The sequence below is a fragment of the Cibotium barometz genome, chromosome 43 (assembly GCF_041138505.1).
Source record: "Cibotium barometz isolate CiBa-2024 chromosome 43, ASM4113850v1, whole genome shotgun sequence".
In the NCBI taxonomy this organism is placed as follows: domain Eukaryota; kingdom Viridiplantae; phylum Streptophyta; class Polypodiopsida; order Cyatheales; family Cibotiaceae; genus Cibotium; species Cibotium barometz.
In genome coordinates, this window is record NC_141088.1 from 45,508,559 (window position 1) to 45,574,144 (window position 65,586).

At 40.7% G+C, this 65,586-nt stretch overlaps 2 protein-coding genes across 4 annotated transcripts; both read right to left on the reverse strand.

Moving 5' to 3' along the window:
• Positions 1-47,150: 47,150 nt before the first annotated feature.
• LOC147613965 (uncharacterized) lies at positions 47,151-48,402 on the reverse strand. Its single transcript, XM_086781270.1, has 2 exons — positions 48,081-48,402; positions 47,151-47,980 (listed from the first exon to the last, which is right to left on the reverse strand). Exons 1-2 carry the CDS (start codon positions 48,394-48,396, stop codon positions 47,400-47,402), a joined length of 897 nt encoding a protein of 298 aa, XP_086637396.1. The 5' UTR covers positions 48,397-48,402; the 3' UTR covers positions 47,151-47,399.
• A 1,411-nt stretch (positions 48,403-49,813) lies between these two features.
• On the reverse strand, positions 49,814-54,497 carry LOC147613966 (indole-3-pyruvate monooxygenase YUCCA1-like). 3 transcript variants are annotated; one of them, XM_086781953.1, is made up of 2 exons: positions 52,605-54,497; positions 49,814-52,416 (listed from the first exon to the last, which is right to left on the reverse strand). In XM_086781953.1, exon 1 carries the CDS (start codon positions 54,400-54,402, stop codon positions 52,624-52,626), a length of 1,779 nt encoding a protein of 592 aa, XP_086638079.1. In that variant the 5' UTR covers positions 54,403-54,497; the 3' UTR covers positions 49,814-52,416; positions 52,605-52,623. The 3 variants fall into 3 exon arrangements, with proteins under 3 accessions (XP_086638079.1, XP_086638080.1, XP_086638082.1); XM_086781954.1 differs by having other exon boundaries at positions 49,815-52,288; XM_086781956.1 differs by having other exon boundaries at positions 49,815-52,320.
• Between the last annotated feature and the right edge of the window lie 11,089 nt (positions 54,498-65,586).

The following is a 65,586-nucleotide window of genomic DNA, read 5'->3' on the forward strand; positions in this document are numbered from 1 at the left end:
GCCAAAATATATAGTGTCTTATGCTTTGTTACTCTACTCCACCTAAGCCAAAATATATAGTGTCTTATGCCTTGTTACTCTACTTCACCTAAGCCAAAATATATAGTGTCTTATGCTTTGTTACTCTACTCCACCTAAGCCAAATTATATAATGTCTTATGCATTGTTACTCTACTCTACCTAAGCCAAGAACTGTGAATTCTTTAATAATTCACTAGTTTTTGATACTTCTCTCTTCTTCAATCCCCATTGGTGTTCCATCAACATACTAAACCAATTGATTGGTTGGGGGCCTCTACCGTGAACAAAGAATCAAGAAAATTATAAGATAAGTATAGTGAATTATGATCTTTTCTATAATTTCTCAATGATTCTCTCTTCTCAACCCCTCTCAAGCTTGAGAAGCTTAATTGATATGGTTTTTGAAATGCTATTGAAGTTAATTAATTAATGATAGTAAAGAATTACATAAGATTCTATTTATATTTAATTCTAATGGTTTTTCTCTCTCTCACTTAAGAAATGGTCATACTCATGACCCTTTTCAATCCAAATGAAGCTTTTCATAAGGCTTTTCCTTAATCCAAGATTAAGCTATGCTTGAGGCCAAATTAATGGCTTTTTTCTATGCTTTTAGTTTATGTATATTGATGATTCAATCCATTATGGATTGATGATCCAATTAGAGACCATTCTAATTATTTTCTTAATGATCCAATTAGAGACCATCATGGATTGATGATCCAATTAGAGACCATTCTAATTATTTTCTTAATGATCCAATTAGAGACCCTTATGGATTGATGATCCAATTAGAGACCATTCTAATGATCCAATTAGAGACCATTATGGATTGATGATCCAATAAGAGACCATTCTAATTATTTCTTTAATAATGAGCCTTATCCCTTAGAAAAAAATTGAGATTTATCAGTCATAGTAGCGGAGCTATGGCAAAATTTTTATAGAAATTACGCATAAAATAATTTCATTCAAAGCATAAAAAGAGGACTTCCTACCATATTCTAGGAACTATCATCCTAGATTAATTAAAAGAATATTATTATGCATGGAGATATGGATGTTTGCATGTAGATGTAGAGGTATGGATGTGAGTGTGAATGTGGAGGTGGATATATGCATGGAGATGTGGATGCATACATGTAGATGTAGATGTATAGATGTAGATGTGGATGTGGAGGTGGATGGATGCATGTAGATGTAGGTGTATAGATGTAGATGTGGATGTGGAGGTGGATGGATGCATGTAGAAGTAGATGTATAGATGTAGATGTGGATGTATACATGTAGATGTAGATGTATAGATGTAGATGTGGATGTGGAGGTGGATGGATGCATGTAGATGTAGATGTAATGGAGATGTGGATGTATGCATGTAGATGTAGGTGTATAGATGTAGATGTGGATGTAGAGGTGGATGTATACATGGAGATGTAGATGTATAGATGTGGATGTGAATGGAAATGTGGATGTATGCATGTAGATGTAGATGTATAGATGTGGATGTATGCATGTAGATGTAGATGTATAGATGTGGATGTGAATGTGGAGGTGGATGTATGCATGTAGTTGTACATGTAGATGTGGATGTGAAAATAGATGTATGGATGTAGATGTGGATGTATGGATGTAAATGTGGATGTGGATGTGGATGTGGATATATGTATGAATGTGGATGTGGATGTGGATGTATGGATGTATGGATGTGGATGTGGATGTATGGATGTGAATGTATGGATGTGGATGTGGATGTGGATATATGTATGGATGTGAATATATGATATGTGATGTGAAGGAATCTGAAGTGATGAGATGGAAAATGATGTGATGGGATGAGTACACATATAACTGGAATGTGGGATAAGCAATGTGGATTGATGAGGGATAATGTGGAAAATGAGAGTTAATATAGAAACTATATTTTGTGACTGTTTGTAAATGCTGTTTGTAAATGACTGTTTTATGTCAAGATTGCTGGAAAAGCATTGTGACCATCTTGTGATTAAGGTCGTGAAGACCTAACTGATAAAGTTGCAACTGCTGACGGAGAGTCAATGAAGGACGTCTCGCGTAGCAAGGTCGGCCGAGGTCTTGACCAGCCTCGGTGCGATTAAAATGGTGAGCTTCCGGTACGGTGGATGAGGGGCCAAGGAAGCGGCCTATGAGTGAAGCGCTAGGTCACCTGCAAAGGATCCTAGAGGGTGCTGACCATACGGTGCTCGGGCTCTGGGTCGTCGCCTAGGATACCCACGCGTGCATCGAGGAAGATATTGGAACAGAGTTGGAGTTGTTTTCTGAAATCGGGCATGGATCTGGTTGATTGACCTTGCTGGTCTTCAATGGATGAGTCCATGGCTCTTTATATGGATCTGTTGGTTGATCTTGCTGATCTTCAACGAGAGTCCATCTTGATAAGTGATTATATTGCCGAGTATTATGGGCTAGGGATTAGGAAACGGCCCCTGAGTGGACAGGTGGTGAGCGTCCTAGTTGCCAATGATGCCATAGATACTCTGATGAAGGAATGATGAAAAAATTAAGAATCAACTGGATAAATTGGAAGATGGTGATCAGTGATACTATGGTTTTATTAAAGGATTGTTTTAAATTGGTTGAATCTGTGAAAAGGCAATTTCATATTGGGTGTGTGAGTGGTGTGACTAGTTTTATTTTGCATGAACATCCGGCTAGGGGGCCTTGGAACTCTTTTCCTTGGTACCCGGGACAAAACCTAACCAAATTATTAATTGGATCCCATCACTACAGTGGTTGGGCGGTTGGCTAACCCATGGGATCGGATGGGGTTAGGCTGGACTGATGGATCCGTAAATCGAGACTCAAACTTTTGTTTTTACAATAGATAAAATAAATCCCGGACAGTAACTGTTCTATGGATAGGAATCAACGGCTGTGCCTCTTGAATGGGGAAAAAAGCGTTGATCCCAATGATCCAAGTGCAAGTTCTTCCTTAATCTGACCATGTATCTTATAGATGCAATTGGATCAGCTCGATCAGAAATGTTCTTGACTACGTTAGAGTAAAAAAAATTATCCTGGTGGAATCGCCCGTGCTTTCCGGTAAAGGAAGTTTTTCCGGGTTCGATTTTGGAACAACCGACGGATTAGTCTCTTATCCGGATATCCGTGGGTGAGGCCCGAATGTGGGACCCCTGTCCCGCGCGAGAAGTGCTACTTCCGCTGCTAGTATCCCAAATCTGTTGCTCGGTGGGAACAGGGATCTTACAGGATGACACTGCTCATCCAATTGCCCACGTTGGAGATGTGCCATTGTCTATGCAGGATGGCAAAGTGAAGTACCTTGCAAATGTACTTCATGTACCGAACATAACAAAGAATCTGGTTTCAGTTGGCTAGATGATTGAGCAGGGTTTGCAGGTTCGGTTTAACCCTGATGGGTGTTATGTTAAAGATTTCAAAGACAAGTGCAGGTTGGTTGCAAAAGGCAACAGAGTGGGCAGAATGTTTACGTTGGATGTAGACATGCCTGAAATGAGTGCTGCAATGTTTGCAAATGGTTCAGGAATAGTTGCAGACACAGACATTGCAGAGATTAAAGTCTATGCAAACAAAAGGAATTGTGACAGGGCTGCCAAAATTTAAAGTGGAAGGTATGCAGAAAATATGTGAAGCATGCCAATTCGGGAAGCAAACAAAGCATGTGTTTCCACGTAACAGATATGTGAGCAGAAATGCACTAGATGTTGTGCATTTAGATGTATGGGGTCCTACGAAGACCATATCTATGGGAGACTGCAGGTATTATGTGACTTTCATTGATGACCACACAAGGAAAGTGTGGGTATATTTCATGAAAGAGAAGAGTGAGGTGTTCACTCACTTTCAGAACTTCAGAGTTTTGGTTGAAAAGCAAACAGGGAAATATGTAAAGTGTCTAAGGTCAGATGGAGGGGGAGAGTACTTCTCCAATGAGTTCTCTGAATTTTTGAAGAAGAATGGTATTCGGAGACAGTTTACATGCAGATACACTCCGCAGCAAAATGGAGTTGCTGAGCGGAAAAACAGGCACATTGCTGAGATTGCGCGAGCATTGATGGAAGAGAAGAATATGCCGCATTGCTATTGGGCTGAGGCTGTTTCTACAGCAGTATACATCATGAACAGGACTCCAACTGCAGCCATACATGATGTGTTACATTCCCGTAACGCCGCTCTACGGGCATTACCACAAGAGGGGACGGCCTCTGGCTCACCACCCAGCCATAGAGGAAGAATGAGGATTGCCCCTCATCCCCCAGGCTATATAGTGTGTGGCCTGCCGTCCACACTAGCCTGGCCGCCCATGACTCCACATGGGCGTCCTCTCCCACTGAACCTCGGACATGGCCATCCGATCTGCCGTCGGTCACAGGCATTACAGCCTACGTGACATACATTCCCGTAACGCCGCTACGGGCATTACCACAAGAGGGGACGGCCTCTGGCTCACCACCCAGCCATAGAGGAAGAATGAGGATTGCCCCTCATCCCCCATGCTATATAGTGTGTGGCCTGCCGTCCACACTAGCCTGGCCGCCCATGACTCCGCATGGGCGTCCTCTCCCACTGAACCCCGGACATGGCCATCCGGTCTGCCGTCGGTCACACAGGCATTACAGCCTACGTGACATGATGTAACTCCAGAGGAGAGGTTTACTGGCAGAAAACCAGATTTGTCTAATCTGAAAGTTTTTGGATGCATTGCATATGTGCATGTGCCAGATGAGCTGAGAACTAAGCTGGATCCGAAAGCTGAAAAATGTGTGTTTATTGGATATTCCCTTGAGCAAAAGGGATACAGGTGTTATAACCCTGCTACACGTGAGTTGAGGGTAAGCAGGGATGTTGTTTTTGATGAGATGAGCAGTTGGTATGCTGCTGAAAAAGAAGCTGTTGGGGCTGATGTGAGTGGAAGTGTGGTTGCACAGAATGCAGGTCAGCAATCACAGTCTTTGAGTGGACCAGGAGAGTCCTCATCTAGTGGGTCTGTTGATAGACCATGGAGTGGAAGGCTGCGTCATAATACCAGCCGTGCAAATGTGATTAGTACATCATGTAAAGGAAAAGAGAAAGTGGTTGAGCCCCTTGGTATGCCTGACATTTCTGCAGGGCATTCTCATGTTGATGGAGAGTCTAGTGGCTTAGATATGAGCCTTGATGAGGAGCTTGGGATCCCAGCCTGGTGTAAAGAAGGCTATGGAAGCCATGAATGAAAAGCTGCGAAGATCTGGGAGAGTGAAGAACCCTGTGCAGAGGTTTACTTATGATGGTTATGTGGCACATCACTATGCATATATGGCAAAGGTTGTGCAGGTTGTTGAGCCCACATGCATTGATGAGGCTGTTGGAAATGTGTGTTGGGAGAAAGCTATGGATGAGGAGATGGATGCACTATATGGAAATGAAACTTGGGATTTAGTGCAATTGCCTGAAGGCAAGAAAGCCATTGGATGCAAGTGGGTGTACAAAGTTAAACATAACAGTGATGGAAGCATAAACAGGTACAAGGCTAGATTGGTAGCCAAAGGATATGCGCAGACATATGGGATTGATTATGAGGAAACTTTCAGCCCAGTTGCCAAGATGGCAACGGTGAGAGTTGTGATAGCAGTGGCTGCGTCAAGGCAATGGTCTTTACATCAGATGGATGTAAAGAATGCATTCTTGCATGGGGATTTGCAAGAAGAGGTGTATATGTTGCAGGCCACCTGGTTTGAGGATATGAGTCACCCCGAGCATGTTTGTAGGTTGAAGAAAGCCTTGTATGGCTTAAAGCAAGCACCAAGAGCATGGTCTGACAAGATTTCTGAATATCTTGTCACTATTGGCTTTCATGTAGCCAATGCAGATTTCTCGCTGTATGTGAGACATGGTGATAGAGGAGTTGTGCTTGTTGTCATCTATGTAGATGACTTGATCATTACGGGGGACCATGATGCAAAGATCTTTAATGTAAAGATCTTGCTTAGACAGAAGTTCGAGATGAAGGATCTGGGGGAGCTCAGATATTTCTTGGGCATTGAGGTGATTAGGTCACCACATGGTATTGCATTACTACAGAGACAGTATGGCTTGGACATGTTGTCCAAGTATGGTATGACAGGCTGTAAGCCTATTTCTGTGCCATTGGATCAGAATGGCAAGTTGAGTGTAGATTCAGGAGAGATCTTGGAGGATCCTACTATGTACAGACGCATAGTAGGAAGTTTGATATACATGACGATCACCAGACTAGATTTGAGCTATGCTGTTGGGTTGGTGAGTCAGTTTATGCAGGTTCCACGGAAACCGCATTTGGATGCAGTGAGACGCATACTGAGGTATGTGAAGTCTACTTTGCATTGTGGACTATTCTATGAGACTGGGACAGAGATATGTGTACATGGGTACACAGATGCTGATTGGGCTGGTAGTATCTCAGATAGAAGATCTACCATTGGATTCTACATTGAATTTTTTAATAATTCAATTGTTTTTGGTCTAATCCTCTCCAAAGTGAATTGGTGGCCACTCTTGCTTCAAACAAGAGTAGAACCCTCAATCCCTCAAGCCAAAGGAGAGCTTACAAGCTCCATGTAAGCTAATTTTCTTACTTGTTTAATGAAGAATCTATGGTTTTCTTAATTTTTATGTTTTGCAGATGTTGAATTAAATTCAAATGCTATGCCTTTGATAAAAAGGCCACCCCCTTCTCCTCTTTGCATTCCAACCTTTCTGAATACTAGAAAGATTAACTAAAAGATTAATTAAACTCTTTTTATTGTTTACTCTCTTGAATTTAGAAAATTGTGTAGATTAGAGTTCTATAAATCTAATTTGGGTTAATTTAAGTTAAATAAAGAATGATAAAAATGAGAAATGTTTAGCCATACAAAGGAGGTTATGGTAAAATTTTCTAGAATTTTGTGAAAAACAAAGTTTGTTTTTATGTTATTCCAAAAGAGTAATTCTCCCATTTTTGCATCTAAAAGAAATATTCTAATTACTCCATGTACATATTCACCTATGAATATGCATGGATATCACTGATATTAATTATTAAATTTGATTTTTATGCATAGAAAGATGCATAAAGGAATATTTTTTTATTACAAAAGTATTATTCTCATTAAATTTGATTTTTATGCATAGAAAGATGTATAAAGGAAATTTTTATATCAAAATTAGAATTCTCTTAAATTCTATGTTTAAATTCTATGAGTATTTGATAAATGAATAATTAAATACTCTAAGAGAGAAATTTCTATCATTTTATATTCACACGGATTGTAAAAAGAGAATTTAGGAAATCTATCGAGATCGAAATATTCAGATAAATGATTAATCTATTTCCTCCTTGGAATTCATAACTAACTTAGAAATGAGTTAAGTGAATATTCAAAGAAAGAAATTCAGTAAAATAGTAACTGAATTATTAAACCTTTTCGAGAAAGATAGATCAGGAAAAATCTTAACCGACTCGAACCTTGAATCAGACTATGACTAAGACCAAACTCTTTCGTCAGTTTCGAGAAAAGAAGGTGTGACCAGTTTAGAAAAATACACTCAAAACTCCTGCCAAATCTGAAACTAAGTTTGAGACCCTTTGAATGGATGGATGGGATGTGATGTGAATAGATGTGATGAGATGTCATGAATGAGATAGATGTAAATGAATGGATGGATGGGATGTGATGTGAATATAATTGTGATGGGATGGTTATGAGAATGAATGTGGTGGATATGAATGAATGAATGTGATGGATATGAATGAATGTTTTTTTTAGTAGGATGTTTTTATTAATTAGCATTATGTTAGGTAAAATATATATTGCAAAACAGTCCTTAAATGGCAAATCCTAGGAGCTAAGATCAACTCTGATACCAATTGTAAGGTTCCCCCCTTCTAAAATAGGGGAAACACTTAAGATAGTCCACTAAGTCTTAACTTGGAGAAAATTTCCTATTCATCGACACCTTGACCATGTAGAGATTCAAGGATACGATTCATAGGTAAGACCTAGTCCTATCCCATAGGGGGAGCGTGATCTTCTAAAAATCAAATCACCCATAGGGTAATTGATCATAAATTGGGCAACTACTAGACTTGATTTCTAGAGGCAACGCTTTTTTTTCTCATCCATGCAAGGCATAGCCGCTGGCCTAGTCTTCTAGAATAGAGTTGCCCAAGAACCTATTTATCTAGCGTAGGGCTTTCACTTAATCTGTTGGAAAGCTACCCGACTAATCGGGTCCACCCGTCCGTAGGATGGTGCCGTCGGGGCATTATATCCTCGCACTTTCCACCCTACTCACGCGTCAATTTGTTTTCTAATTAATCCTACCACACTGTTTGACATAAATAAACATGTTCCTTAATTAAGGCCCTTTTCACAAGGTTTGTTAAAATAGTCTTTTTCCACAATACAATAATGCCAAATACAAGATTTATAAAAAAAGTTTATACATGAATCAATTCTATACAAGCCAAACCGGCTCTCTTATTCTTTTCCTTTATACTGTCGATGATCTAGAATTCAGCCTTCAAGCCTCTACATGCTGGGCAAAACCCTACGGGACCATACAGCTCATCGTCGCCCGTTGGCAAGGACTCAAGCCGGTGGCCTGTCACCCTCTCAGGCTCCATCGCTTGATCCTCCCACCCCTTTGAGGGATGTCTACACACTAGGGTGGGCTTATTCACTGCACTAGCTTGGGCTCTCAGAACTAGACAGCATCATAATCTCTGGCCTCAATCGGTGAACCTTATTCTCCCAATGGTATCAGGGATACCTTGGGCCATTTCCTCCTGGGGTTTGCTAACGACTCCACCCGGCTACATAAGCATGGAACGGAGTTAGCGTCGAAGCCAGGAAAAACTTACTCTTTAAAGATAACAATTTCAATGCAATTCATTGGATACAGCATCACTCAATTCGTAACTTCATACAATTTTTATGTCATTATTTTAAAAGAAAAAAATACACATTTATTAACACTAATATTTTAAAAAAACTCTTCTTTAAAAGATAATCAAGCTGACCTCGCCATCATTTCCTTGAGGAGCTTGTAAAGGGAGGGTTGGAGCCGCATCGGGAGCATCTTTTCTAATCTCGTTGTTGCGCGCTCCTCTCGAAGAGGTTATATTTTGACGTTCCAGGGAAGGGGCCATCTTGGATGTCGTCTTGTAGGGCTCGCTATTCGGTCGAAATGCTACAGTCAGATCTCAATTCTGAGATCGTTTGCTCACCATATGAGCAAAAGATCAAAGCGCATGAACCCTCTCTTAAGGCTAAAGCCTCTTAAAGTCCACGCAAATGGGGGGGGATTGTGAGATGTCCTTATAACACAAAAATGTTTTTGCTGAAGGGAAGAAGGGCTGTTGGAAGTCTCTTCACACAGGGGGGGAGAGGAGAGGGGAGAAGAGTTAAGGACACTACCTCCTACCAAGAGGGGGATAGAAGAAAATTGCCTTATCTAAAAGCAAATGAGGGGGTGTGGAGAGGGGTGGCTGTACTACAACAAGTACACTGCACAGGGACGAACTGCGACACAACAGAGCATAAGCCACGCAGAAATGCGTGTTGCCCATGGAGCACCCCGGCCCCGGGGGTTTATTTAACTATGTGGTACGGGTATGGGCGCTGCGCAAAGCAAGGACGAAACGACGGTGTACTAGCAAAGGCTGTGGATCAGTGGCCTGCATGGCTCAGGGGGAAAGGTACGATGTCAGTTAACATGGAAAGGAGTGGTACGCATGTACCTTATCTGGTCACGAGTAGCATGGGTGTCCATGTAGCGGTACGTGTGGACCACACAGTGGGTGGCCATACTTTGGTTCTTGTGCGACCATCGTATGGGCACCTTGGTAAGTGTGTACGGTCTAAATTTTGGGGCGAGGTTCCCAAATTTGGGGTGCCGGCCTCGATTTGTGTACCAGACCGCCCCGAGGGGCGAATCTTTTTTTTTGTCCGAGATGTTCTCCTGGTCGTCGTTGGGGTGCAGACCGTTCATCAATCGGATGCTCGGTCGTGCATTTATTAAGGTTTAAAGGTCGTCGCTTTTTAACTTAAAATGATTGAAATTTGCGTATAAGCTTGATCCCGTGTTCGTTTTGGATGCTGTAAAATGCTATATTAGGGTAAAATCGCACGCAGATTCCAAATTTGGGCTTAGAATTTGAAGATTCTAAGTAGAAATGACTCATTCAATACAACCATTGATTTTTATACCATAAAAACTCATAAATTTATCTATTACATGGACATTTCTTTATTAGTGAAGATGGGTATGTTACAAGTTGTTGATCGAGTAGGATCTGGAAAGCCTACTCGAACTCCATCATGTTGAGAGGGTCCCGCCATTTGAGTGGATTAAGTGGAGGGTCGACTTCATCACACTCTAGTGGTGGTGGTGATGCAGAATTTCACCTTCTTCCAGGGGTGGGGGGAGGGGTTATTAGTTGGTGATGAGGGTGGAGGAGTAGGTGATGAAGAAGCTCCCATGGCGAGGTTGGGAAGAAGCATGGGTGGAGGCTTTGCTGATGTTGAAGGTATATCGGCAAGGGTTGTGTGCATGCCTAAATTGAAGGATAAGGAGAGAGGTGAGGGTGGGGTTGGTGATGGAGGTGGGGTAGGGTGGGGTTGGTGATGGAGGTGGGGTAGGGTGGGAAAACGGAGTGGTGGGGATGATTGGGAGGGGAAGAGGGGGAGGGTTGAGGTGCCAGATGGGGGTGGTGGTAAGGTGCTTGTGCTTGGTTGAGAGGGGGTGGGGGCGGGGCTCTGGTGGTGGGGTAAGGTGCTTGTGCTTGGTTGTTGAGAGGGGGTGGGGGGTAAGAGATTAGTAGAGGATAAGAAGGCCTGCTACTACAAAAAGTATGGAGGGAGTTCATCGCGGTAGAAGGAGCGATATTCATAATCAACTATATGCAAACCCCTATGGTAGAGGAGATGTAGAGAATCAGCACTATCCTTTGTGAGGAGTAGGGGTATGGACACAAGCCATCAGGGACTCAGAGGTCAATGACATCAGCTGGTTCTATTGGTTGGCTAAATCCGAGGAGGTAACACTAATAACTGATGAGGTTGGCTTGGTGAGGGTGGGTAGATAGCACATAGAAGATTTGGAGGTGGGTGAAAGAGATTAGCCCGTGGAAGAAGAAGAGAGGTAGGAGGGCGATGCTAGAGAGGGGCGTCTTGGTGGTGAGGATATAGTTATAGCTCATGCAGGAGAGAGGTTCATCCAAAAAAACGGTGTGCTAGAGCAGGTTAAGTCGAACACTCTGGTAGTGGAGGTCGAGGAGTTGGAAGGGGTTTTGTGGGGGGGAGGGCAAGTAGGGTTGGCTTCCTTGTGGCTGTATTCATGAGAGCATCAACTTTCTTTTCTATTGCACTGGAGGAAGGGGCAGAATCTGGTGTTGTTAGGGGTTGTGTTGCTTTGGCCTTGTTGACTGCGGCCTCCATCTCATGGAGTGTCTCCTCTGAGATTTCCCTATAATGTTGGAAATTGAGCTAGTTCTTTGTAATTGCTTCTTCTACCAGCAGTAGCTCAATCTTGGAAGTCTCTGACAACAACCTAAGCTAATTAGAGGTTGTTGTGGGCCCTTTATTCTGCTTCTTGATCTTGCTAGAGCTATTGCTGGAGTTTTGTGATAGTGGAGATGGCTTGGCCGAGCTGTTGCTCCTTCTCATCAATCATGTTTTGCAGATGGAGGTTGTTGATATTGGTTTTGTATAAATCTTCAGAGATATGCCTCTCCTTATCTTGTTGGGACATGGCCTGCCACCTCATACTACTGGTGGTATATACAATCTCTCATTTGAGTAATAAGCTCCTTGGCCATATGAGAAAATCCTAGTGCAAATTTTGGTACTAATCCATGGGCCGTATGCACATTGTCACCATATTTTTGGCTTGATTAGAAGCTCCCAGTTTTGGCCCATTGAAGAGTCTACAATGTGTTGAAAAGAGTAGAGTGAGGAGAAGAGGGCCTTGCTTCTGTGTAGTGAGGATGGAAGTCAGCTGAGTTGTCTAGGGGTGGGGTTTCAAAAATATTCTGATCGAAAAAGGCCTACTTTTGCCTCCCTCCTCTGCAACCTTTTGTCTTGCTCTCGTCTTGATTCTTTAGCTTCCTGCTCCTCTTGTGAAGGGCCTTGGCTTGGGTGGTGGGGGAACTGGCTCCTTGCCTTTGGGTTGATGTTGCTTTTTGCTGGTGGTGGTTGGGGAGAGGATAGCGGGGGAGGCATGGACATGGGTACAACATTTGGACCACTAAGCTAGATGGCCCTAGGAAGCTTCTCCCACTCGACAGCATGGTAGAGAACTTTAGTGAGGAGCGTGGCTGAGCGAGCTTCCCTTGAAGGTCAGAGAAAATTGCATGGAGCTCCTTATTGAGATATTTGGTCCAATTCACAGGCCGCCCTCAGTGCACCCTGGTGAATGTGGACATGGTGCATTGACTGAAGAGCGGTCTGTCCATTTGGTTTTGTCAAACGAAACTATAGTGCCCTTGCTGGCATTACTAGCCCATTCAATCCCATCTTTGTTTGTTGCACTACTATAAGTTCCCTTGGTCAACTTGGGGGCATTGGTTAGTCACACCACGTAATGTTGGTCTAGGCGAGGGAGTTGTAGGGAGTCTCGAATCAAATCCACACTCAGGTTCACTCTCTGTGGCTACCCCTCATTGTCGAGCATTTCCCTTGTGTGCAGGTTGGCATGATAAGTTTTTGTAAAATAGAGGAAGTTATATAGATCTAGCCCCCACGGCTCCATAATCAAGAGACCTCCTAGCCCTAGCTGCTCCAGACATATGATGACTGCAGGGTCGGCTCCGACTGCCCTGTAACAAGGCCCCATGAAATAAAGGAGTTTGTGCTCTAGTTTATGGTTGTTCTTCATCAAAGAGTGCATGGTGTGGCCCTGACCTGTTCATGAGCGGCTCCCCCAAATGTGAAAGCTTTGTGGGGTGGCGGGCATATTCCTCAAAGCTTCCCCCCGTCGGGTGCTTCTTCCTAAGGGTGCTTCTTCCCAAGGGTGCTTCTTCCTAAGGGTAGGGTGGTGGAGGAACTCCATGGAGGAGTCTAAGGTGTCGGCCATGGGTGATAGAGGATGGGAGCATATAGAAAGGCTTGAGAGAAAAATTGGCAAGAGTTTGGTTACACTGAACACTTAAAATGAGGAAATGAGGGGCTCGAGCCCATATATATACTTTTCTAGAAGGACACGAGCATGGTAACCTAAATGGTATGGGTGTGGCATCCCCAGCAAACGGGTGTGGCAGTTGGGTTTGTATCTAGTACGGACGTGGCATCTGTTGGTGAGGATGGAACGGGCATGGTAGTTGGTTTTGATGATGGAATGGCCGTGGCACTTCATTGGGGAGAATGGTATGACCGTGGAGATTTGAGGAAAAGGTGGTGTGGTTGTGGCACTTTCAAAATGGCCGTGGCAGTTTGGTTTGATGATGGAATAACTGTTGCACTTGCGAGACGGCCTTGGCAGTTCACTTAGATGTTGGTATAGTTGTGGTATCTTGGGAATGGCCATGGAAAATTTGCAATTTTGAATGGTGTGGCAGCCATGGCAAATTTGAAGTTGTGAATGGTCCAAGCATGGCAAAAGGGGGATGTGAATGGTACGATCGTGGAACCTTCTTTCTCTCTTTTTTTTTGGGGGGGGAGGCACCTTGACTCAAGTTTTGTACCCTTGGGCTATGCTACCAGCACCCCATTGTGGGTTTTGTACTGATTGTGTGACCAATTTGCCAAAGTGAAGAGTCAGTTCCAATTGGGTGATGGCAAGGTGGGGACGTCCGATTCTTCCTAGGGGGATGTAGAGGCTGATGACAAGGAAGTACCTGAAACTAGAGAGGTTGATGGTGGCTTTACAGTACCATGAGGCAGCTTGAGAATAACAAGTGGAGGGGTTGCCAACGTTGAGGGTATATCATTGTTTGGTAAGGGCTATCGACGATAGAATGGGGGTCGGAGTCTCATTGTGAAGCTTTTTCTTCCCTTTTTCTTGGGAAGTCGTTGTGGTGGAGGCCACCTTGGGTTTCCATTAAAAAGTCGGTGAGACTATTGAGTGACACAAGATGGGAGTTGGGGTTGGGATGATTTGGGTATCCAAATGTGATGATTTCTCTCATAGAAATGTTGGGCTTGTAGTAGAGATTTGGGGATCCACCTAGAGGTTGGTTTTGGGCACAGGTGAGGGTGTGATGGAGGGGAGGTAGGCCATGTAGAGAGTTTGAGGCAACATGTCTGTCTTGGACCCTATAGGCTTGTGGTTGAAGAATTGGTTGCCTACGAGGGGAATGAGGAGCTTGGGGTTCCGGTGTATGAGGATGAGTGGTGGATTGTCGAGGGATCCACAAGGTAGATGTGCCCTCGTAATAGCCCTGCGCGGTTAGCAGCTTCTTAGGAACCCAATGGGGAGAAGGCATGCCCTATGTGCGTGTGGTGAGAAGTGTTAGTGTTGTTGGTTTTGTGTTGTGGGTTAGGATCATGTGTGGTTTTTGAGATGAGGGAGTGGGTTGAGTGTGGTGGTGGGGAGGGTGTGAGAGGTAGTGATTTGTTTGGAAGGGTAAGCGGCCTGTTTTTGAGTGGGATCAATTTGTGGTAATTTGAGGATGGAGTAATGATGGGGAGTTGAGGTGTGACTTCTTGGCATAGGGGAGCAGAGGGTACGTGCTCTTCGTCCATCATGAGGATAGTAATTTGACTGGAGATCGAAGGCCAATTGTAAGATAGCTGTCCTTGCATCCCACAATCAATGTTGCACCTATTGTGTCCCATCCAACCCCTTCCATGGAGTATTTACTTGTGCATTGTTCCTGCAAGAATCATATAGAACTTCCCTTCCAAGGGATTATTTTCAATGTGGAACAAAAGTGTGATTGTGCCTAAGCAGTGAACTTCCTAACATGCCACTGTCGTGATTGTGGCAGGGGTATCTTTCAGTGAAGGCTAAGTTGAGGGAATGCCATGTTTTGTAAGACATCAAATTGTAATTAGCCCCTATATCGATGAGAGCTAACGTTTGGGTGAAGGTTGTTGGGGCGGTCATTCCTAGCCGCCAACTGATCAAGCTTCACCTCCCATTCTTCCTCTTTGAGGTCAACCACTTGGGCCATGTTAACCATGATTTATTTTTGCCAAAGCTTGGCTCACCTCCCTTTAGCCTCTTGTTGGGTAGCTTGATTCATATTTTCATGGTCATTTTTCCATTGTTTCTTGGCATGAATGGCCCATGGGGTGGTTTCAATGAGTGGGCCATAGTAGCGTTTTAATTTGCTACCATTGAAATAGTCAACCATTTGAACACCGTCAAGTTGTGTCTTTATACGCATATTGCCTTGTGAGGTTATCTCAGTGACTAGAAAGGGTCCTAAGCCTCTGAGATTTAGTTTCTTTTTGTGCGTCTTCATGCTAAATAGGAGGACCATGTCACCCTTGTTCATTTGTTTGTCTTTTAGTTGGTCATCAAGCCATTGTTTATGCCTTAGCATTTCGAACAATCATGCTATATACAGCTAGAAGGTGTGTTTCATCGATATTTTCTAGCTTGAAAAGGCGACAACCTAAGATGTTCCCTGTGAGCTTCTCTTTTACCACAGTACATAAGTTGGGGACCAATAACTCCATTGACATGACCACTTCAATACCATAAGTCAAACTAAAGGGGGTGGCATTGGTAGATGTCTTGTAGGAAGTTTTATAAGCCCAGAGTGCTACTGAAAACTTTTGCTCCCAATAGTTGTTGCAGGCTGGCCTCCATAGTTTTAGTTAGAATGGCACACAAAATCTTGTTGATGCTCTCTGCTTGTCCATTCTCTTGGGGCTAATAGAGGGAGGATTTTCTCTCTGAGTGACTAGAAACTCTTGTAAGAGGAATTGGATTATCTCATTAATAAAATGTGTTCCATTGTTACTCACAAGCTCTAGGGGACAACCAAAGCTTGTGATGACTAAGGTAAGATTCCTCCCTCTAGCTTTTGAGGTGCACAGGTGTAAGAACCTCCCCTTCTGATCTTGTAATTATTTCCCTCTTCGAAATAAAAGAAAGATTTTGTTTTACCCTGTTTTGACCTAGAGAGAGAAAATATCTAGAGAGAGATAATCCAAAATTGAGATATTTTTGGATATAAAAATCCTCCTAGTGTCTAAAATGGTTTCTCCTGAAATAGAAATTCAAAAAGAACTTTCCAATGTGCATTTGGAATTAATTGAAAATAAGTATAAAGGACCTTAGCCTAAGGGTCTAGATTTTCTAAAATTTTTAGATTATGGTCCAATTAAGATTCCTATGGACCAATAAGATAAATTCAAATGTAGGAAGGAGATAAATTGAAGAATTAAAAGAAAAACTCCCAAAATGAGTAAATACTCACATAAGATGAAGAGTTGACTAAGGACAAGGTTTATTAGTAAAAAACTATGAGTATTACTTAAAAAAAGAGATATTTTGGATATAATGACTCAATTTTGACACCTTGGTAAGGAGAAGGGAGCTCTTCAAGGAGGTGCCTATTTCACATGTGTGGTGGAGTTTTAAACTCAAAAATATTGTGATATTTTTTTCTCTCCTCTCTCCTAGATCAAACCAAATCAAAAGGGAGCTAAAATCTTATCCAAATTCAGCCAAACTGAACCTTGAAAATTCTAGAAACTAGTTGGACTTGGTTAGAGGCCTCCCTCACCTATAAATAGATCTTTAGCTCTTTGTAAAAAAATATGAGAACTATACCAGTATTATACTGAAATAATGATATTTTCTATTATCCTCTAAAAATCCTCTACAAATTGAAGAGATTGGAGCTTCTCTCTCTCTTCAATCTTCCTTGGAGACTTCATCAACATACCAAACCAATTGAAAGACATGGATGTAGATGCCTATACAAAAAACTGCTAAGCTTGAGGTAGGGAGTGATGGAACAAACCCGATCCTCAATGCAAATAGTTGTTGATTGGTTCGTCCTAGGGCTTACATCGGATATCCATGTAGCGATCAGCACAAAGCACGCCAAAACTGAAGAGGAGTTTGAAAACACGTCAAGCTAGCCAAAATGGTAGAAAAAAGAAGCCAAGAAAGAAGACGAAAGAGAAAGCCCAGGAAAAGTGTCACAACTCAGAATGATGATTCAAGCGACACCTCACACAACACTCCAGTGGCAGTGAAGAAAAGGAAAGATGAAAAGAAGAAAACCGCGAAGGCAAATATGAGTCCCAAAGAACTTGTGCTACAAGTGAAGCAACTGACGCAAGAGATTAAAAAGAGAAAAAACTCAGAATTATGCAAAAATGTGTTTTTCTCTTAATGCAAATAGGAAGGCCACCTCAAAGAGGAATACACAGTTCCATCGACATGTACCATTTGTAACATGTACAATCATAGTACATAAATCTGTAGGTACAACATGAAAAATAGAGCTCCCATCATGATGAATAGCATGGAAGGAGTGGAAAGAAGACCCCCAGGAATGGGAATGTATGGGGGTAGAGGCCGCGGAAATTACTTATTAGGAAGAAGAAGCCAAGGACATACCGATGGTTCTACCACCTTCACATGCTACTATTGCCAACAACCTGGGCACACCAAGGCAGAATGTGCCATGAAGAAAAAGCATGATGAAGAAAGAAAGACAGAACTGATGCAATTCAAAGAAAATCCACCAAGTGCCAACATGATGCAGCCAGATGACATACAGACGGAGATTCAAGACATGTTGGCAGTCACAATGGCTAAAGCTAATCAATCTGGTGTAGTAATAACTCCGGTAGATAATCTAGACTCACCCAAAGTGTGCAAAAGGACAACTGTGGACTAGGACCAGCAAGAGAAGGTGAGGATTCAGACAACTAAGGAAATATAAAGAAGAGTACAAGGCAAGCAGGAGGATAGCTCATGTTGTGAAATCATCACACAGATATTCTAGAAGCAAGTGGAAATCTGCACAAGATGCGTGCATAGCACAATAATGAAATATGCTTGGAAGAAAGCAAGGATGCTGATTGGTTGCAAACCAATGTAGATAGGTTTTATTAAGACAAGTGTTGGATTTATGCCCAAGATTCAAGGACAAAATCTTGATGACAGGCATTGAAGGACTGACTGACCAAGGAATTGAAACACTCAGAAGAAGAAGAAAACCCAAAATGCAACAGAATGTTAGCTGAGGAACCCCTAACATCCAGAGATGATGAAGTGGCCAAAGCCACAATCCAATTGAACAATGTGCTCATTAATAATGAATTATTTGATAGTGGATCTAGAGTAAACGTCATTACGGAGGAAACTACAGTAAGATTGGGTCTCAAATGGGAACCCATTCCACTCAACATAAGAATGGCAGATAATCAAATGGTGGTTCCTAATGGAATTGTCAAAAATGTCCAAATGAAAATCAAACAAGTAGACTTCAAGGTCGACGTGGTGGTCATAACCACTAAAAACCACAACGGGTCTTACGAGGTGTTATTGGGAAGGCCCTGGTTGAGACACAAAAAAATAGAGCAGGACTCGGAGACAGAAACAGAATATCCATCAAAAAGGGGAAGCAAAAAGTCCATGTTGACCTTTCCGATGTAAGGGGATCAATAAAACCTGATTCATGTGGAAACATTCAATATGTCAGATGGCTTTGATGGAAACATCTAGTATGTCTGCGGCCCCAGAGAACATCAAGTAACTAGAGAGGTTCCTTGGTAAGGTTAAGTTGCATGCTAGATTTTTAAAATACTTAGCACACATGGCCAACCCATTGTATGCACTTTCCAAGAAAGATGCAAAGTATAAATGGAATCCAGAGTGTCAAAAAGCATTCCAATGGCTAAAGAGAATGGTGTCAACTGCACCAGTAGTGACCACCCCATATTGGAATGAAATATTCCATGTATATACATTTAGATGCTTCAAAAAAAGTAGTGGACAATGCACTGATGCAAGAGAAGCAAGAGGGGTATATGCAACCCATTCATTATTCTAACAAGGCTCTCGCAAGGGTGGAAAGGAACTACAGCACAACAGAGCAGGAAACTCTCTCAATGATATATGTTGTGAACAAGTTCTGACACTACCTCTTGGGAAATGAATTTGTTTTCTATGTGGACCATCAAACCCTGATTTATTTGGTGAACAAAGCTTTTCTCGAAGATAACAAGTTGGATGCTCCTACTGGCAGGAATTTGAGTTCACCATCCAGCACACGCCTAGAAAAGAAAACACAGTGTCATACTTTCTGTCCAGACTAGATTCTAGAGACCTAGCTCTAGATGGAGTGGATAACTAACTCTCGGACGCCAACCTACTCACAGTAGCAGCTCTGTAGAAGCAGGAGAGAATTGGTATTATGATATGATACAGTCTCTAGAGGATGGAACATTTTCGGAAGGTTATACTACTGACAGAAAGAAAAGGATTGCCTTAAGGAGAATAAACTTCACAATGATTGCCAGGGGCAACTCTACAAAAGAGGCATAGACTCGATCCTACGAAGGTGTGTCTCAGACCATGAGCACCAAGTGGTATTGAGAAAAGCACATTGTGGCATTACTGAAGGACACATGGGCGGATACATCACAGCCCAGAAAAGTTTGCAAGCAAGCCTATGATGGCCAACGATCATGAAGGATGCCAACAACAATGAAGCAAAGTAATGTGATGTCTGTCAGAGCGGATGGGTCAACCTGGTGATTCTGATACATTGCCCATCTCACCCATACTACCATTGTTTCCATTCATGAAGTGGGAATCAGATTTTGTTGGACCAATCAAGCCGCCCACCATGAGAGGTAACATGTGTGAATACATAATGGTTGTTTGCAACTGATTATTTCACCAAGTGACCGGAAGCTAACGATGTAAAGAGACATTTTGCATAATAGGTGGTGAAGTACCTCTTCAAGGACATTATTACTAGGCATGGATTGCTAGTGGAAATGGTGAGTGTGACAAGGGCACATTTCATGAACAAGGTAATGAAAGGCTTAATGGAAAGATACCTTTTCAATCACAAGAAGTCCTCAACCTATTACCAATAGTGGAATGGCCAAGTGGAATCCACTAACAAGGTTCTGACACAAATTTTAAATAAGATCATAAATACCAACAAAATTGATTGGGATCAGAAGCTAGATGCTACCCTATTGGTTTTTCCCACATCATAAAGTCTCAACGGAACAAACACCATTCAAGCTAGTATATGGACTGGAGGTTGTAATGCACATGGAATTTGTAGTTCCCGGTCTAAGAGTGGCCATCCACCAAGATAAGTTTCCAATAGAGGACTCTCGGGAGCATAGAATACAAAAGATCTTTGCTTTAGATAAAGAAAGACAACTCGACTCTCTATAAGCAGAGATAGTGCAGTGGAGAAGGAAAGCCTGGATTGACAGGCATCTCAAGCACAACATTTTCAAGCAAGGAGACCTAGTATTGGCCTACAACTCCAAGTTGGGATCGCACCCCAAAAAATTAAAGATCGAGTGGATAGGTCCATTCATGGTAAAAAATACGGTCAGTCAAAATGCCTTTACATCAGAAATCTTGGATGACATACCTTTTCCCAAAATAGTGAACGGCTTCAAGATGAGAAAGTACATAGGCCAACCAATGATAGTCACACCCTAGAAGAAGAACAAGCAGAGGACAAGGAGCTGGTCTGGAGGTGCATCTGTCATGGCTTAACTCACTAACGGAGATTAACGCAAAAAATCCAAAAAGCAACAAAGCCGCGGACAAATTCTACAAGGGTGGCCAGTTCCACGAAAGATCACAACTCTACAACCAAACAAGGTCAGGTCAGCAAAGAAGCAAGAAACCATGTGTACACCAACGAGATCCACCTCAGCAATACAAATGGCCATGATATCAGCATAAGTGACTACATGGAGGACAACAGTCACAACATCACTAAAACTCCACATGCAACGGCAAGACGGGAGACGACGAGCAAAGTTTAATGCCTTTAAGGCAAGTGTGCGCTTTTGCCGCACAGGTCGTAGCTGGGGACTTGCCGAACACCGTATGCGAGCCACGAATGGCTGCAAGCATACAACCAGAAAAGCAAGCTCAAACAGAATGCAAAGGTGTGTCACTCACCGCTCAAACCACCGCCGTGAAGGATTCCCGCGTTGTAGTGAAGAAGGAGCTGCCGTCGCCGCTCTACCGCCTCGCCGTTGTCGTGCCGCTACCCAGTGCTCGACCGCTCTCTCACTCACTCTCTCTCTCTCTCTCTCTCTCTCTCTCTCTCTCACACGCAGGAGAAGGAAACCAAGAGGATAAGGCAAGATCACTCTTGTATTCAACACATGAGAATGAGAGTTTTAGGGTTACATTCGACTCTTATAGGTGACTTAGCCGTTCACACATGGGCTCCCATACATGGCCGGTCGATCCTAATCCTTATCCTATTGATATTCAAGGTACGCCTCTCATCGGCGATCACCCAATCCCTTTATCTCATCGGCGATCACCCAATCCCTTTATCCTTTGCATATGGTGCTGACAAGCCCTACCCATGACTCAGAATAGTTAAACTAATTACATGACATAAAACATAGTACGTCTCAATGTCCGTTCATAGGTTAACATGCCCCCCTTCCTAATGTAGATTCCGTCCCCGGAAGCTATGGTATGGTAAGCTCGATAGGGTTGTTGTGGTTGACCGTCTGCAAAACAGGGAAGTAGAGTGAAAGTATGCTAGAATTCAAAAGATATTAAGTATATAAATTCAAGCATGTTAGACCACAATGGATGTTGCTATGAGACTTAGTTTAAGGGGTCACATGAATGAGCTAGTGTAGCAAATTAATAGGAGTTTAAAATTATTGAAAGTAAATCAAGAGTTAGCAAGGTGTCAAAGGTTAATCAAGGTTTATAACCGACCAAAGTCAAGGAAAATAACCAAGCTTAAGAAATAAACAGATGAGCACACTGTGTCTACTCTAAGAACAAGTTAATACCACGAGCCTAGGGACACAAGAAACATCAGAGTTATAAGAGCCTTTTGCCTTTATTTTTTTTAATGCACGTGACAATTTTTACACACAATGGCGACCTTCCTAAGGCAAAACTAACATCGATCCTGGTACCATGTTTAACACAAGGCATTATCCAGGAATCTATTAGTTCACCTTAGGCAAGGCTACCCCCTACCAACCAAGGCATCGGTCTGGAGTAGAATACTCCTCGCCTACCAAGTATCAATAAGGCGATAGGCCAACATTAAAGCACATCATAGACTTGTATTGCCATTTATTGTAGGCTTTTTTTTTATTTATTTTCTTTTGATCTTCGCTCCTGAACTATAGTTTGTCTTGCATCCTTTCAACAAAGAGGTAAAAGCTATGTCCTAGAGGTCAACACACACATGGCCAGGTGTCAAACATTAAGATGGTTTGACCCTAGACCTAAGACAATCATATTCCAAGGTTAACTAAAGACGTCATGCTGCCTAGGAATATATCCAATAAAGTTAGCTCATTAATGATTTACACTAACATGTCAAGCAACTTCAAAAACTAAGTAGTACATTGACAATTTCCATGTGGTCATGCATTATAGTTCATGCAATTAATTGAACAGTAAAAACGAAAGAGAGTGGATATGGAAGAATTACGCCTGTATTTTGGAGATCTCCTTGATTCGATGAGAAAAATGCCTGCAATTGGATGAGATATTTATTTATGAGCATTGCGGCTATCTCAGGACTTGAAAGCAAACCCACCTCAAACTTTTCCACCTGTGCAACCAACTAACAAGCACTATACCTCGAGAGGCACATCAGTGTGAAAAATTAAAGACTCGTTTAAGGAATCCAAACTAGAAAAAACTTAAAAACACTAACCTACCTACCAATCACCGCACCACTACTGAGGATACGGTAAGAGGATGTTGTAGAGTCCTGGATCTAGCCCTAAAGCTAAGCCTCTATCCGCATCATCCAAATAAATAAAGTCAACCTCAGTAGTGCCATGAGTTTCATCCGTCCATTTATCATTGTCAGATATTTCCTTTTTATTTTCCCATCCACATAAACTCATCAAGAATGTAACCATGCGAGGATAGTCATCTTGTGGAAAAGGAAAGCATTGGGCTATCGGGGATATGTCCTCTACGGAGTAGGGGTCAGTCATGGTCAATATGCGAATTAGCCATTCTAATTCCTCAACATTTTCCTCTCTGGCTAGTACATCTATATGATCCCATTAAGTTTCAATTACAGGATAGTACATGTGAAATATCTGAGAAAGGTACAGATGATACCTTTCACCAAAGGTGGGAGTGGATGAAGTGTATGGTGATCGTGCATCTGCCATATCTGCAAACACATATATAGCATCAGTAGGTTTATGAGGTGACAGGTCAATCTAGTTCTTGATTGTATATACGGATATTTCTGCTCTTAACGTGCTCTTGCACTTTTTACTATTTTTTACTTTTCTTTTCTTTTCTTTTCTGTGTATGAATCTATATATATACATCCTCTTGAATTTGGCAATTACATGGTCAGGGGAGAAGGTTAAGGAGGAAGCATTAGAATGTCGAGCGTGAGTACATGCTCCCCCTTTCCTTGGGTAGATCATATTTTTTGCAATGATGTTGCAACCTCTTGGAACCAATTTGTCCAGCGGGTCATAGGTTGTGATGTGGGCAGATAGCTTTTTATGACCCTTGTGGCCACATCCAATTGCAGAGATGTTAGTGTACGCTCCCATTGACGAATGGAGGAAATGGTTTCCAACGATACTATTACAAGAGGAGACATAGACTCATCGGTCTTTTGTTGGGTGTTGACAAGAGTAGGTGTAGAGAATGTAGAAACTTCTATATCAGCGTGTGCCTGGCATGAGGAGCTAGAAGCTTCATGTGGCTCCCCCCTTCCTGAGCTAGGTGGTAATGATCGATATCGTTTGGGAATCCAAACTAACTCTGGAAGAAGTGGTGCGCAGCACTCTGTTACCTTTCCCTTACCACGGTCTTGAATTGTCGTTGGGGTGGCAACATTTGGTTTGCAAGGTTTTACAGGTGATATAGAGGGATTCAGCTTATGTTTAGGGACCCAAATCTGGTCATTCCCCTCGTAGTACCCTTGGGCTACTAATAATTTTTTAGGGATCCATCTTGATGTTAGATTGCCCTTTCTCGGGTGGGTAGTTGCTTTCTTCCTATGAGGCTTCTTGTCTGAATGAGATTGAGCAGGGGAAGTAGCTGTTAATGAAGCTTTGGGACCCATTTGTATGTATTTTTTGGCATAGTAAGCGGAGCTTTAGAGACCACCCTGCATGTTTCCACTCTTGGCGTTAAAGCATTAGAGGGGTGGCAAACAATCAAAGATGGTTTTGCCACTGGACTTTGTGATTTTTCATTATCTAGCATTTGAGTGGATGACTTAGGTGCGGGATTTTGAGCGGTCAGACCTAGTGTTGGTTCTTGCATTGTGACTCGTCTGGTTGCCCAATCATTGCACTTGGTGGCCATCATCCATTTGCGCCCTAAGTTTACCGTCCCTTCCATGGTACCCGCCGCAGGCATAACCAAAAAGCTTTGAATTACGGTCCCCTTGTCATAGGCAACCGGAGTGTGCAGAATTTCTGAGACAGGAGTTTTCTTCTTGTTGATTCCTTTAACTTGGATAGCACTCTTGGATAAAGGTGGTTTTCCAAGTTGACACCACATGCCATATGATAGCAAATTGTGTTGAGCTCCTGTATCCAATAATGCATTATACAGCACCTCCCCGTAAGGACTCTGCAACTCAATTGGGTATCTTAGAGGCGGGTCAGATTCCAATGAATCCTCGTCTGCCTCCTCAAAAAATGCTTGTGTAATCTCCAAGTTGGCTTCTCGTTGGTGCCTAGCACGCTGTTGACGTTCTTTGGCTTCAACTCTCGCTTGTATCTTCTTAAGCTCAGCTTGTTCTTTAGTTGCCTTCTTTTGTTTGATGGATTGCATGTAACTCCTCTTGGCTCAGGGGGTTATAGTATCTTTTGAATTTACTCCCATTAAGGAATCCAATGGTTTCAACTCCGTCGAGAGTCTCCACTCAGATGGTACCTTGCGGGGTAATCTCACATACTGTATACGGTCCCTTACCAGCATATTTGAGCTTCTTCTTTTTGTTACGCACTCCATACATCAGGACTTTATCCCCAACCTTGATGTCCTCGTCTTTCAGGTGGCAATCAAACCATTCTTTCCTTCTATCCTTCTCCACGAGGGCATTGTATACAGCCAATTGTCTTTCTTCGTTTAGCCGCTCAAGGATATATAGACGCTCTATTAAGGGATTACCATCCCAACCCTCTTGAGTAGAAACACAAATACTAGGAATGACAAATTCCCACGGCATGACTGCTTCTTGGCCATATACCATCTTGAAAACGGCGTGCAATTAATAGCCAATTTGTACGCAATACGATAGGCCCATAAAGTTGTTGTAAGCTTTAGATCCCAATCCGTGCGATGAGCTTCAACTGTCTTTGTCAAAACAGAGATTAAGGTCTTGTTGGTACTCTCGGCTTGGCCATTCGCTTGCGGATAGTAAGGAGTAGATTTATGATGGGATATCATGAAATTTGTTGTGAGCTCCTTAATCACTTCATTTATAAAATGCGTACCATTATCGCTCACACAAGTTCAAAAGGACAACCGAAGCGTGTGATTATATTTTCAAAGAGGAACTTGGCTATTGTCCTTGGATTTGCCTTACGTGTCGCCTTCGCTTGAGCCCATTTGGTCATATAGTCAGTGGCCACAATAATATAGCGAGATTGTGTGTTTTGGGCTGCTGGGCTAATTGGACCTACAAAGTCTAAACCCCACTTTTCAAATGGTTGGTTTACTTTGATCGAATGTAGGGGCATCTGATCTTTCCGCTGGGGTTTCTTGTATCGTTGGCATTCATCGCAACCCTTCACAAACAGTGATGCATCTTGGAACATAGTGGGCCACCAATACCCCGATTGTAAGATCTTTCGCGCAGTTAAGTCTCCTGAGAAGTGACCACCGACTACGCCCATATGTGCCTCTTGCAAAATGTATAGATACTCATCCTCTCGGGCACAACGCCTAAGAACATCATCTTTTCCTCTTTTATAAAGAGTCCCGGCTATCAGGCAATAGGGTTCACATTCTTTGATCAGCTTTCGAGCTAGATCTTTACGAAGCTCCTTGGGTGGAAAGCCATTAACCAAAAAGTTAACAATCTTCTCACTCCATTCAGGCATTGTCTCCACCATGAACAGGGAAGTGTCAGGTAAGTCATCATCAACCCCCGTAGGAGCCTCACCATTAGGTATGCGAGACAAATGATCAGCCATAACATGTTTTTTGCCAGGTCTCACAACAACAGTGAAATCAAACTCAAGAAGAATCAATAGCCATCGTGTGATTCTTCCTGTGGAGCATGGTTTGTTTACCAAATACAACAATGCTTGATGATCCACATAGAAAACAAACTTGATGGCAAGGAGGTAATAACAAAATTTCTTTACTGCATATATCATTGCCAACCCTTCTCGCTCCGTAGTGGTGTAGTTCATCTCAGCATCGTTCAACTAGCGACTGGCAAAGCTAATGGGGTAGTCTAATTTGTGTTCTCCACGTTGAGTTAACACACACCCAATAGCAAAGTTTGATGCATCAATATGCACATGGAAGATTAAATCCTAGTTAGGCATTCGCAAGATTGGAGCACTCGCTAAGGCCTTCTTTAATAGCTCATAGGCACGGTCACATTCTTCAATCCAAATAAACTCGATGAGAAGCTTATACAACGATCGAGCTATCTCCGCAAAGAATAGAATAAACCTTCGATAATAACGAACATGGCCCACAAAGCGTTGGACTCCCTTATAGTTGGTAGGTGGGGGCAATTCCAGAATGACCTTGATTTTACTCTCGTCAGTGGAAATCCCATTTTTGGACACTATATGCCCTAAGATAACTCCGTGTTTAACCCAAAATTGGCATTTGAAAGGATTCAATGAGATGCGATATAATCTACACCTTTCAAATATTTTTCGTAAACACATCAAGTGCTCGTCCCAAGAGGAATGAACACAAAGATCATCTAAGAAAGCTTCACGGAAGATCATCTAAGAAAGCTTCACGGAAGTCCCTTAGATATTCCTTAAAGGCCATGTTTATCAATCGTTGGAATGTCATTGGAATGTTGCAGGTGCATTGGTCAAGCCAAAAGCCATGACGCGAAAGGCAAACACTCCAAACTCCGTGATAAATGCTGTTTTAGCTTGGTCCTCGACTGCAATTGTGATCTGATTGTAACTCGAGTACCCATCTAAAAAGCTATATGCCTCCTTGCCTGCCACTCTTTCAAGCACATGTTCAGAATAAATATGGCAAGGAGTAATGATCCCTTCTAGTGGCTACATTAACCTTTTTGAGATCAACGCACACTCTGAGTTTCCCATTCTTCTTTGGTACGATGACTATCAGAGAAACCCATTCGGAGTGCTCAATAGGGTATATGAATCCACATTTTACAAGCTTTTCAATTTCCTCTTGTACAATCTTTGCGTACTTAGGATTCATTGGGTAGGGACGTTGCTGGACTCGTTTAGCAGTGCTAATCATTGGAATCGTGTGTTGCACCATTGAGGGTGGAACACCCTTCATATCATGATATGTCCAAGCAAAATATGTCCTTGAATTCTTTAAGAAGCTTCTTAAGTGCAGCTTCCTCTGACTAAGTGAGGTCTTGAGCAATAAAAACTGGTTTAGACTCCTCACCCGGATCTGCTAAGTCTATCTCCTTAACTATCGCAGGGCCATCGTAGACACCGCTACTCCCATTGGTAGAGGCGTTCGTTGGGCTTTTGTGTAGACCACTTTACGTTCCCCTGTGTGGTGAATGATCATAAGATTAAGGTAGATTAAACCACACTAAAAACTCCATGAGAGAGAGAGAGATTGCACACTCAACACTATTCCCTTGTATTGCATATCACAATGAACCATACAATGATAGAGGCCTTCTAGCCTTATCCCACTTTACACATCATCATCCATGTGGCAACTCCTTTTCCACTTCTTTTGGTCAACTCTCACACACCATGTAATATTACATGTGGCATTCCTATCTCACCACAATATCTTGCACCTCTATTACCACCATAGCCACAAGAGAGTGTGTGAGAGAGAAGGCAAGACTCAATTGTGCTAATGGGATTGTCTCTTTTTATATTTCATAAATCACTTATATACATGAGCTCTCTTTTTACAATGGTCGGTCATCCATTTACAATTGGGGGCCCAAAACTAACTTCCTAGCTCTATGTACATCGAGGTTTCTTTTTGTGACCGACATTATACGATTCGTAAGCTCGGTCATGCCATATATCTTTTTCATTAAGCGGTTAGTACGGTTACATAACAATAGATTATAAGAAGCGTAACTACGCTTGAAAAATGATGTTAACTAGTGTGGTTATCGTATCCCCCTCCTACAAACCACCAGACTGATTGAGATTTCCCCTGTGCTTAATCTGTTATCTTCCTTCTTGTAGATTTTTTCCATACTTAATAGAAGTCTCCTTTCGGGAAAAAAATTTGTATAAATCCAAAACTTAAACACCAAAATGTCAAACATTAAGGGAAGGTTGAGGTCTATGGGGGCCCTTTAAGCTGCCATATTATGTTTTTAAGTACTTTTGCTTAAGGACTCTAAGCATACTTTGACTAGGCCTGACAAGGGGATCTTTATGCAATCATTGTTTGAATTTCTATTTTTTCAAATATATATTTGCTTGAGCTAAAATGGGGGTAACTTTTTGGTTTCCCCAAATTCAAAATGGCTGGAAAGCCTTCCCTCCTCTCTTCCCTCCACGTTTAGGTCCCCCCCACTTTCTCTCTCTACATTCTCTCTCTAAGACGCCCTCCTTTCTCTACCACTCTCTTTCTCTTCCCCTTTCTCACATTTGGGTGTGCCATGGCTCTGCATCTCTGATTAGTAAGCTTCCATAACCTCTGCACTTCCAAATGCAGATATCTCACACTCTCTCATCCTCCATGCCTCATCTTTTTATCATTTTCTGCTCTCTCTCTCTCTCTCTCTCTCTCTCTCTCTCTCTCTCTCTCTCTCTCTCTCTCTCTCATGTCTTTCCCCCATTGAAGTGCAGAAAATCCCTCTATCAACCTCCATAGCTTCAAAGCTTACCATTTTCCATTCTTGCATTGTTTACCATACATATCCCCTACTTCTGTCTGTAATCTACATCTCTCTCTCTCTCTCTCTACTGCATTATGCTGCAAAACCTCAATCTACCATTTTCTATGCCTCTTGCCATCTTCCTTGTCCTTTCTCCTATTACCTAATCAGAAGATCTATGACCTTCTAATATTTTTTACAGCAAAACTTCATTGCACTCTCCTCAGAATACCCTATCCTCACTCTTGCATTGTGTTCTACAAGAAGCTCTTTTTAGCATTGCCTAATCCTAAAGAAAATGCCACTTGAAGATATATCTAACAGAGCACCAAAGTTCAGGTTACATGTAGATTTGGCTGCTGAGTATGCTACAATCCGCAGCACAAAATCAAGTGGTGTGACCGATGTGCCATTGGGTACTCTTCGATCACAAGGGCGAAAATGTATTGACCTCTGGACGAATGGATTCATATACCCTATTGACCCGCTCACCAATGCTCCACCTCATTTTGTTAATATCACTACATTTCTTAGTTATGTAGGTGATGGAGCTAATGGTCTATTTGGCTATTGTAGGAGGCTTTCTTTTGTTGCAGCTCAGGAATCGCATTCAAGACTGCATTTCCGAGGCTTATGGCTTGAGTTGCAAAAGCAACACAAGAAGGACATTGATAGGCTTGAAGAAGTGGTAAACAACTTGAAAACTCAAAATCAGGAGCTCCAGAAGAACAACTTTTTGCTTAAGCAGACCTTTGATATTGAACGGGACAAGGTGAATGCAGCCAAACAGGATGCACGAAACAAGCAACGACACCTTGCAAGCCTGAAGAAGCTTCCAGTAGGCTTTCGACAACGGAAAAGAAAGCGTCAGTCCCTAGAAACCTTGGCAATCCTAAGTGGAGCAAGAAAACGACGTGTACAAGCAACAAGGTAACTTCTATTCTTGCCATTGTTTTGCAGGCCTTTCTGTTTTGTGAAACATATTGATGTTATTTTGTATTTATGTTCCATGTAGAGATATTGCTGGGGATATGATGGGATATGAAGGTGGTGCTGAGGAATGTAGAGCAGGCATATTGAAACATGTTGTTAAGTTATCAAACATATATAAGCTGCTAGAAGATCCCACATGCAAAATATCTAAGCAAATCCGAAACAAAATTTCTGGAGAGCTGCAAAATATGGTAAGCCCCATACAGATTATGGATGCATGTGATAGTGCTGGTGTCAGTAGGAAGGGATATGAAGCCATCTACAGGGTGTTTACACTAGGTCATCGTGCTAAAGGTTTTCTTCGACCCATGCTACCAACTCCATACAGTGTAACCATGGCAAGAAAAAGTGCAAACTCAGAAATTGCGACCATGTTAGGTGGCTACCGTCATGTGGAGGATGCTCTACCTGTATGTACTACAAAGGTATTTGAATACAACAAGTACAACAATGTCTTTATTGATTTAAGGACCCTTCAAAGAGCTATGATTTCTTATTATGGTCTAAGCATTGAGGAGTGCCAAGGTCAGGCTGTGTTTGTGTTAAAGCTTGATGAGTGTCAAATTGTAAAAGGACGAAAATTAGAAAGAGTCAGCCTAACACTTATGAACAGGGCTATCAAAGGAAATCTGGAACAGGATGATAATCTTCTTAACTGTAGTGCACAAGCCTCAAATTCCAACAAGGGAAGTTAATCTCAGGGAAAAGATTACTATGGAGTGCAATCAGAAAAGAATATATGGTGGTTGGCAGCATTTGAGCTTCCACAGGAGACGAATGATACATTGCGATGGTACCTTACCCGAACAGGCATCCCAAATGTCATATCATTGCAATCAAAAGGAGAAACTTTGCATGTGGAAGATGTAGGAACATTTACAGTTGAGTGGCACATGGCAGGTGATTTAAAGACATTGAAGTGTATGCTGGGATGCAAGCTAGGAGCAAATACTTTTTTTCCATGTATTTATTGCTGCCATTCAAAATCAGAGTATATTGATCGCGGCAAAGCTTCAGGCAAGGTTGCAGCCACCAAGACGACCAAATCTCATGCAAAGGGCAAGAAAAATGTACAACCAACTTCAATGAGTGCAACGCAAAACAAAGATCCAAAGAAACCTATGCAGTGGGTTAATGGCATCATGAATTGTAATACCAATTGTCCGCCTAATCGTGATCAAGAAGATATCTCATGGAGCCCTATATTAGAGATTCCACTTTCCCGTGTTCATATTTGCACGCTTCATGCTAGGTTACGCATAATGGACAAATTACTGAAGTTACATATCAATTATGCATGGAATATGGAGCCTGAACATCTTCGCAACGAATGCATCAGTAAGCTGGAAGATGTCCTTTCAAGTGTGGGGCTTCATGGTGGTGCTGTAAAGTTGACTAAGGATACTAAAAAGTCAGGACCGGGTCAGGATAATCCAAACAAAATATGCATGGGTGGGTCCAAAGCAAGACACCTTCTCTCAAATTACGAGGGGTACAATAGTCACACAAAATATGAATTATGGAAGGCCATTTGTGAATGCACCACTTATCGTGGGAATAATGCAGAGCTTGGTCTCAAGCGGGCAAGGCTGTGGGAGTCACTTGACAAAATGATTCAATTGCTAGAAAAGGCTCCACTTGTTGCTGAGGAGATTGCAAACTTGAAGACTGCAATACATACATTTACTCAGCAAATGGTTGATGCATGGGGAGAAACACATATCACCCACTATATGGTATTTACCTTTCTATCTATTTACTGATATTAATCGCCAAATAGTAAAATTCTGATATGATCTTTGTTGCAGCACATTATATTTGCCCACGCACAGTTTTTTCTCGACAAATATGGTCCAATGGCAATTTGGAGCACCCAAGGAATGGAGCGCTCTCATTATCAAGCTAAGGCAGCATACTTTAAGAACATGCGACATGGTGGAGGTGGTAAGGAAAAAAGTAATGCCTTGCATGAGATGTTTAATTGGTTTTATCGTAGTTTGGGAGGTCGACGCCGACAAAAACCAAAAGGGCAGGTGTCATTACTACGAAGGGTTGTAAAAAATGTCAATCTGCAATGAGCAATTGCATGGCGAGCATCAAGTGCCGTACATGGGATGCGTGAGTGGTTCGCTGCGCGGAGGCGTATGGGTCAAAAATGGGTTCCATATTAGAAAATTGTAGCCTTTTTTAAGTTAGAGCTTTTTTATTAATGTCGAGATTTTTTTATTAATAAGTTTTTTTTCAAAAACTATATAAACCTGTGAAAGTGAGTTTTAAAATTACATTTTCACGTTCATTCACTCGTGTAAGTCAATGGATGGCTAGAACTAAGCACACTGCACGCAAAACTGAGAACCCAAACGTACCGTCTGGTGCACACAACTTAATACACGCAGTAGCCGCCGCACAGGCATTTCAACAAGTGCAAAAACGTATCAAAAAGAAGCATACAAGCATGGACAGAGAGGTAGAGACCCGACAGGAAGATGTACAGCCGGATGTGTTCTCAGGGCTGGACAATATTGAGGATGTCTCCAAGCAGCCTGGAGACACCGGCTCATTTAGAGCCACGCGTACACCATTCCCCCGACCTCTCTCAGAGGCTGAGCAGCAGGAGCGTGTGCTGGAAGAGCAACAACGCCAGATTGATGAGGAGGAGCATAGAAGAAGAGAGCAACAGCAAGCCCTATTCCCTCAGCAGCTACAAGAGGAGCTAAGGGTCGCATTTGAGGAAGACCAGGAAGCACTTCTGTGTATTGAGCAAGAGCAGTTTCAACAGGCTGCTGACTTCTATGAAGCAGAGGAAATAAGCCATCGTGAAGAGCAGGATAGGCTCTTAGCACAAACACTACATGAGGAACTTGAGAGGCGTCAGCCCCCGTCTCCACCTAAAAAACAAAGAATAAAGATTCGTGTCAAGAGAAAGAAAGAACGTGCAAACAGGCAGCAAGAGGTGGAGATGGAAGAGGAGGATCGACAACAAGTAGAGGAGCAAAGGGAGAGGGAAAGACTGGAGCAGGAGAAGCAAAGGGAGAGGGAAAGACTGGAGCAGGAGGTGCAAAGGGAGAGGGAAAGACGGGAACAAAGAATTCAAGAAGCACGCAGATTAAAACAAGAACAAGAAAAGAAGAAGGCAGAAGCAAGTAAGAGAAGACTAAATCTAGATCCAGCCGAGCAAGAAAGGCGAAAAAAATTTAGAAATGATAGAAAACCATGGGAAGAGAGGTCGCATCCACCACCACCCCCTGTAGCCAACAAGAAGAGAAGATGGAAACCAGGGACCGTGGCTCTGCGAGAAATCAGAAAGTACCAAAAGAGCACAGACCCCATCATGGCGAAGGCCCCCTTTGCAAGAGTTGTAAAAGAAGTCATCAACAAGTACAGTGACAGGGTCACTCGGGTACAGAGTACGGCACTGGAGGCCCTCCAAGAGGCGTCAGAAACAATTTTGGTCTCTCTGTTTCAAGATTCGGTGCTGTGCCATGCTCACGCCAAAAGGGTGACCCTAAAGCCTGTTGACATGGCACTTGCACTACGTTTACGTCAGAATAAAGCGCTCCATAAGGAAGGCTTTATAGGATAGGATTAAGCTTTTAGGCGGCGGCCTTTGTGCCTTTTGTAATCTCGACATTGTAATACATTTTTTTGAATCTATAAGATATTGTCAATGACTCGTTAACCAACGTATTCATTTGTTTCAACTGTTATAAAAGCAGACATTTCATTTCTTGTACTGTTGTTTGAATGAGAGAAACTGTTGATCATGTATTAAGAGCCTTAGTTAAACAGGAACAAAATTTATATTATTGATAAGGTGATTGTGAAACATTATCTTGTTATACGTGGCATTGTTGTTGGCATTGAACAGAGGATCCTTACATAGTGCAGAAACAAAATTATATTGAATTTATTTTCGGTCCGAAAAAAAGGCTTAAAGCTCAATAAGGCCTTAGAAAAGCTCAGGGACAAAAAAAAAAGTTATTTGGGGCTCAAAATCACCTGGTGAAGTCTGGCATTAGATAGAACATTTTTTAAAAAAGCAACAGTTTTCTTTTTTTTTATGTTTCTAGGCAGAGTAATCATCAAAATAAAGTGCACACAATGCATTTTTGTGTGAAAAAATGATCAAAAAAAGGGCTGTGTGCTACGGCGCGAATTTAAGCGTGGCCTGCAATTTGAAGGGCTGAAATTCGCGCCGTAGCGCACAGCCCTTTTTTTTAAATTTTTTGACTCTATCCAGCATTATGTGCACTTTTTTGATGAAAAATATACTTACAAATATCAAAAAACATAAAAAATTCTGATTTTTTAAAAATTGTTCAGATTTTGTACTGCCAGATTTCAGCTGGATGTTAAGTGACATTCAAAGAACAAATATTTGATCATTATCAATGAAATTTCCTACACATTCACATGCCTGTCAAAAGTTTAGAGGGCACAGTGCTGACACAACAAATAAACAAGAGAAATGGTTCAGACTTCTTAGAAACATTACAATTAAAAAAGTATACATTTTGTATTGATTTCGTAGAAAGAAAATTACAAGTTCCTGAGAAGATTTCTGAGAGCTTCTTTAGCTTCGTCACTCTGTGTGGTTTTCTCACCTAGGCTATTAGCTATAATAATAGGATTGGTTACACCTTTGGAGATTGAAGTGGCACAGTGGCTTAGCACGTGGCCGGTGTAGTTGCCTGCAAATGTGTACATGGCTGCCTCCCTGCTAATAAGTATACATTTGTTTGCATTATTTGCTAGCCCATCTTCGGTGAGAACCCCACTTAGAGCTTTACACTTGATGAGCTCTGCTTGTGCCTCCTCAGAGTACTCTAAATGGATTACTCGAATAAATGATGGAGAGAGGCTAGGAAGGTAATGAATCAGGGAGGTGTCTCGTCCATCGGATTGCACACGAACTCCACCTCCACATGCAGCAAACTTGTCAAAAATATAAGCTTTCTACAAGAGAAAAAAATCAGGTGTTAGTAATAACTCACTTATAAATATGAAGGCACAACTTTGATTTAACCCCACCTCAATGTCATCATCACATTGGCTAATGCGTGGGTTGCATATGTCTATACTGCTTCCACGCTGCTCAACTGATGTATCTACATGCAAGCGCTTATGTGGTTGAAATGCTTCTTGAGGGACACTTTCATACTCTGCTGCTACATTTTCTATAGCAACAAGAGCATTGGAAACAGTTTCCTCAATTGTACGTTCTGTATCATAACCTTGGAATGCTAGCGCTTTGGTAAGATCATGGTCATCAAAATCAATCTGTACACTTGCAGTCTGTTGCTCAAGTGTGTCTTCTTTGCAGAAACCAGACCCAATTGCTAATATGCTTAAGGCCTCATCCTCCCTTAACCCCAAGGATTTACAAATGTCATCAAGGAAAAGAAATTCCTTGTTATCCATGATGATGGGATTCAAAGTGGTTACATCCAACTCAGGGATCTCTTCCACAATTTCATCCCCTTCGAGGTCACGATGAGGCTCTTCATCCTCAGTTGACCCTTGTTGGAGAAGCACCAAGGCCATGGACGCTTCAGCTTCTTCTGAGAAAACCTCTTCCACCTCGCCTTTGGATTCCTTCACAAGAGCTACTTCCTTTTTCACTGCCTTTCCCTTCTTTTTTTCTGTATCCCTGGCTTCTTGCAGAAACAAAGCTAACGTCATATCCATTAGGGCCAAAAACGTCTCAAAATGGGCTGTGTAAGGAATTTCGCTAACTTGCTAATTAGTAGAATGTTGACGGTCAAAACGGCTCCAAATTTAGCCGTTTTGGGTATTTAAAGCGTATCTATCTGACTGAATACGTAACTAAGTGCATATTTTAAAATCTTAAAAAATAGATCGTTTTCATGCTACTCTTTAATGGCTCGTCTCGAAATTTGTCCTCTTATAGTGACTACGTGGCAAAATGACCATTCCTTCCAAACGCGCTCTTATCCATTCTCCAAAAAAATTTCACTCCTCTGCTTCTCTAAAAATTTCACAAGCTACATCTCATTCTCATTCTTCTGTGTCTCTCATGATCTAATAGCTCTGCTTATACTTTTTGCTCGGTTAGTAATGAGTGATACATCTAATCGAAAGTTTCATTTGAACATCAAGCTCAACCAAGAGTATGCAACTACACGGAGTGTCTACCAAAGATCCCTATCATGTGCAAATGAAGCTCAACATCTTCGCAACGAAGGAAAGAAGCATATTGACCTATGGACAGATGGAAGTCTATATCCACCGGATCCCAAAACAGGAAGGTATCCTTCTTTTCACACACCACATGATTTGATTAGATTTGTTGGTGATGGGGAGGATGGCTTACTTGGTTATAGTTCAAGACTATCTCAATCACATATTAATTATGCAGAATATACTACATATCTTCAAAATACTTCATCTTTGAATGCAACAAAAATTTTAGAACTTGAAAACGAAATAGTGTCTTTGAAACAAGAAAATGATCAATTGAAATCCTTAAAAGAAACTCCAATAGGATTAAGAGCACGAGTAAAACGAATGCGGGATGTAGTTAACTTAACAGAGAGATCTGGACAAAGAAAAAAAAGGTTAAAACTTGTAAGAGATCATGTTACTAACCTTCTAGGATTTGACATGTCTAATGCTCAGGAAAGGGTGAGATTTTTGAATGAGCTTATGAATAGGTCGGATATCTTGAAACTTTTAGAACTTCCTGAAAATCAAACTAAAAAAAAACTGGTCTTTCAACATCTATTAAAAGATATGGACTTATTAGTCCAGCCTTCCCAAATGCAAGAAGTTTGTGACACAGTGGGAGTGAGTAGAAAGGGATACAGAGCCATCTCTAAAACCTGGTTCAGGGTCCTTAAGTATTACAAAATCAAAGCTTTTGGGTTGCCTAGACCTCACAATGTTGGAAAATATAGAACTATGTTAAATGAGGAAATTTCTAATCATTTCGGAGAGTATTTCCATATTGAGGGAACAATGCCATATGAGAGACAAAAAAAAAAATCATCTTTTGAATACAACGTTTATAATAATATTTGGATGAACATTAGAAAAGTCCAATCTTTTATGGTGAGATATTACAACATAAGAGAAATAGATTGTGAAGGAAAACTTGTATTTGTTTTAAAATTAGATGAAGCTCAAATCCAAAAGTGTCAAAAAATGGAAAGAATATCTATATCCCTAATGAATAAAGCATTGGACTATAGTCAGGGTAAGCTTGATTCTCCATACCACAAAACTCAATCAGAAATGGAGCTATGGTGGATTGGATCAGCTCAGGTACCAGTAGAGAGTCATGAAACATTAAAGTGGCTCTTCTCAAAAACAGACATTCCTTCAGTTATTCAGAGCCAGAATACCGGTGAACACCTTCATGTTGATGACATAGGTGATTTCATTGTGGAATGGCATTTGAGTGCCGACCTCAAGGCATTGAAGTGTATGTTTGGTGTATGTGGAGGAGCAAATACCAAATATCCATGTCTTTATTGCATGGCAAGCACAGGGACAAAAGAATGGCTTGCAGAAAATGAGATTGGAAAACCACCATCCAGAAATAATGTGAATATTGTCGATTATCCAACTTCTGTTAAAATATGGGATCCAATTCTACCAATACATTTGAAAAATGTGCATATATGTACACTGCATGCAGAGATAAGAATCTTGGACAAATTGCTCAGACTTCATCTGGACTATGCATATTCTATTAAGCCGACTAAACTTGCAGATGAGTGCATAGAAAAGTGCGAAGCCTTGCTCTCTCAAATGGGTTTTCATGGTGGGGAAGTGCATCTTAAAAAAGATCCTGTTCTTTCTGGAGGAACAGGTGATGTTCTGCAAGATGTTTCAATGGGAGGAGCAAAAGCGAGAAGATTTTTGAGCAACCATGACACCAAACAAGTCAACGCAATGTGGAACTGTTGGAAACAGCTGTGTGTCATCACCACAAATGTCAAAAGTAGACCAGATGTAGCCAACAAACGTATGGAAGTTTGGAAAAAACTCGACAATTTTTTCAAAGTCCTTAGACAACAAGTTGGTTCAAATACTTATGCAGATGATTTCAAAAACGCAATAAAGCTTTTGATCAAAGCTATCACAGATGCCTGGGGAGAAAAAGACATAACTTATTACTTGGTGAGTATTCAGACTTATCAAAACAGTTATATATTGGTGTGTCCAGACTTATTACTTGAAATTTCTTAAATGTACTAACAAAAATTTTCTTTGTAGCATATTCTTTACTTGCATGGATCATATTTTGCTACAGAAGGACCACTTGCAACATGGAATACACAAGGATTGGAAAAGTCTCATTATCAAGCGAGAACTTCCTTTTTTAGATGTACCCGAAGAGGAGGAGGTGGACAAAGAAGAAGCAATGCACTAAACGAATTATTCAATTGGTTCTACAGGAGGCAATTACAAAGGATGAGATCAAAGACCCAGCAATCTGAAACTACACCAACAACTCAAGAAAGAGACTAATGATTACTAACACATTTGTACCTTTAACAAAAAGTTTTGCTGAAATAAAGTTGGTCCTTGCAAAATATTGTGTACATTAGTATTTGATTCTCTTGGGACTTCTTGGCATGTCACCTCTGTATCTCAAAAATTTTCTCCTTCTATAACCTCCAAGGAGATTGATATCTGACACCTCAGCTCTGCAGCTGCATAGCTAGAGTAGCAAAGAAAGTACCCTGCTCTTGAGGCATTGAAACCTGCAGCATATCCAAAGATTCTAAGAGCAGCAGCTCTCTCTAGAAGCAAAACCTTGTTAGCATTTATTTGAAGGGGAGTATATCCCATAAACCTTGACAACACCTTGAAGGCAAATATTGGCAACTCAGCATCTTCAGAGAAGTTCATGTGGAATGCACAGAACACAGCCTTGTCCAATGTAGGCAAGTAGTGCATGAGAGCAGATGAAGGCCTTCTTGACCTTGTTTCTGTAGATTTCACTCTGGTGCCTCTAGCTCTTGCCAGGAAATCATCCTTATCAAGCAATTCAATCTGCAAGACAAAAACCTCAATTAAAAAAAATTACAATTACAATAACATTAAACAAAGGATTAAAGGGCTGTTGCAAGATCAGGGTATCCAGTTTTGTCCAGTTTATGCAGAACTGGGACATAGCTTGGAGAGAAAATTTTGGGGGGCAAGGTACTTAAAATTAGATCAAGCAAATAATAAAAAATACACTTGCCCTTAAATTAACCTAATATAACTTAAATTAATATAAATTAGTCTAATTAATCAAAATTAATCAAAAATATGATGAAATAATAAACAAATGATCTTTCCATACTTAGAGTGATCCAATTTATTTTTCCATAGATGCACCATTACAAGTACACTAGTCCCTATAGGTTTTAGATGATTCACATCAAAAATGTAATTTTACTAATTAGATTATTAATATTTGCAGGCCTTCTGATAGTCTGGAAGAATTTTGAAAAAGAGATCATTAAAAATCCAACCATTGGATTTGCAATTTTTACTAACCACCACATTCTACTAATGTCTTAGTATCTACCCACTCTTTTGATCTACAAGATTGAGGATTTTAAGTGGTAGCTATTGTGGGTACAAAAACAGGCGTATATTATAACACTTTAGAGACCTTGAAATATTTAAAGAAAATAGACAAATATCTTAAAATTTTCTTGAAAAATCAAGTTAAGCTCCATATTATGTGAAGATCTAAGGTACAAAGTGGGAATCTCATATGAGTTTATATGTAAAAGATATTAGCATTTTATGGAATCAGTTCAAATTTGGGACAGGGTGTATACATTGACCTTGTACCTAAGAAAATGAGGACTTTTAACCATCTAATGCTTAATCAAATTATGCAACTATATTTCCAACTTTGAATATGATGTTCCAACAAAAGAACTTGAAACGAAATTCCTTCATTTACTAGGAGAGATTAGCCACTAAAGGTAAACAAATGCCTGTTTTTTTAGTGTTTACAGGGTGCCTGAGTGGACAAAACTGGGCACCCTGATCTTGCAACCACCCAAAATGGAAGCTACCTTCTGCAACTCATCCTCAATTACTACTTTGTCTTTCATCAAATTGCAAGAGCCAACCCTTTCCACTTTATCAGAATCTGCCTGAAGCTTGAAATCTCTGCCAAAAGACTCAATACCTAACTCAATGAGCCTGTCCTCAAAATCCTCATCACTCAAGGAAGGTTTCCCCTCTTCCATTTTTTTAAGGCACAAGGCAAGTGCATCAGTAGCAGGGATAAATGAGTTGTCAGATGTTTGCAAATCAAGTGCCAAAAACTCTTCCTTTGGCTCTACTTCTGTATCAATAAAGTCTTTGGCCACTTCACAAGCTTCTGAAATTGCTGCAATACAGTAGTCTTCTCTGATATTGAAGAGACATTGAAGATAGGAAAGAGGAATAAAATCTTTCTCATTGATATAAAAGAAAGGAAGGTTTGGAAGAGTAACAGAGGATTCAGATATACTTGCTACCTCTGAAGGCTCTTCAGTAATAGTGGAAGCCCTAAATTCTGCAACATCAAGATTTGCACTTTCTCTCTCCTCAGCTTGAACATCAATTTCTTCCTCTTCTAAAATTTCACATTTCTCTAACTTTGAAACTGTGGTGACAATTAAGTTTTCTTCCTCATTCTCTGCATCAATTTCTGGTTGTTGCTCTTTATCCTGTATTTCTGCTTTCAAAAATAGGAAGAAAAGAAAGGAGACATCCTTGGGGACAAGGTTGCAATGTTTTTTATGGATAGGACAAGAAATGGATGAAGGGCATGTGAAAGAAGTTCTATTTGAAAACCTACTGAACCTCTTTGTTACTTTGGCTTTCTCCACAGATAGCTGTGTAAAATCTGTAAGGTGACAAAAATCATGGTCTCCGACACGTAAACAATGAGCTTGAATTGACATTTCAAATTGGTTGTACTCATCTTCAAGAATGTCCTTGAGCTTCAACAAAACATCTGAAAGAGAAAACCTTGGATTGAAAATCTCCACTGCATCAAAGTATACCTTCATATCATGACCATCTTGCAAAATAGCATTCAAGAGCTTCTCACTTGGGCCTTCTTCAACAAGCTCATGTCGACCCGCAACACCTTTACTCATGCCTGAAAAATTCTGATGTGCCAGAACCAAGCGAAAATGAAAGGTCCAAAAAAATTGGAATGACTCTATCGCTTGGTGCGGGATTTGACAATTCCAAGGTCTCCAAATTAATTCTGATTTTTGCAAAATAGGGTTTGGAAGAGAAAACGGTGCACAGCTTGATCTGACGCAAACGAGTGGTCCAAAACTGGGGAAAAATTTTAAAAGCGCGTGACTAAAAGACATTAAATAGTGACCGTTTATGCCACGTGGCAACAATGATTACATACCACGTGCACTCAACGGTACTTTGTACGACATATCCGAGGTATAAATAGTTAATATTGTTAAAAATATTCATTTTTTTCTCCGTCACTGTATCAAGCGAAATCAGGCTACCTTTTGTTTCTCAACCCCACTTTTCCCATATCAAGCGTTCTCAATTCCCTGCCCGAATCAAGCGATTGCTCACATCCGATCCACTTGGATTTCCCACTTCGCTTCGTGCGGGTCTTCATTTTTTTTCTCCATCCCGCATCAAGCGATAAGACAAATCCAAACCTCCCGGATTTTCATCATCGCTTCGTTCGGGATTTTTAGAATTTTTACTTCTTGCCCGAATCAAGCGATAATCACCATCCATTATCTTTGGAATCCCTTCATCGCTTCGTTCGGGCTACTTCCTTTTTTTTGTCCTATAATACAAATTGCGTGATCTGGTCTCCTTTTCTAGCTTCAATGGCAAGGACGAAGCAGACTGCAAGGAAAGTTTACCCACCATTGGAGACTGAAAAAGCTGAAGACAAGCCAGGTCCTTCCGAACAGGAAAAGCCCCTTCCAAAGCCTCGTGCGAGGGCGACAGCAAGAAAGAGATTGAATTATCAGGTGAAGTCCTTAAGAGAGATAAGAGCAGCACAGAAATCTACAAGTCTCCTCATCCCTCGACTCCCATTTACACGGGTTGTCAGGGATATATCAGAAAGGTTGGTTGGTAAAATGAGAAACACATATCTTCAGAAAGTTAGATGGGAAACCCAGGCCCTCATGTGTCTTCAAGAGGCTGCTGAAGATTTTTTAATTGACTTTATGAATGATGGCTACATTGCTGCTGCATTCGCTCATAGGATCACTCTTATGAGCAAAGATTTTGTGCTGGTGTCCAGACTTAGATATAAGTTTGACAAACCTTTGGAGCCTATTCCAAGTCAAGATATGAGAGCTTTTGAAATTCTCAATATCCCTCCAGCAAGGCAACCCAAGCAGTCTGTTGTTATTGAAGATATTTCTCATCCTTATGATACAAGAAAAGCTCAGGATATCAAAGAAGAAGTTGAAAAAGAGAGAGAGCAAGAGAAAATTTCAGAGGATGCACTTCTTTCTCAGCAAGCTGAGATTCTCCATTCATCCAATTCAGAGCTTTATAAGAATGTGACAGGTCAGATGATAGTAGATGTGTCCATGCCTGGAGAAGATGAAGTGTATTGTGACATTACCCCTGAGGACACAAGCATGCTTGTGAATCCTAATATTGAGATATCTGACACAGTCCTCTTCATCTGCCTGAGGTTTGTAGGGATTTGCTTTTGTTTTTTTGTTGAATTTCCCAGGAACCATATTTTGTTGACATGTTTTGTTTGTGTATCCAGATGTCTTATGAGGGATCTTCATGAATCAATGGCTGTGCAAGTGACAATTCTTGATCCCCTTATTACACAGTGCCTTTTCAATAGGCAGGGGGATCTAGCAAGTTTTCTCAAAAACTTTGATATGCTTACCTGCAATTACATTGTGTACCCTTATGTTGAAGTGTAAGACTCATTCTCAATTACCTTTTGCCTATTATAGACATGACAGTTTTCATTACTAATTTCAGTATTCATATTATCACAGAGGCCATTGGAGTCTTATTATTATCAATCTATTGGATAGAGATGTGATCTTTATGAACTCTTTGGCATCCATCCATGGGAGAAGTAAAATGTAAGAATCAATTTTGCCATGTGTTGACCCTCAAATTTCTTGCATGATTTCAATTATTTGGTTGACCTTCAAAATTTTTTGTTTGCAGTGCTGCCAAACTTATCTTGAGTTTTCTAGCCTCTACCTATGTAGACTACAAACTTGAAGATTTTAAGTACTTCAATCAGGAAGTTCCCTTGCAAAAAGACTCAACATCTTGTGGATGGATGGTTCTTGCTAATGCTTGGAGATTTCTTGAGTCAAGGTTCAGAATGACAACACTTCCTGTAAGTTCATGAATAAAAACCATTGATTGATTTAGTGAATACATTGAGTGACCTGTTTTCTTACTTTCTTATTTTCTTTTGTCTTAGTTGCATGAGTATTCAGATTCTTGGGTAAGTTGGGTAAGGGAGAAGGCAGTGTCCATGGTTTTGAGCAGATCCATCAATCCATATGATCCTGATTCTCCCTTCCCACCTGGATCCAAGGATACAACTTCAAAGAAAAGGAAAAGGGAGAAGAAGGAAAGCAAAGAAAAGGAAAAGACCTCTGCCAAAGAGAAGAAGAAGAGAAAGAAGAGCCCTTCCAAGAGCAAGTCTTCCAAGGGGAAAAAGAGCCATTCTAAAGAGAAGAGCCATTCTAAATTAAAGATCCCTCAGGCTACAGAGAAGATCCCTACCCCTCCTGTTAAAGAGAAGAGCCCTAGCCCACTTGCTAAAGAGAAGACCCCCAGCCCTCCTGCCAAAGAGATGAGCTCTTCACCAGCTCAAGGGAAGACACCTATCAAAGAGAAGATCCCTAGTCCTCCTACCAAAGAGAAGAGCTCTTCTCCAGCTCAAGAGAAGAGCTCTTCTCCAGCTCAAGAGAAGACACCTATCAAAGAGAAGACCCCTGTCAAAGAGAGGAGTGCTGCTAAAGGTCTTCCTTTTCACTCACCAGTGAAATTTAAAATTCAGAAGCGTCGTTTGTCCAACAAAGGTAGTAAGAGGGCAAATGTTGGCTCTCCATTTAATTTCTTGTTCAAGTTCCCCAAGAAGACTGCCAAGTCTCCAAGGCCAACCTCCAAAGAATCTTCTCCAAAACCAGACCCCACTGCCAAATCTCCCTCGCCAACACGTGAAGGTCTAAAAGAGGAGCCCAACTTACCACCATTAGGGGAATCCACTCTAAAGTCTTCCTCTCCAACACCTCAAGTGCTGAAAACTCCAGAACTAGAACCTCAATCAGCAAAATTTGATCGAAGCAAACAGAAGAGAGAAAGATTCTCTAAAGATGCAGGGTCATCTCATGCCAAAAGGAAAGTTGATTTTGCAGAGTGATTCCACATATTGTATTTGTTTTGTTCATTTTGTCCATATGAACACACAGTTTTTGGGTTAATTTTCTGTAAAATTCTGTATCAATAATTTGATATCAATCTGTTAAACCTTGTTTTGTGTCGCGAACAATTTGAAGCCCAATTTTGTGAAGAAGACGAGACGAAATCTAGCAGAATATATTGATTACATTATCATTTGCAACTATACAAACTTGCCCTTGCAAGTGGCTCAAATACAACTTTTTTTGGGGGGAGACATGTGATGCATGAGGTTACACTCTCCATCCTTGTACGGATAACAATATCATCTACTTTGAATCTATATTCAGGTGATATTTCATCCAGAAACTCAAGCGACTCTCTAACATGTTGTAGTCGCCAGTTTGATGTTACTATGAGTTTCCTAGGATCTATGAATGGATGGACTATGATGTTAAATTCAAACTCTGGACAATTCTCTTCAGAGTCCAAAGGGACCCAACTACCAAGCTTGCTTTTCCATCTCCTATAGTCATAGCCCAAAACTAAGGATTGGCGACACAGTTGGTATGAGATGGACAAAGAATTTGGGCTTACTCTACAACTGATATTGTCCCCCATATGAAAAGTTTCCTTGGTACTCCATCCTTCTCCAAGTACAGTGTCCAGATCAGTCAGAGATAGTCTTCTATTAAGCCACATCGTTCTTGTCCTCTCCAATTCCATTGTTCTGAAACATGCCACAAAGACATGTATAGGCAAGAACCATTGAAGTTTAATCCTTCTTGAAATCCTTCCAGGAGACATTGCTTTAAGAATATCATCTTTGATTTTGGATTTGAAGCTTGTTATGGTATTTGGATCAGGAACTTCCCATTCTAGTGACATTATTGTGGGAATAGGTATGTCATACAATTCTCCATGAACACCTTCTCTTGATGGAACCCTGTATTCTGCAAAATACACAAACAAATCCACTGATTTGTAAAATGAAGGTGGTTTGTCTGCGTACATGACATCTGCAATCCCCTTGTGAATTGCCTTGAATGTGCCACTTAAGCTCTCAACAGGCTGCCACTCCACAGCTGTTGACGGAAAGATAACTGAAATGAAACAAACAACAAATATATCAGAAAGAGAAATATTGTGTTGTGTCAAATAGATAAAGGTTTGTTGAATTACAGTAAGAATGGAGAATTGGATGTTCATCCAAGTTCAACACCATGTCTTTGGCCATGTAGACATGTTGAACTTTTGCAAGCCAGCCATTGTCGGTCACTTTGAATGCAAGAACACGACCTTTCCAATGGGATTTCACTTCATTTCGCTTGGTTCTTTTCACCCTGTGGGCACCTTTGCAAGAGGGAAGCATTGTTACCCAATCATTCACACGAAAAGACATGGGTTTCCAAACACCATCTTCTCTCGTGTTATGAAAATCACAAGAAGTAATATTATGAGAAGGACGACGTGAGGACGCCATAGAAGCTCACAGATAAGAGAAAAATAGTAAATCTTTTGAATAGTGAATCTTTTGAATAGTGAATCTTTTGAAAGTGCAAAGAAGAAAGAATAAACCATATGCCAAAATGAAAGGAAGGCGGAAAGTAGACGTCTGATGTTTTGTCATTAATAGCGTTGTTTTCAAGGCCTGAAAAGGGGATTTCGTATCTTAATGCTTGATTTTTTGAAATAAAAAATGGAACATGATGTCACTATTTTGGACCCAAACTTTAATGTTGGCCATCGTAAACGGCTAAATTTAGCCGTTTTAGCCGTTCGCCACTAAAATAGAACCGTTAAGAAGACATTTGGAGGAGACAAGAATGCCATACTTTTGTATACGTGTCAATTCACAATTGGATAATTTCTTAATCCTTGGATTAACAAACAGCCCTTTTCTAGCCGTTTTTGGCCCTAATGCCCATGAAAGGAAGGTGGTGCCTACATTACCAACCTGCAATTCATAAACGGTGTCATCATCTTCGACCCTATAATTGCTAGATGTAAGCCCTTTCAAAAATCGGTTGAGCCTGAATCGGAACGACTTGTCACCATGGTACAGATGCCTGATTAAGTCCACTGGAACCCATTTAGTGGTGGATTCAGGCAATTGCACGACATATTGTGCCACTACATCATTCATATACTGGACCTGCTCTTGAAAAGCCTCTGCATGAAGGTCTATAGTTTTTTGCATATCGATCACCCCCTCAAAAATGGCGATGTTCTCACCTGCACCTGCTGAGAGCCCAATTTTCTCAAGTTTTACGCGTAGCGAGTTAGAGCTTAAAGCCATGGCGGGATATTGAAGGGAAATAGAAACTGCAAGATCTTAAGAATGAAATGAGCTTTATAGAGCAAAACCTATTCTTATAAAGCATTCCACTATAAAGTTTAATAAATTTATAGAACATACTTAAAAATTTTAAAATTAACGAAATTAAAATCCAAATTGCAGTGAAATACAGAGGACATTGGGACTATGGTGCAATCAATAATTTTGTATTCAAAAGTACACCGCTACAAATTATCACCCAAAATCACTCAAAATGTTACCTAAGTCTGCAACTTAACAGTCTTTCAAGCTAAGGACCCTAGGGGGCTCCAATGACACACAGAGTGTATGTTTCTTTGACCTTTGACGCATGGGTCGATTAGAAACAACAAACTTGAATTGGTTCCTTACATTAAAGGACATGACAATACGATCTCTCAACTGAGCAAAATTCCAATCATCATTAACTACCACTGTATGCTCCTCTCCTGGGTGAACTTCAATATGAAGTTCTACCTCCTCCCTAGCATAGAGATCAGAGTCCAAAGCCTCCCATTCACCATGCGAGCATTTTCACCTTCTAATAGGGTACACCATAGTTAGATTTTGCTTGCCTATCTGATACCTGCATCTTACCATTGACATTACCGCTGAGCACTTTATTACATCGCCCTTATGTTCTGTCACCTTGGTGGTCCAATCGCCTTTTAGAAATGTATCTAGAGCTTCAAAGGCCCCATCTTTGCTTATCCACATTGTTGGGGTGCGATGGAACTTGCCTGCTTTGAAAATAGCAATAAACACATGTAAAGGCATGAAAAGAGATACACTTATCCTGTGGGATCCATATGCAGCCTTTAGGCTTGACTGAATGTCATGGAAAATCCTGCGCTGAAAGCTCTCCATTGTAGTGGGGTCTGGAATGGGCCATTCCGAGCTATTTAGTGCAGGAGGAGAAATTGGCTCAAGTGCTCCAAACCTTCCCCTCTGTGGCACAACATATGTTGCAGCAATGAAAAATACTCCTCTATTTGCAAGTTCGGAATTTGTTTCCCCAGCATACATAAGCCTACCTAGATCAACATGACATGCTTCGAAGGTCCCTATAAAACATTCTAGAGGCTGCCATTCCACACATGTTGAAGGGAAAACATCTGCATACAATAGAATACATTGGAGTTCTTGATATTCACATAGTCTTCATGCAAGCATTTCTCCAAAGCAAAGAAACATTAAACAAGGACTGAAACTTACAGTTAGTTGGGAACCGTGGTGAGTTCTCATCTTCAAGATGTATTTGGCTTGAGGTGTAAACATGTTGCACCTTTGCAAGCCGCTTTCCATCCTTGTTGCAAACTTTGAATTCTAAGATCCTTCCTTTCCAGTGATGGCTTGTGGAAGCCATGTGCCTTCGAGGAACCTTGTGTGCACCCCTCAAACTGGGCTGCATTGTTATCCACATGAACCGCTTAAAAACGGTAGGAATCCAATAACCTTCATCATCCTGTACTGTGGAAATAGCCATGGACTCGATAGTGGATGATGGCCTGCGTACACACTGAAGAGCCATAGATGGCCCAAATGAAAAGAAAGTGAATGTTAAGAATATGGCAAAAAAGCAAATACCTGCTCAGAGAGAGAGAGAGAGAGAGAGCTAGCTAAAGCTTCAAAGAAGTTTGCTGCAAATCCATACACACACACACAATACACACACACACACACACACACACATGCACACACACACACAGAAAGCTAAACCTTCAAAAGAAAGCAAATGAGAGATTGCATTAGGTGCCTGCATGCAGAGAGAGAGAGAGAGAGTCTGATAACAGAGCTTCCTCTAGAGAGAGAGAGAGAAGGGCTGATAACAGAGCTTCCTCTGAGTAGCTGGTAGCAAAGAGCTTTCCTCAAAAGAAAGCTAATGAGAGATTGCATTAGGTGCCTGCTTGCACACAGAGAGAGAGAGACCTAGAGATAGAGTCTGATAACAGAGCTTCCTCTAGAGAGAGAAAGAGGCTGATAACAGAGCTTTCTCTGAGTAGGTGGTAGCAAAGAGCTTTCCTCAAGTTGGGGATGAAGATAGGACTGCAAGTGAGGGTGTAGTGAGTGGTAGATGGGGAAAGTGGGTTAGTCTAAAAGGGAGGAGAGAGAAACACGCCCCTACTTTTGGAGGGAAGAGGGAAGTGAGGGGGGTAACTTTTTGAAACTTTTCCTTTAAAAAAATATTTAAAAAAAAGATATTGAAGATTTTCTTTGCTGGCAGATCTGAAAAAGGTAAGATTCCATCTTTGACCACAAGATTTAGGGTCTTAATCAACCCAACGTTTTTGTACACATGTATTTTTCCTATTGGCCTTCACACTAATCATCTCCTTAATCTCATGGCAGCTTAAAGGACCCCCATAGACCTCAACCTTCCCCTAATGTTTGTTATTCCTATAGCTCCAAAACTTTAACATTAAAATGTCAAACTTTACGAATAAGAGGTGCATGACCCATTACTCTTCAATGAACCTCAATAACTCATCTAAAAGGCAGAATTCACCTAATAGGTGCTTTTATATATATATAAAAATCGACCCTGGGATGGGGAGATTTGAACTCAGACCCAGAGAGTAAGGCTCCCTCTCCCCTAATAGCATGCATCTTAAAACACACACATTACAATGTATAGATATTCGCTCTTCATATATTAATTAAATTTTTTTTGTTGATGCATATCGGTACAAAAGGTTAGTAACCTTAGTATTTCTAAGGTATTGCGCGGTTTGTGAGAGCAAACGGAAGTTTCATTTCAAAAGTTTAAAATACAAAATTCAAGAATATTAGTTGAGCATATAACTCAAGAACGTTATTTAAAAAACTGTTAGTTGGCATAATGTTGGCATAATCGATCAGAATAGAAGAGGTAAGAGAGGAAATCAAGCTGCGTTGTATTTACATAAAGGGAAATAGCTTAATTACAAGTGGAACACTCTGGATTTCATAGCGTAAGAGGAAATTTTTGAAAAAACTAGAGGAAGCAACCATCTTCCTCACTGAGGCCTACATATTTACATACTTCAAGAGACAAAGGCACAAAAAAATGCCCTTCCACAATAGATCTTTTGAAGTTTTTGGTTCTTTCCCACACAGAAAGAAATAAAGTCTTGTAGCTCTGTTGTGAGTGTTCTGGCACATCGTCATCAATGACAATCGGATTGCTACGAGTTCCCAAGTCGTTGCTGTTCACATGCTGGTCTTCTTCAGCATTGTCACTGTCATCATCTTCATGTTGAGCTCGAGGTGCTGGATTCATTTGGTTAAAATATCTTCAAGAAGATTCTTCAGAGAAGAATATTTCTTCAATATCAATACACTGGGTTAGGTGAGAGAGTTTCATTACTTTCCAAATAGCAGTTGATCTTTGTCTGCTCATGCTTGAAACAGTTTTGGGAATGATCCATGAAGAAGCCGGGTAGTACTTACCCATACACACCATCTTCAAAAGAGTGGTTTTCAATGAGGCTCCTAGCGTATTAGCTATGTAGTTGTCCATATATACACATGCTCTCTCAAACAAGTTTACAGGCAAGAGAAAAAAATTATTTTTTAAGTCTACTTGTCAGTATAAAGCATATAGATGCCTACCTCGAGTAATCTCTTCACTCGAAATATTGTGCAAGAAAAACTTAAAGTACGGTTTGTGCAAATCCTTCATACAATAGCCTATCATTCCTTCTAATGTGAGCATCTTAATCTTTCTAAGGCCTCTGCACATCACCAAGGCACCTTCCAACTTGAACAAATCCCAACCCACGTATCTCTTTATGGTTTTTCCTATGCTAATTAACGATGGTGTCATTAAACTAGCAACCATTTGAAAGTGCAAGTGATTCAATGTGCCCCCTTTCTCTAATGAAAATAGACCTTTAAGCACTCCATTCTAATGAACTCTTCTAATGGCTCCCAAGAAGACAATTTAATATCTCCATTCCCAATACCTATAGTGACAAACACCTCAAATAGCCTTGTTTTTTTCTCAGATGGGAATTTGGCTATTTTGTGAATCGACGGTTCGGAGTCGACATTTTTGTCGATTGTTATTGGCCTTTTGCCTTTCTTGTGAGAGTATGTCGATCCTATAGTGTGAAAAAATATCATTTTTAAATAATCTTTTATTTCAAATACTACATTCGATGCAATAATCTCAACAATGTTATATCCAAAGAAGACGTTGGGGAGCCTTGTTTATTGCTAATAAACAAACCCGTGAACAACATAAAGACAAGCATACATATGAATGCATCAAAAACACCGCGGAGCCTTATTGGCTGTTAAAAACGTTGGGAAGCCTTATACCAAACATTTTGTTGATATGTAACGAGGAATTAATAGCAATTTATATATCGATTTTTCAAATTGTTTAAACTTTTTTAAGAAAGAAATTAATAGCCAAAAATGTGTCACTTGAACGAAAAAGAAATCACATGCGCCGCAAATTCTGCAACATGCAAACATGCACCTCTTTCATACAAGAAAAACACCAAAACAAAACATACAAGATGAAATCAGAGAAAGAGACCAACCACGTCGAAGAAGGGGAAAAAAAACTTGTTATTGCAGAAAAACACTATGAGCACTAGTCACTGTCTGTAATTATTTGTATCCAAAAAACCACTAATTCAAAAGTGCAGTGGGAGGCAACATATTTCTGTAGAAACAAACCATGCATAAGTTACTCTCCAACATGCGCGCATGAGCTTAGAAGAAAAAGAACAAAATAAAACATAAAACATGAAATGACAGAAGCGCGTATGAAGGAAAAAAATTACATGCATATGCAAAATAAATCAATTATTTTTTGAAAAAAGAAATTACTAGAGAAGCGTGCTTTATGTTTGATGCACGAAGGCTACGAACAGTGTTAGCTCCTTCTAGAGGAGTAACAATTCAAGGACACGGATACGCTTCAAGCCTCGGCACAGTCCATGCAGAAGGCTGGCCTTCGTTGCATAATAATAGGGAAGCATACGAACAAGCATGTCCATCAAGGCTCAGAAAGGAAGACAAAGACGGCCAACGATCTAACTTCATAATATTGCTAAGATCATCAAAAGGCTGCCTTCTTGGAGGCATGGTGATGGCAACAAGAAGACAAAAGGATTGTGGACTTACCAATAGTGAACAGAAATTCAAAGACGAAGCGCTGGTCGTTATATAGTGCAAAGGCCAATACATGCAACAAGACACGGAACAATTTCTAGAAGAACCGACATAGAAGCCATGAGATGGCACATGATGAAGCATGGCACAACGAAAAAAACCAGTGATACAGAGACACGGAAACCTGCGAGAAGCATGTTTGCAGACGACATGCTGTTTGTAGACGATAGTATCCAGAAGCAAGTTGCGTCGACAGCTGCACACCACCCCACGAGCAACCAGCAGGAGGAGCGCAACACCCAACTCCACAAGCAAAGCTGCGAAAACACAAGAAGACGCTATCCACAAGCTGCAGAGCAGTCCGACGGACGAGCAACACAAAACGGAAGAAGCAATCCAATACAAAAACTAAGCTTCAGAGACACGTATCCATTATCCATGCAATCTACAGTTCAAAAGATATTATTTAATTTAAAAAAACGTTTGGGGTGCTTATTCTTGTTCTTATTAAAGTATACTTTATATTCTCGGCCCTGGGGGAGTTTGAACCCACAGAGCTGCGTTACTCCCTCTCCCCTACTAGCACGCATCTTAAACGCAGGATTCATTACAGTATGTATCATGGATACTTACTTGGTGAAGAAACGTCATATCAAGTGGTATGGTGAACCTCGGGCAGTCCATAAACAGGGGTGGGGATGCCTTCCATCCGTGCCTTGACCTGCAGTGCCAAGTAGAGCGAGTAGTGCCGTGATTCCTGCAAGCCGCCCCCATGAAACCACAGGCTTGGCTGGTGAGTAGGTTTCCACATGTTGCGGAGCTCACGCTCCCAAGGTCCCGGATCCTTAGCGGTGTCGGATCCCAAGCCCCAACACTTTCCCACCTTGTCCGCAACATCCTGGGAGATGAGCTTGGCCGCCCACCCATTCATGGAGCCATACCCAGTGGCACACACAATAAGGTCAGCCTCGACCTCACTGCCATCGCTTAGCACCACAGAGTTAGCCTTCATCTCCTGCACTGTCACCCCGCTCTTGAGCTTCACCCCACCACCGATTACCAGGTCCGACGCACCCACATCAACGTAGTAACCGGACCCTCGCCGGAAGTACATAGAGCCGAGCCCGGATTTGTCCTCACCAAAGGTGTGCATGAATCCAGCTTTGTGGAGGAGCTCATAGAATGCTGCGTCAGTCTCTGCGAATTTCTTGTAGAGGGGGATCTGCGTTTTAGGGAAGAGCTTGTAGGGGACGGAGGCCAAGAAGAGGTCGGCGTCAGCCGTAGAGTATTTGGAGTCTTCACAGTAGAAAGGAGATTGTGACTCTGCCAAAGCTCTGGACCGCAAAATGTGTGTCGAGCTTCGCTGGACCATGCTCACCTGGGCGGCGTCGCACTCCCATAGATCTGCACAGATGTCATGGGCGGAGTTGTTCGACCCAATCACCACGCAGCGCTTGCCCGCCCATTCCTGCCCCCCTTTGTATTGGCTAGAATGACATTGCACACCTTCGAAATGTTGCGCTCCTAAGAAGCTGGGCATGTAGGGCAGGCCTGACATGCCAGTGGCTAGTACTAACTGTTTCGGATACAGCATCATCTCTTCCCCATCTCTCTCTACTCGCACCTCCCATCTCTCCTCCACATCATCGAACTTTGCAGACTTGCACTCCGTAGAGGACCAGTACACCAGCTCCATCGCCTTGGTATAAGCTTCCAGCCAGTCACCCATCTTGTCTTTGGGCGTGTATATAGGCCAATGATCAGGAAAAGGCACGTAGGGCAAGTGACCATACCACACGGGAGTATGGAGACACAGAGATTTGTAGCGATTCCGCCACGAGTCGCCCGCCCGCTTGTTCTTCTCCACGATAATGGTGGGCACCCCAAGCCGTCTGAGCCGGGCGCCCAGAGCTATGCCTCCCTGCCCACCTCCCACTATCACACAGTAAGGCTGCACGCTCCTTCCCAATTCTTCCATCTCCTCTTCTCTGCCTTGTAGCCATGTCTTCCTACACTTGAAAGCACCATGTTGAACCCCCAGCTCCCTTCTGAACCCTGCCTTCTCTTCATGCCCTTTGAGTTCCTGCATGGCAGTGAGCAAACACCAGCACTTGTCCCCCCTTATCTTCACGAGACCCTTTCCTCTAGCCCTGTGTGTTTCGAATTTTATGAAGGCTTGCAGGAGGCCATCCTCCCCTTCTTCGACTTCCCCTTCAATCTCCCACCCGGAGGGCTTAATCTCCTCCAGCGTTGCCTCTAGCATGTTCCGGATCTCCTCCCTCGACTCCGCTGTGTAGAGATTCCATGTGAACGCCACCAAATCCCTCCAATAGCACTCGTCTTCTTGGAAGAGCTGCGCTGTGGCACTCAAGTCCCGCTTCTGCAGGGCAGAGCCCAAGCTCTGTAGCCATGCTGTCACCCTCTCAGCCATTCCACCCACGCAGTCTGTCTGTCTGTCGCTCTCTCTCTCACGATCGAAACGAGACGGGAAAAAAAAAAACCTGGCCTGTCTGACGGATCTTTCTTGTTTGAAATCGAGATGTTTTGAACTGCGTGAATAAATTTTGTACATAATTGAATTATTTGAAATTTGGGCAACTAGTACGCTGCACATGTGCAAAGTTCCAAATTGACTTAATGCACATGCTCATTTTAGATAGGATCTTTAGAGATGTAAGTGGACACAATTTACAAATACATAAGGTGCTTTTTAAATAAGATTGAGATATTTGGAAAACAAGATTGAATAAAATTTGAATAAGTTTGAGATATTTTGAAACCTTGATAAAATAAAGCTTGAAAATAGTAAGGATAGATTAAAGGCCTTTTGAAATTTTGGGCAAATTTAGCTAGAAAAATTTAATTTGCAAAGTTGCAAATTGACATCCAAAACCTAAGGAAAGTTTTTACAATAAAAAACACATGATAGTTCAAGCTTCAAGTCCTAACATGAGGGGCGACATCAAGGGGCTCATTAAACCAACTCGAATCTTGAGATGAAATTATAAAGTATCACAAGCAAAGGGAGGTATGGCTACACAAGTGAAAGCATGGCCATATAGCTTAGAATCGGTTCTACAAATCAAGAGGGACTTGATGATTGCATGGCTAAGCTCTTCTAAGAAGATGAGTGTTATTGGAGGGATTGGGTGGCATTCACATGGAATCTCAACACACTTAAGACGAGGGAGGAGATCCAAAACATGCTAGAGGCAACACTAGAGGAGATTAAGTCCTGAAGGGGAAGCCGAGGAGCAAGAGGACTGCTTCGTGCAAGCCTTAATAAAATTTGAAACACACAAGGCTATATAAATTTACAAAAAATATTATGATCATTGGCAGTATCCCTTATATGCTTTGGTATGTAGTATCCCTTTTAACATCTCTTATATGCATTGGTATATAGTATCCTTTACATTAGATGTGGATTATTCCAAGTTTTGTTGATGTCCATGTAGTCTTTATCAACTTACAGTTGTCCTCGAAACTCTCCCAAATTTGCATTACAACAATCTCAAATCAATTCTTTAATCTCCCTTTCTCTTTTAAAATGATGCCAATATAGTCTTTATTAGCCTACGTTTTGTTGAGATGTTAAGCTCAACATAAGCTGACACTCACAAGACACCTACGTGACCGTTCGACATTTACATCACTGGCGAGTTTAAAAGCTGGCACTTACATATCTTCGCCAAAGATTCTACATCTAGACTACAGTGACTAGTCCACACCTACCCACTCCACTTTAGCGTGTTCGCATTATGGACTGCTTGTATATACTATGTGCGTTAGTCACTTTAACTCCTTTGTAGACCTCTCTTGTTAAAGAAGAATAATAATAATTTTCAACCTCTCACCTTGTGTGTGCTCTTCTAGGGTTTGTGAGAGTGTGTGTGTGCTTGCAAGAGCTCAAACTCCCTTCTCCCCTGCATCTTTTCATAGTATCAAAGCCTTGTTGATGCTAAGAGCTGAGCGGCCAGCAACAAGAGAAGCACAGGAAGTGATACGAGGATAAGAGCTTCATCTACTCTTCCCCCTTTGTGCTAGCTACTACACCCTTGTCGGGAATTCTTCAGGAGGCACTGGCAAACGAACTCTAAATGATGAGTTTTTTTCACGAGATTGGAGCTTAAGGACAACTATACTATCCCCTTGACCACATTTTTCAGGCCGAAAATGCATTTCAGGCGTGTCTAGACCTCCATTTTTTAGTTCGAAGGAGTTCATGGGCACTGCAGGTAAGTTTTGATTCTCTGTAGAATTCTATTTTCGGTACTGTAGGAAGGGCGATTGGTTGTGCAAACACTGTGTGTACTACAAATAGGTCTTACAAGTGTTAGTGGGTGTATGTATACAAGTTGAGGTCACTGGTTATGATAGGTTAAGTGTGGCATAGTATCGCTGCAGAGAATATATCAGTTTGTGCAAGTCAAACAAGAGTGTTGTTTTTGGTGAATTTGTGTTGCAGACAAGATGTCGAATGACGAAATTAACCAGATTGTTGTAGAGAAGCTTGACAAGAACACCTTCCATGCTTGGAGGTTTAGATTGATAAATTTTCTAATGTGGAAAGGCTATTGGGACTACATTGATTGATAAATTTTCTGATGTGGAAAGGCTATTTCTTTGTATGTGTGCAAGAGTGATAACGGTGTTGTGATCATCACCATCTATGTATATGATCTTATTGTTGGGGGTGACAACTTGGAGGAGATTGAGCATGTGAAAAGTCTTCTCAAAAGGAAGTTTGACATGAAGGATTTGGGAGATCTACGCTACTTTTTGAGCATTATGGTCATTCGCACACCTGATGGTATTTGGTTGTCATAGAGACAATACATATTGGACACGTTGTCCAAGTATGGGATGGCTGGTTGTAAGCTAATCTTGGTGCTATTAGATTAAAATGGCAAGCTCAATGTGGATGCAGGTTATGTGTTGGAGGATCCCACTATGTACAAGAAGATTGCGGCGAGTTTGATCTATATCATGATCAGTAGGTCAGATTTGAGTTACAATGTTGTCTTAGAGAGCCAATTTATGCACGTTCCGTGCCGCAAAACCACATCTTGACAGTGTGCGACACACACTTCGGTATTTGAGGGCCACTATTGATTATGCATTATTTTATGCAACAGGTGTACCATTGGAGCTATATGGGTACACAGATGTAGATTGGGTAGGTAGCATCTCCGATAGGAGATCTACTAGTGGATTTATGCTTTCATTGGGGAGTGTTGCTGCTGTGACATGGAACAGCAAGAAGCAGCCCACAGTTACCTTGTCGCATGCAGAGGCATAGTACAGAGGAGTTGTAGTTGTAGCATGTGAGGAAGCTTGGTTACGCAAGCTACTTCTGATTTGGGGTTACATGTGGAAAGAAAGGTTGTCATATATTGTGATATTAGCAATATACAGTTGGCTAGGAGCCTAGTTTTTCATGCGTAAATGAAACACATTGAGGTACACTACCACTTCATTAGGGAGAGAGTCTTGGTAGACGACATTGACTTGGCCTACGTCAGTACACAGGATCAGGTCGCCTGATATCTTCATGAAGGCTTTGGGAGCTGAGAAGCTTCATAAATTTTGAGATATGCTTAGAGTTCACGAGCTGGAGTTGAGCTTGAGGGGGAGTGTTGAGTTGTCAAGTTCAACATGAGCTGACACTCACGAGGTGCCTGCGTGACCGTTCGACATTTACATCACTATAGCGGGTAGGTGGCACCGACATATCTTCGCAAGAGATTTTACACTGACTAGTCCACACCTACCCACTCCACTTGTGCTTGCAAGAGCTCAAGCTCCCTTCTCCCTTGCATCTTTTCACGTTTTCCCTCAAAACTTTCCCTAATTCACACCAACAATCTCAGGTCAAATCTTCAATCTCTATCTTTCTTTTTTTTAAATAAAATTGATGATGCCCATGTAGTCTTTATTAGCCTATGTTTCTCAATCTCTTTTTAAGAAAGGTATACATACATTACTTTTTCAATCAGATCATATATTATGTTGATACCAACTTAATGATTATTTGTGGATAGATTTCCATGCATGGGTAAGCTCTCATATATTTATGTTGATATTTTGGTTATTTGTAGGTTTTTTATTTTTATTGTGTTGTGCCTGTTTTTTATGATCTCATTTGGGATTGATTGATGTAACTTCAATTGATTGCTTAATAATTGACGTGTATAGTACATTTGTGAGTTTAAGTTTATTATCTATGCGAGATACCGACAGAGATGTCACGCACAATCCCAGGGTATCAATTAAGGTGACGCAGATGATGGATTGAGCGATGGTGGGAAGATTGAGATTTGAATATTAAATATAATATTTTCATGACCTCTTGGCATCATTTGAGTATTTAATTTATATGCTATTTGTATAGCTGACGTTATGTGCATGTGTGCACAAATTAATTTATTATGGTAGCTAGACATGCATGTACATAATTGCTGGGGACAAATCATATTATTTTATATTTTAATACCTTAGAACATTGGATAAAATTTATTTTTATTGTAAAGAAATCCCAAACTTCAAAAAGCTACTATTTATGGTTCCATAGGCTAATTTTATAAATATTATTTGAATACCTCGTGTGGGGAGTGGGAGCCACACATGTTGGGGGAGGGGGAGATTACACCCAATAAGTTTGTCCTTGTTTTCTTAAATTATTTTGTCAAAGATTATGGTCAAGTGAATTTTTCTAAATGATTTGTGAGATTGCTAGTTTTACATTATACTTGGAAAAAGGGTCCTATTTCAAAAAAAAACCCATATATACCACCTATACTTAAGTGCTATTTCCACTTTAAAAATTCTACATAAGTTCCATGGAGAACGTAAATGAAAGCTTATTGGGTCCCTTACCTTTCACCAATCACTATTTTTATCTTTCTCTTTTTACTTAGTCTATGTTTTATATTTATACATGTACTAAGATGCCTTAAGGTTATTTAAACCTTACAAAATCGTTTCCTTATGTTTTAGCCTTCAAGTTTATACTTTATAGCCTATACCCATTAATTCCATTTTCCTAATAGTTAAGCCTTATTAGCCTTAGGTTTATGCAAATAACTAAGGTCTTATTATCCATTGATTTTTTGCTTTGTCCTAGCATAATGCATTCGGTTAACTAGCCAACTGTATGTTGTTCATGTTGTCACAATAAATGATAACTTTTCTATCCATGGGATTATCCATATCTGAAAGTAGATTTTGTAATAAAGCTACCTCACATGATACTATACGAACATCCCAGCACTCATAGCTATTATACTTGACTTCATGTGGGTGCTCTAGTAAATAGCAATACTCCCAAAAGAAAACATAAAGCCATTAGTAGATCTCCTATCTAAGACACTAACAATCTAATTTGCATCTGTATACCCATGTACATGTATCCCTTTAATGTGCACATACATACTCATGTACCTATAACCCTTTAATGTATATGTACATAGTAGGGTCCTCCAAAATATCACCTATATCGTTCCGATTTGACTTGTACGTGGATACAAATACACATGTGAAAACAATGCAAAGCTCCAGATCGACTTGTAATAAGACACGTATACACATGTGCATTTTAGATAGGATATTTAGAGATGCAAGTGGACAAAAACACACAGGGTGAATTTTAAATAAGAGAGATGTTTTGAAATTTGAAAAACAAGATTAAATAAAATTGGGATAAATTTTGGACAAGTTTGAGATATTTTGAAACCTTGAAAAAATAAAGCTTGGAAAAAGTAAGGATAGATTAAAGGCATTTTCAAAGTTTGGAAAACTATAATTGGAAAAAAATAATTTGAAAAGTTGCAAATTAACATCCAAAACCTAAGTATATTTTTCACAATATATATAAAAGACTCATAATTACACTAGTCCAAGCCTTCAAGTCTTGACATGAGGGGGAAATGTCAAGGGGCCCATTAACCATTGTACTCATTGATGCACAATGCGATTCTCGTTAATCGATCGCTTGATGTACATGCCCCTTATGTGGGAAAATCCCAATTGGGCCTTAGGCCTTAAATTTAAAGCCCATTTTGGGATTTATTTGACACTTAAAAATATAGGCAAGCTTTTCATCTTTTAAAAAAATTCTAAAGTGTCAAAAGGAAGCCCAAGGTTACAAAGGTGCCACCTCTCTCAAAATGCTAAAGTGTCATAATGAAGACCAAGGTTAAGGTATAGGGTTTCATGGGATATATGGCTCTAGATGTATATATATGTTTGTGTTAACCCATGGCCCATACGTATCAAGTGTGTGTTAGTCTAGCAAATGACAACATGTTAAATTCTTGTTAAAACATCCAACTTACAAGAGTCATAAATTTTGCTTGGTTGTGAAAATAATTTAAGATACTAGGTAATGTGTATATTGTAGATATAGAATTGTAATAGATTGAATAAACTAAGGCCATATACTTACTAGCACAAACTTATTTATAATAGAATAAAGTAAGGTCATATGCTTACTACTGCCAATGTACAAATGGACATAAGTCCGTGATAAATTTTGGATGTTATAAAATTTAAGGACCAAACTTGAATAAATTTTACATAGGATTGAAACATTTTGAAATTTGGGCCACATTGTGAGCGAATCTTGAAAAAAATGCAAAGGTGTAAATTGAATTCTAAAGTTTATATAATTAAGAAGTTTTAAAATTTGGACAATAAGTACGAATGAAGTTTGTATAGAATTGAATCGTTTGAAATTTGGGCAACTAGTACGCTTGAAAAGAATACACAATTTGGGAATCTTCAACAAACTTTGAAAACACATTTTTCTTCCATGCTTTGGAAAAAAGCTTTAAACGATTTAGTTTTAGATTTACTTTCCAATAGGGCCTACTTTCCCAAGGTTTTACAAATTAATAAAATCAAGGTGGTTGGGGAGTTGTGTGATTTGGGGGGGTGTTTGAAGGAGGTTACAACTCCCCCCCCCTCTCTCTCTCTCTCTCTCTCTCTCTCTCTCTCTCTCTCTCTCTCTCTCTCTCTCTCTCTCTCACGCGAGTCTCTTTTCTTGCCTCTTCTTGGTGGCAATCGGGTGTCTCATTTCCATGGCTAAGCATTCTCATGCCCTTCTACTAGGGTTGATTTGCCTTGTTCTTGAGTATCCACAACTAGGCTACACTCTCTAACCATATCTTCATGGGATAAGATATGGCTATGGGGCCATATCCTCATTTGATAAGATATGGCCTTAGGGACATGTCTTCACATGATAAAATGTGACCCTAGGGCCATGTATTCACTTGATTAGATATGACCCTAGGGCCATATTTTCAAAAATTTATTTGGCTCTTCAACCATGACTTCATTTGATAAAATATGGCTCTAGGGTCATATCTTGAAAGTCTAGCCATTGTTTGAACCATTTCTTCATTTGATAAGATATGGCTCTAGGGTCAAATTCTCTCTATGGTTCTCCTAGGGAAAAGTCTCCCTTAAAGAGCCATGAATATAGGTCCAAAGCCTCTCTATGGCTTTAGAGACATAACTTTAAAATTGTATTTATTTGAATATATATGGCTATTGTGCCATATATTCATTTGATAAGATTTGGCTCTAAGGCCATATCTTCAAAGAGCCTTTTGGTAAATATGGGTCTATAACAATGTCTTTATGTGGTAAGATATGGCTATGGGGCTATATCCTCATTTGATAAGATATAGCCCTAGGGCCATGTCTTCATTCTATAAGATACGGCCCTAAGGCCATATCTTCAAAGATTTATATGGCTCTTTAACCATGTGTTCATTTGATAAGGTTTGGCTCTAGGGCCATATCTACAAATTCTAGTGATTGGTTGAACCATTTGTTGATTTGATAATATATGTCTCTAAGACCAAATCTTCATATAATAAGATATGGCTCTAGGACCATATCTAGAAAGAGCCTCTAACCATGTCTTTAGTTGATACAGTATGGCTATGAGGCCATATCTAATTTGATAAGATATGGCTCTAGGGCCAAATTCTCTCTTTGGTTCTCCTAGGGCCAAGACCTCTTTGTAGTACACACAATGTCTGCACAACCAATTGCCCTTCCTGCAGTTCCAAAAATAGAAATTTACAAAGAATCGAAACTTACCTGCAATACACATGAACGCCTCTGCGAACTGAAAAATGAAAGTTAAGATGCGCTCAAAACGTGTTTTTGGCCCGAAATTTCAGCCAAAGGATAATAAAGTTTCCCTACAAATGCACTCCTGCGAAGATAGCTCCTCAATGAGATTTCATTTTCTGGTGCCTCTCGAAGAGCTCCAGACAAGGGTGTAGTAGCCAACACAAAGGGGGAAGAGTAGATGAAGCTCTTATCCTCATACCGCTTCCTGTGCTTCTCTTGCTTGCCTCTCAGCTTCTTAGCATGAACCAGGCCTTGATACCATGAAAAGATGTAGGGAGGATGAGAGCTTGAGCTCTTGCAAAGCACACTCATACTCACACAAACCCTAGAAGAGACCACACAAGATAAGAGGAGGCTGAAAAATTATTGTTCTTCTTCTTCACAATAAAAGGGTTCTAACAAAAGATAAGGAAAATATAACATAAGTACTAAAGTACTGTGTACATGCGGTCCATAATGTGAACACGCTAAGTGGAGTGGGTGAGTGTGGACTAGTCGGTGTAGTCCAACCGTAGAATCTCTGGCAAACATATGTTGGTGCTAGCTACCAAATGTGCTAGTGATGTAAATGTCTAATGGTCATGCATGCGTCTCGTGAGTGTCAGATCTTGTTGAGCTTGATATCTCAACATTCCGCACCATATTTCAACATCCCTTAGTGCCCAAATGGGTCTCATCCCCTTGGTGCCATGCCGTCACCAAATTTGGAGACTTCTTGAAGATGCGAAATTGCCTATCATGGTATATATCATTGGAAAGGTCTTAAGGAGTAGATTCCAAATGTTAAAACTACACTCACCTTTGTGGTGTTGATTTGCAAAAATTTCACCATGAGCCCATTTTTGTGGAGATAGAACGTGTAGTAATCATTAACATGCCTAATTTGAGTCCAAATTTTTCCTAATGATACTTGGGATTAACGACCTTTTAATAAAAAATTAGTGAGCTTAACAAAACCTTAATGAAAAGAGAGATGCAGGCTTGGATCTCCACTCCCATCACACCATTCACAAATTTGACACCATAGGCACATTTTGGACCTTTGAAAACCCTTAAGTGTGGGTGAAATTACCTTGACTTTGCACGAGCTCACCGATTTTGAGTTTTGTCCCAAATTTTGTAGTGTCGATTGCATAGCCTCCCATTCGCGAATAGTGCCGATTTGAGCTGATTGCTTTGAGTTGTTTGGTCACATAGAGCTACTCTATATCCCTCTAGAATGCTTAAGATAATGAGGAGATCCAAGCACTCCAATGGCAGCCACTTATTTTATGCAATGGATAAGGTTCATTAAAGATAGTCCATTTATACCCCAAGATCCAATCTACTTCCAACACATATTCAACCACAAGAAACTTGCAAGTGAGGGGGTTAGTTTCAATATACATTGTATGTTCAAAGTACCCCAAACATGGCATGTTCAAGTCTTGTGTAAATTTTATTTTTTCTAGATGGGCTGTGAGTGTTGGTTGCAATACCTCCTTCTCTAGGCATCCAATCAGGTGATTTTGGATGCACTTTATATTGCATGACCGTGTGGTATCTCGCAAAAAAAAGACATTAGAGTGACCTTGAGTGCCCTGCAAGTGAATCTTGTCCACATTAATAGCCATCAACATAACTCTTGAATTTTGGAACTTGTGTGAGAAAAAATGGTGTTGAAGATGATAATGAATAATTTTAGAATGTATCTATCAAGTGTAGCAAAGTGAATGTGTTACCAGTTCTCAATCTCTCTGAATCTTGTCCATCACATAAGCAGCCATCAACATAACTCTTGAATTCTTGAACTTGTGTGAGAAGAAATGGTGCTGGAGATGATGATGAACATTGATGAACATTTTTTTAATGTATCTATAAAAAGAGAAAAAGTGAACACACTTCCAATTCTCAATCTCTTTGAAAACCTATTAAACATTGTATCCATCAAGTGTAGCAAAGTGAATGCATTGCCAGTTCTCAATCTCTCCAAAAACCTACTAAACATTACATTTATATCCTCATGTGTGTGTCCCACCATTAATGTATTGATTTGAAAACACCCCTTGTTGCAACCAGGAGAGAAATATATGCAAACAAGTATTGGTTTTGGTTCTCTAAAGGAGAGTTATCAAGATGTAGTAGCAAGTTCTTCGGAAACGAGAGACAAAACTACCATCTCCATTTGAAGGGGTATCTTCCGGATGAAAAACCCTCTTGGGTTGCATTTGAGATAGTTGAATGTCTCGAGGATCTAGGAACTATGACCATTTATCCAGGGTTATTGTTTGAGGGATCAAGACATGATTCCCCCTTGGTAATAGGCTCTTTACCATGACAAGTGTAATGGCAGTCTAAAGAAACCCTAGAGTTCAATGCATTAATAAGTGAAACATTACTCCTTTGAACCCCATTAGTACCTAGATCTCCACGACCATGCATGGGGCATTTGAACATAAAAAAGGCTCTGTAAGGATCCCTAATTTTAAGGAATTAAGACTAAATTTATTGAGGCTTAAGGAGACAAACCTCATAATAATGATGCCTACTTTTAGCCCTTAAAATAGGGGATCTCTCTAGTTTTCCCTCTCTAGGATTTTCACTCTAGGATTCTCTTTCTAGCCACTAAAACTCTTGATACATCATCAATCTCGTCCATATAGGGGCCCCAAAAACAGTTTTTATTACAATTCAAAATAATTGTCTCAAAATAACTTTCAATCACATTTAATGCACTTTCATTGCGTTTCTGAAAGTTCCCTCTAAATTCCATATCAACAGTCATTAAAAGACAATCTCGTTTAATACACTTTCATTGCATTTTTGAAGTTCCCACCAATTCTAAATCAACAGTCATTAAAAGACAAGGAAAACTTCCGTTTTTTTATTTTTTTTCACTTTTAAGTGCATAAAAAATAAAAAGTTTAATGCATGTGCCAAGCCAGCCTCCAACAGAACTTGCGCTTCAGGGTCAGCTCATAAACTTCCACAAAGAAATAAGAAGGATCCCCAAATTTGGGAATGTGTTGATACATTTTTATGGTCATGGATGTCAAAAGTCACAAATACTAAGAGGATTAAGATTTTGCAGAATGTGCATACAAAAGCACAAGAAGTCTTGCTTAGCAATGGAGACTTGCAAATCGAATGACTTATCTGGTAACGTGTTCTTATGTTTACATTTCTCAAATTCTACATAATTCTTGTACACATTTTGAAAAAAAAGGTCTTTCATTGATTTTATTGTTGGTGCAGGAAAGCATTGTAAACCCCTGGGAGAATATATATTAAATGGTGTTTATAAACACCGCCCATTTGTGTGATTTCAGCTTGTATTAAAATCCATTGTACCCCTAAATGGTGTGAAGAAAACGATCCATTGTTTCATCATTAAATCTTCCAAAGTTGTAGAATTTCACCCAAATTTAATAAAATTCATCCAATCTCAAATTCCCACAAGGCTTGCTTAGCAATGGAGACTTGCAAA

What these genes read in the sequence shown, in the direction of transcription:
- LOC147613965 (XM_086781270.1), bottom strand. Translation starts at nt 48,396, where the DNA reads ATGGCTCTTCAGTGTGTACGCAGGCCATCATCCACTATCGAGTCCATG. An exon ending in ACCACGGTTCCCAACTAACT is followed by an intron (nt 47,981 to 48,080) that starts GTAAGTTTCAGT and finishes TATTGTATGCAG; the next exon opens with ATGTTTTCCCTTCAACATGT.
- LOC147613966 (XM_086781953.1), bottom strand. Translation starts at nt 54,402, where the DNA reads ATGGCTGAGAGGGTGACAGCATGGCTACAGAGCTTGGGCTCTGCCCTG.